Below are 68893 nucleotides of genomic sequence, written 5' to 3' on the forward strand. Positions count from 1 at the left end.
CTCAAGTGACAGTTTCCCTTGCCAGGTATAGGGCATTCTGGCAAGCGCTCCCAGTTATCAAGTCCAGGCCAGCCCTCTTCTTCGAGGAGACTCTGGGTCCTGTTTCTTCCTAGGCAGTGTGCAGGGAGGAAGGAGGCTATAAAGGACTCTCTGGCAAAGAAGAGAGAAGTAAAAGAGATGTCAGTGCCAGAATGGAGTTCCTCTTCCAACGCATAAGACTGAATACATTTGCTGCGTTGCAGAACAAGGAAATGTCACCTTCAGAGGTGATCTGACAATCACAAAAATAAATTACATAGAGGAGAGAAAAAAAAAAAAAGCCACAACAAGATGAGCATTTGTGAATATTCATGAGCAAGTCAAAAACCCCCAAATTAACAAGGAAATTAATTTCCAAACTGATTAGGCTGCCAACTCCTTTTATTTAAATAAATCAACAATTGCCTTCATGTGACTCCTGCTGAAGAACGCAGAGCTAATCCTGACTCCTCACAGGAGGAAGTTTTGTGCCGCCTGGGATGACCAATACCCCAGCACGTTCCGGGGACAGGCAGGCGCTGTGGCAGGAGCCGCCTGCCTCTCAGCCACGGGGAGATTTCCCTCTGCCCACTGCTCCGGATGCTGCGGTTTCACGATCGCCCGAGCCAATCTAACCGCTGGCTGCCGTACTTGTGCTCTCCCTGGTCCCACCCTCTTACTCATGCTGGCTCTGAAAAGCTGTTGCAGCATGCCAAGCTGGCAGAAAACTCATGCAACAATTAAAAAAAGAGATTTCTTTCAAGTCAGAGCACTGAAACAGCTCAGCCAAACGCCCAGTGAGCAATACCACAGGTGAGGAAGGTAACCTAACCTGACCTGGGAAGTGGGCCCAGCGCCAAGTTAACTCTGCTGCGAGTAGCGGGATGAAGTGCACCTTATCCTAAAATCCCTTCCGCCTGAAGTGTCTAAGACAGAGCATGGCAGCAAGAGCCAGCGTGCCTTGGTGATTCTGTGGGGTGTCCGGTGTGGTGTGGGGGTGACCAGGCAGCCCGGCTCAGCGACCCTTTGGAGCAGCCCGCTGCCTTCTCCCGCGCCGTGCCCGAGGCTGAGGGACTGCCTGCCTGCCGCCTCTCCCGCTGCACGGCAACGCGCACGGCAGTGCCAGCGCACGGCAGGCAGCGGGAAACCGCCAGGCAAAACTTAGGTGGGCTGAATCTGTGAAACTGAATTCTCAATGACTGAGAGCGAGGGTGAGTTGCAGCCCCCTCTGGGGTCAAGTTGTGAACGGTTACAAACACGAAGATGAGTATTCAGTGAGGTTACACGGAGCCTGTGGCTGCGGACGGCGGGAAGAAGGTGACCCTGTTTCCCTCCCCGCCTGGCCCTGCCCGCCTGTGCCCGACATGGAACGAGACGGGGCGGTTTGCCCCTCTGGCAGCAAACCAGCCTGCGGGGAGTGCTTTCTGTCGGGTTAGCAGGACAAGCATGTTTCACAGAGCGCCACGACACGCTGCTGCCAGGCTGGGACATCCCGGGCGCCGGCAGCCAAACTTTGGGACAACTCCTCCGGATCATGCCGGCGGGCCGGGACCGTCCCGGGCGCTGGCAGGCACAACGCGTGGGACAGCTCCGCTGGATCAGCGCTATCCGCGCGGACCCTGAGGCGGCGGCAGCGCAATTATTATTCCCGGTGGTTCATGAATATTCATGAGGGTGACCGCCTCGCCTCCCCCCCCCCCCGCTGCCGTCACGTGACGGCGCGAGGCCGGAAGCGGCCCTGCCGGCCGGGCTCGGGGACGCCGCGCGCCCGCCCGCCCCCCGCGCGCCGCAGCCACTTCCGCCCTTCCGCCAGCCCGGGCTTCCCCGCGCGCCGGCGCCCTCCGCGCTTCCGGTAAGCGCGAGCGCGCGCGCCCGACCCCGGCCCCGACCTCCGGCCGCGGCGACCTCGCCGGTGCTCCCGCCCAGGGGAGCCCGCCCGGGGCCGCCGCCGCCGCTCCGCCGCCCCGATTGCGAGCGAGCGAAACCGCCGATGACGCCGTTCCGCTCCTGTCGGCGACCCGGAAGCGCCGAGGCGCGCCCCGCCCCCTGACCCGGAAGCGCCTCGCCGCCGTCTTTCCGGTGAGGAGGCCGCCGCCGCCGCCGCCGGAGCCGGGCCGGGGCCGCCGCTGGGGGGGAGCCCGGTAATGTGCGGGGCGGCGGGGCCGCGGGTGGGGGGCCGGGCGGCGGGACTTCCGGGGCCGGGGCGATCCGGAAGCGGAAATGGAGGAGGGCGGGCTGTCCGTCCGTCCGCCCGTCTGTCCCGGTGTCGGGGGCTCTGCCACGGGGGAGCCGCGCTCCGGGCCGGCCCCGCCCTCGGCCGCCGCGGGGGGAGGTGGGTCCGGGCCCCGCGGGGAGCGCCCGCCCCGCACATGGCCGGGGCTGCCCCGGCCCGCGGGCTCCGCCGAGCGCCGCTCGCTGCCATGCGGGGCCCCGGGCGCCCCGGTAACCGAGGCGGTTTGTTTGCAGAGCCGGCCCTGGAAGGAGGAGAAATGCAAGAGGAGGGAGAGTGAGAGGGGTAAGGAGCTGCCGGAGGTGTGTGAGTGACCCCCGGCCCTGCCCGGGGGCTGCCGCGGGCCGGGCGGAGATGGGGCGGGCCGCGGGTCCGGAGCTGGGCGCTGCAAGGCACCGGAGCTCCGGGGTGCGGGAGAAGGGACTGACCGCCTGCAGGGAGCTGAGGCGCAGGGACTGCCCTCTGCCAGGCACCTGTTCCCACACGGGCTCGCCCGCTCGGGGTGGAGGCTACACAAGTGTCGGATTTGGGATTCAGGACTTCGGCCGGCACATTCGGGGTGTTCCTGACGTGTTCAAATGCGCTTGTTGTAAAGATGTAGCAGCGTTTGAACTTTTTGGTTCGTGAGTTCTGTGAAGGCATTTTTGCTTTTGATCTAACAGCCTGCGTGGCTTTCAGCATCCTTAGTATTTTGCAGCAATTAAGTCTAAAAGCTCCTTGTCACTGAACAAAGATCTTGGGCAGACATAAAACAACAGTGCAAATTGTACCCGAGTATTGCACTCAGGGCTTTTTGTTGACTGAAAACTCTGTGCCACATAGGAAATAAAAGCCAGGCATCTGGAGAATAAAGAAAACTGTGTTAGAAGTCAACCTCGGAATAAATACCTGTATATCCAACCTTGATTGTGCCTTCCAGAAACACAGCCTCTACCTCACCGTACACTTGCATGTGCTTTTATCTGTCTGTTTATGATTTAAGTGATGACCTGCCAAGAAGTATAAATCCAGCACGTTAAGTATGTGACTCTGTGAGATCTAAACTCCAGATCCCTTGTCCCTTGTGAGTTCTCTGGTTCACTCGGTTGTTTATTTGGTGTATGTACGTTTGTGGTCTGTACATAGAAAGTGTTTTTGGTTTACATCAGGAGGGTACGTTGGCATCTGTCTGATACTAGACTGGTGAATAGGAAGAAGGTCCCATCTCTGGCGTGTTTGTGGAAGCTGGGATGATGAAGGCACTGCAGTGGGAACGTGCTGTGGTACAGGGTTGAAGCTCCAGCCCATGTCTGGTAGTTATAGAGCAATTGGAAGGGTTACGTGCAGAGTTCTGGTAAAGTAAGTGTGAGCAGCGTCTAAGGGGGCTGCCAATAGGGGTGCATGTTTTCAAAATACCCTTTAGCCTAAAAATGGGGTAGGGGAGGGACAGCTGTGGGTAATAGGACAGTAGGTTGGTGGAGGAATCTTACCTTTGTTTTCTGCCTTTGGAAGACTGGCTTGCTAGTGAAATTGCATGAAAGCTTCAACTTTTACATCATTTCTCCTTTTCCTCCACATTCTTATAACTCCAGCACACTTCAGCCTTTCAAGCCAAAAGTTTTGAGGCCTGATAATCTGCTCAAGCATGGAGATTTTTGGGTGGGGAGGTGGATTCTAAGGGAGTTTAATGAAATCAGAGTTGATTGAAGAATCCTTTGAAGAATCAATAAGAGCCGTATTTTGACTTGCACTCTTTGTAAACTGAGCAAACAAAAGTTAGATTCTCTGTGAAGTTCTGGTAGAAGGCTGGATGGAGACAGGCAGCCACTGAGTGCCCTGGCCTCTGCTAGTCTGGATTTTGGAATCTGGACTTGCCTTTTATTACTTGTTCTCTTTAAATAAGAAAGCTGTTGTGAGATTTTTGCTTAAATTGGCATCTTTCTGTTTAACTCCTGAAGCTTGCAGTTGCATCCAAGGCAGTCTTGGACAGCTACAAAGCTTCTTTGGAAGGTGCATCTGATCATTATAGGACACTTTATGTTTCTGGAGAGTCAGGTTCACTTTGGTGTTTTTGATGTGGAAGCTAAGCAAATATGTACTTATTTATTTAAAAAACAAAAACAAAACCAAGCAAAGAACCCCAAACTTGGAAGTTCCAAACAAAATACCCTTCTTCATTCAGGTGGTGCTCAATTGCCAAGGAGGTGTTCTCTCTTCATGTGTGCCCATCCTGTGGAAGAAAAAGTCATGTAATTAGGCATTACATGCATAGGGCCTTGCTGTGGGCAGCGTACTTAATAATTAATTTGGCTCAGAAAAGAAAGCAGAGGAAGGAAGGTAAGAGTCTTGCCCCATCAGGCTCTGATTGAATCACAGCAGTGTAAATCCAGAGTAATTCAGTCAGGCAGTGAGCAGTCTGACTGCATGCCACCAACGTAAGGTAAATAATTTATCCTTAAGTGTGTTTATTGGTTGATTTGCAGTGAGTGAGTGAGGCAGGAATACTTGGCCTTGCTGTTGCATGAGCAATTCATAAAAACAAAATTATCGGGTAATTTGGTTCATTTAAATACTGCTTCTCTACATAGAGGAAAATTACCTTTGCATTTGGCTCATACGCAGCAATTCCACATGTATTTATTCTGTCCTGATATAGCTCTGTAATGTAAGTGCTTCATGCTGCTGGGGGCATGCCTCTGAGCTCCCCTGATGATTGAGATAGGCCCTTCAGAAACAGTATTGGTTCATCAATTAGACTGCTGACAGACCCTGACAGAAATAGGAGTGGGACAGTTTGCAGGGAGCTGAATGAGAAACCTACAGCAGTTGCACTCTCTGCCAGATGTATTCTGAGCATAGTTTTTACCTACCACTTTTGCTGTATTTGTTCAGGAATAGGTACATCTTCTGCTTGAGAAAATATTATTTTGTTAATTTCTTTAGGTTTTGAACAGTGTTTTCACAAATGTAACAAACTTTGTCCACTAATGCTATTACACAGAGGACTGTAAGGGTTAGAAAGGAAAGTGCTTCTTCAGTCAGGTGTTCCTAAAGAGATTACACCTCTGTGTTCAGGAGACTCTTTTGGTGTCTGACTGGTCCTCTGAATGCATGGAGAGTTGAGGTGGAGCAGTGGGCACTTGGCTGGGGACAAAGTCCTACAGAATCTTGTCCCAAAGATGGGAAGGAAATGGGCAGTAGAGAGCTGTGCCATGATCTCACTTGGAAGTAGAGTATCTCAGGAGCATGGGAATCAGGGTATTTTCCAACTGCCTAGTCTCACTGGACGAGAGCAGGAATATTGAGTGATATTTCTGTGTTTGTCCGAAGAGTGGGGCTAGGGTGGGCAGCAGGAAGTTAGGAGCCCTAAGTTTGACTTCTTGGTCTGCTGTGGCTGTCTGTTATCTTGGGCAAGTCTGTTTCCCTCTCTCTGCCTGTCTTTCTTCCTGTGTAACATAATGCTAATGTCCCTTTGCTGCATCTGGGTCCTTAGTGTTGAGCTGGGGTGGAGGGACAGGCACGGTCCAAAATTTTCACTGCCTGTGGGGTCAGACCGTGATGGTGAAAAACTGTTTTCATCTGTACTTGCCTGATGCAGATGCACAGACTTCATTTATGCCATCTACTTGGGTGGATAACGATTGGGAAAATTTGGAGGTGTTCTGGGTTTCTAGTCGGTCCTGTTTTTTGCATGGAGGACTACTGGGCAAGGGGCATTTCAGATGGACCCAAGCCCATGGGAATAGCAGACACCTTTTTCCCCTGAAAATAATTTTTTTATTTGGGCACTTAGCTCAAGTGGGGGGATAAGTTGCTCAAGAAATACAGGGGAGATAAAGGAACTGTCACAGCATTAGACTGAGTCAGTTCCATGTTGGGGTCTCTTTGGGTTTAATGGTTTTTTTCTTTGTGTGTGTGTGTGTCTGTCTCCCTTATCCTCCATTCCTCTTCCCTTCCCCCTTCCTCCTGCCCCCTGTGCCCAGCTAGGATGGAAGAATCTCATTTCAACTCCTCCCCGTACTTTTGGCCAGCAGTGCCCACCGTCTCGGGACAGGTAGGATTTTCCAACCTGTTGTGTTGGTCTTGCTTCCTGTTAGAAGTCTATGCATGATGAGTGTTTCTGTTGCATTTCTTGCTCAGCCAAATGCTGGGCAAAGCTGTGCTGGGTATCCTAAAACCTGTCTTTCTCCCTGTTTAGATTGAGAACACCATGTTTATTAACAAGATGAAGGAGCAGCTATTGCCCACAGAGAAGGGCTGCAGCCTGGCTCCCCCCCACTACCCTGCCTTGCTGACAGTCCCCACCTCTGTGGCCCTGCCCACTGGTATCTCCATGGACTCGGACACCAAGCCAGAGCAGCTGACACCACACAGCCAAGCCCCTGTGACTCAGAACATCACCGTGGTACCAGTGCAGTCTGCTGGGCTCATGACAGCAGGTAGGGCACTCCAAAGGCTTTGGCAACATACAAAAGAGACTCTGGGATGGGGAAACAGAAGTCCTGGAGAACCCTTATTGGGCTGTAGATTGTTCCTAGCCTTACTGATGGTGTGGACTGCTTGGCATGGTTTCACTGTGAATCTCTAGGCATTCCATACATCCACCTTCTTTTGGCTTCCAGAAGTGGAGACTGGGAATGCCTTGGGAGGGGAAGCTACCCTTCTGTTTGTGTTATAGTCAAAAGTAGGTGTTTCTGTGGGATAAGGAGGTTGGGCATAATTGGAGATGTAATAACTGACTTCCTCCATCTTCCTTTGTTTGCAGGTCCTGGTCTGGTGATAACTTCCCCGTCAGGTTCTCTGGTGACCACAGCCGCCTCTGCCCAAACCTTTCCCATCTCAGCTCCCATGATTGTCTCTGCGTTACCCCCTGGCTCCCAGGCAGCCCTGCAGGTGGTTCCAGACCTGTCCAAGAAAGGGACAACCACCCTCACTGAAGGTGGTGGGGCTGGGGGAGTTGCCCCAAAACCACCCCGGGGCCGGAAGAAGAAACGATTGCAGGAGTCGGGGCTGCCAGAGATGAGTGACCCCTTTGTGCTGACAAATGAGGATGATGAGGACCAGCACAAGGATGGCAAGACATACAGGTGGGGAGTGGGCTTAAACCTTGACTCTAATACTGCATGGGGAAGGGGGTGTATTTAACCCTTCAAAGGGTTGCATGGGGAAGAAGAGATCTCTGCCTTGTTCCTAGAGAGTCCCTGAGTAGAGAATCTTTAAGCTGCAGATAGAGTTGAGTTTTTCTTCTGGTCAGGAATACTTACAAGCCGATGGGTTGACCCAAAACTAAGGATTTCCTTTTCGTGGATGGCCTTGATTTCCTGAATATATAGTCGTTTATGTCACTCGGTTAGTTAACAGCCAGGATGTTATGGAGGCTAAACTGTATCCTTGATGGCACAGCCAGTATGGCTGGTGTACTGCAGAGTGCAGTGCTGTCTGGTGCAGCTGGAGCACTATTGGTGTCCCTGGGTTCTCCTCAATAAGGACTCCAGTCTGTCCAGTGTAAAGACTACAGACTGGAGACACAGAGCAGGAACCAAACTGTGCTGATAGTGTCTGCTCCTGTGTGTATTGCCCCATGTGATCTCCTCCTATTTCAGCATTCCAAACAAAACAGGGGAAGAAAAAGTGTATTTCTGAATTAAATATAAGGGTATTTCTGAATCTTAAATGTGTTGAGTAAGAGGGAGGAGAGTTCTGAGCCCTGAGGTTGAGTTTCTGAGCTTGGAGGGATGTGGCTTGAGTTTACGAGTGGTGGGGAAGGGAGAGATAAGCTAGGAAGGAATACTTGAACCACAGGATAAGGAGTGTGGGTGTTTTAAAAAAGGTGGGAATCAGACAGCAGAAAGTGGTAGGGAGTAATTGTGATGGTCTGTCTTAGGGGGGAATCAGGAGTGCTTAAGGGAGATTCAGTGATAGGTGTTTCTGACGGATGATTAAGATAAGTAAGAGATGAAGTAGTACCCAAATTGAAACAGAATTAGAAGATGGTCCCTAGGTCTTCTCACTTTCCTGCAATGTGCCCAGGATCCCATCTCAAACAGTGCTCCTTTCACCATCCTACATGCTCTTTGTTTTGGTACAGTTATCTTTCTGGAATTAAGCCCTAGGAATATGAAGGCATCAACACAGAATCTTGCATCCACCTCAGGCAATTTTTCACTTCTAACTATAGCATTTTTTAAATGTTTACATTTTTTAATCAACACAGTTAAATGGGTACAAAACTAAAGCTTGGATCAGCCTTTTTTTCTTAGCCAACGTCCCAGTTCTTCCACTTTGAAAATATAATCAGCGTATGGTGAAGAAGGGTGGGAGTGTTAGGTAGCTTGCTATTTGTAATACCACCATTTATTTTGGTCTGTAGCCACAGTGCCACACTACTCAAGCTGCTTACAGTCTGGGTTGCTAATTAGGTTGTTAAATATGTATTTACAGGGGATACAATTGGCAGCGAACACTAGAATTAAAGCTGAACCAGGGCTTTAATTATAGCTCCTTGTTTACTTGTAAGTTTGGAAAAAAAATGCCCAAGACCAGGTGGAGTGACTCAGCAGAAAGTTTATGAACACGCATAGTCTGTGTAAGAGCTCATGAAAAAGGCTTTGCAGGGAAGAAACAGTTGAGTATGTATCTGGGAGCACGTCATTTCTTTACGTTTGAGATTACTTTATGTTTAGTCCTAGTGTGGTACCTCTTCCTCTGGCCCCCATCCCAAGCAGGCCTTCCCCTGAGCAGTACTAAGGTGTTAAAAAGCTAAATTGAGATTTACTGAAGACCATCAAGGAGTAAATCTGCCCTCCTTGAGATCTGCTCTTTGGATGATGCATACCATGTGCAAGTTTGGAACTAAAAATGATTGTTGGAAAAATAAAGGAAAGCGCTATCTTCTCTTGGAGCTGTGGGAGAGAAACCCTTTGTGGAAGATAGTAAAATCATTTCTTTGTAATATGCATATGAATAGACTCTCAAGTTAAAACTTTGAGGAATACTGAGATCCTTCTGTATTCTAGAGGATGATTTCAATAGTTCCCGTCACTACAGTATGCAGACATATGCTAGCTAATTTAAGACTGTGGGTGAGGTTCATCTACTCCTGCTTCTTTCTGAGGCTGGAGGAGGAGTTGGTTGTGGCATTCATATGACTACGTTTGTATGATTTCACTGATTCCCATGATGAGACACTGAGAATAGTCTACTCAAATTCCTGGAAGGAGTTGTACTATATTGATCAATGTGACTTTTTTTTTTTAAATACCCAATTCCTACAGCCTGGGATTATTTTGTCAAATCTAATTATTTTTTTAAGTGTTCTTTTTGAGCTCTGTGAGTTCTCTTGTCTTGAGTGTCTGGGCAGATGGCTAATATTTGTAATTCCCTAGAGTGGTGATAAAGTGTAAGACCTTGAATGAGCAGCACAGCTAGGCAGATGTGGAAGGTATTGGTGCACAAACCTTGATATATATATATTGCAGCTCATCCCCTTCTCTCCTGAATGTAGAGATTCCTTCTCCAGCAAATGGCAGCCATCATCTCTAGAAATTATTTAGTAGGCTGCTGTGAAAGTGGTGCAAGAATCTGTATAACTAGATTCTTCTTTGTAAGAAAAGGTGTGAGGCTTTGCTAATGATGGCAATACTTGCAGATCTTCAATCTCTATCCTTGGGATTAGTCTGTCAGAGACCTTGATGCTTTGTGTTGTGCTAGTGGAAGAATGCTTGCACCTTCAGGGGACAGCATCTAACCCAGTCCTGTGAAGCGTTTTCCTTCATGAGTAATGTCACTTCAGCCTTGTCTGAATTCATTGTCAGCTCTTGGTTAATCTTCCCTGACATCTTTTTAGAATTTGCTTTTTCTTTGGAAAATGAGATCAGCATCAGGAGTCTTTCTAGAAAGATGCTGGCATTGTGAAGCACATGGCTTCTTCCCAGTGCTTTAAAAGGTGCTGAGGAAAAGTTAGCAAACAATACAGCAGGATTGTTTTTTAGTCCAGGTGAGGTGCCTGTACCTGTGCACTTTTAGAAGTCTTTGATGTGATCAGTGGACAAGACTGATGAAGTGGTACAGCTGCTCTGGGTCAGATCATCAATTCATTCTCTTGATAGTTCTCTAAATAGTTTCTTTGTAAGAGGAAGAGAGCTCTCTATAAGCATTGCTAGGTTCTGATATTAAATAAAATCTAAGATGAATACCAGTTTATAGTCTGGAATGGTTTTGCAAGCTGTGCTCTGGAGCCTTGGATACCAACAGAAAGGTTGTAGGCTGCAGAAGGGCCTCGCTGTCATAGTGTAATCAACAAGCTCTCTCTTCTCCACTTCTGGTTTTGAGTTCTCCTTATTTTCAGTTGGGAACATCAGGGAGGTTGGGAGACAATAAGCTGAGGGACGTAGATTTCTGAGATGAGTCCAAGGTGCAAAAGTGTACAGGAGCCTTAGTAAGTTGAGCTGTAGGAGGTGAGAAAGCTGGATGGAGGCTCTCATTAGGGAGAAAATTATATACACAAGGGGAACCAGTGGTTCAAATACAGCAGGTGGGCATCTTCTCAGATGTGTCTTGTCTCAAGCGTGGTTTTTCTGCCCTGTATTGGATTTAGCATTTGTGTATGGTGAACTTCTCATAGTTTTGAATAGATTTGAAATGTGGTGGCTATAGCTTTTGTAAGCCACATATGTCTGTGACAATATTGTTAAATTTGGCAGTAGTAAGCTTGGAAAATAATCTATTAAGCATGCTCTGAGATGATTTATAGTTTGGTGGTTGAAATATGTGAAGGCTATATTCTCTTTGCTGTTTCTTGAGACTTGCATGACTCCAGGCACTGAACAGACTGTCCATCCCCACTGAGAAGACAAATACAGCCTAACTGCTCTGTTTCTGTGTGAGGCTGGACTACATATGTACTCTCTTTGCAGCTCTAAGCATCTTCTGGAGTTGCATTGAAGGGCCAAGCATGCTTTTCCTTCAGGCACAGCTGCCCCTCCTTCTGCTTTGGAGGGCAGTCTTTGTTTAGTGCCCAGTGTGGACAGTAACCTTCCCCTCTGATGGGCACAAAGGCAAGGTGTGAGAAGACATTCCTTGGTACAGATATAGGAGTGAGCATGAGTTATGTTGAGGGACTGGAGCTGCTTGTACTGAGGAAATCTGGTAGAGATGGGAACCAGAAAGGAGGAGAGAGAAAAGACAACAGTCTACAAATGAGGGAATGCAGCAGAGGATGTGATGGGAAGCCTCTTTGCAAAGGAGAGAGAGGAGAGCTAGCACAGGGATAAGCTACAAATGAGATACCTAGAACTGGCAGAACAGGGAGGGACAAGAGTATGGGATGTGGACAGACAAATAAAAGCATGGATGAGAGGAGACAGGTGTTAGGTAACTGAGGGAATGAAATAGGGAAGAGCCCCTGCAATAGAGGATCAAGAAGCAGGGGCATGTGGGTAAAGAGCTTGGGACTGGGGCTTGGTGCCAGAGAGGGGATTGCTATGAGCTAGAAGGCTAAGGGCAAAGGGGGAATTAATTTTGAAATGTCAGGCAGAAGGTTTGACCACATTCCCTCCAAAGCCTAGAAATATTAAACTCAGTGTTTCTAAATTTTGCCATGTCTTTGATGTCAGCACAAGAATGTGACCTCCTCTGGCAAAGAACCTCATTTCCCTCTTAGGCTAGAAAAAGGTGACAAAGTATTGTTGCTGTCATTTATCATCCAAACTGCAGTGGCAGAGGTCTGTGCAATGGATCTTAAGATTGCTGATGACCAACGTGGGTGTCAGTATGATGCCACATGTTGGAATTTCTGTTTGCTTTTTTTAACAAGTAGTTCCGTGAGCAGCGGAACTAATGAAGCCTGGTTTCCAGCGGCTCTCTCCTGTGTGGATTCTCTGATGTCTAATCAAGGGTGAGCTTATTAGCCTTTCCCTCAGCAGAGGACTCCAAGAGAGTCTCTCTTCTTTCCTCAGCTTCATATTTTTGAAAATTGTATTGACTTTTAAGATCCTTACCCCTTTTTTAGATTGGTTGAAGTTGGCTTATGATCTCAGAACTCAAAGGAAGACAGTTGCACATGCACATTTACATATACACGTGCTGTTTGTACACATGATCCTTGCTTTGTATATAAATGCAGTGCTTGGAGGTTAGAAAAATGACAGACTGGCCACATGCCTCAGGGTATAATAAGGTAAAAACTTGCCTTATGGCAAGTTCTCTCCCTTCTGCTGAGATACTGTAACTGTACTGTGCATGGATGTGCTTTCCCTTGGCAGTTCCTCATAGTGCCAAACAGAAGGAATTGGCAGGAAAAGTTCTGCAGTCACAAATTCTAATTTTGGCATGTTGCTTGTCAATGGAATGAGTGTGTGCAAGAGAGTAAGGGGGACAGTTACAGTTTCAGCTGGGGAGAGAGAGAACTTCAAAACTTTTCTTGTGCCTCTTATCTGATCACACCTTAATTTGGCCCTATTGAGTCAAAGCACTTTAATACCATCCTTGATTAGTTATTGGTACATGATAGGCTGTCAGAATCCTGCATGTTCGCTCAGCCTGAAAGGAATGTTCTGTTAAAAGAAATTAAAATGTATTGACATGGAATTGTGGAATTGAGGACGATAGTTTGGGGAAGGCATTTGCTAGTATGAAGAAATGTCAATTACACTTGCCTCTGCCACATTGCAGTGGTATCCTACAGCCCTACAGATTATCTTGCCATGAAGTGTGTGCAAGTATGAGTTAGGTTGAATCGTCAGTGGGTTTGCATTTGTCTAAGGCTACAAATGACCACAGTGAGTTATTCTGAAATAAATAACATTTGGAGTTCCCAAAACCACAATCTCAAGTATCATTGAATAGTCCTCTGTTACAGGTCAGACCCTCTTGGTTTGCAGAAGTGCTGCATCTCATAGCAGTAGCATAGAAATCTACAGTAGTAGTGATATGAATGTATATAATGGGAATTTTCCTTTAAAGGAAACAAAGGGGTCACAAATACCAGTTTGGCTACTTGGAATTAGTGGGTATGTCTCTCTTACTATGTTTCACTCTGTCTTTTGTGATTCCCTTCCCTTACAAAAATAAAGCAGGGACATTGCAGGGACAGATGAGTGCCTATGGAGCACTGATACTTCTGTGGTGGGTACAAGAGATGAGTGATTCTGCTTCACGAGGTTGGAATTGCATGTGGTCGACAAGGCTTAAGGCTGCACAGAGTGGTGATATAAAAAACGGAATGCTTGCTTGTTAAGTATCTGTCTGTGCAACATAATAAGAGTGCAATTTTGTGGAAACAGTCAATAGGGCTGTGTCAGAACGCACCTACCTGCATTGCGGAGCCAAATTATGGTGACATGGATGACCTTAATCCTGGCATTTCGAAATTTCCTAGTGCTTTCTAATGGGCCTTTTGTATTCTTTTAATTTGAGTTCTTGCATGTTATTACTATACTAGGAAACACCTTATTGTGTTTTATTGTTTTGTTGGTCTTTTATGCTAATGCTGACTGATTTAAAAAATTGGTAGACATTGTCTTAGGCCTGATGTTCAATGATTTGGAGGTCAGCAGAAAGTCATGGCTGATAACTTAAAAGCAGTGCCGGTGGATAGCTGTAAAAAAAGGGATCCTTATATGGTTGTTAAACTAGAACTGTTCAGACAAAATACATTTCAATGTAGTCCTGTGGAATACTTAGCCTTTTGGGACAGTGTGATTTCTCCAGCAGCCAGGGATTGAGGTCCAGATGTTTGGACACAATGGAAAACATTATCAGACAGAAGTGTCATGTTGGGCTAATGAATATCTCTGATCTAAAGATAAGGAATATGGAGGAACAGTATCCTGGAAAGCAATGACTGTGAAAAAGACTTCTAAGAATTAAGTGACATCATGAAAGCTCCCAGTGCGAGACTGTAATAGAAAAGGTTAAGGTGCAACTGTTGAAAGCATAAATGATAGAGTCATTAAAAGAAAACAGGCAACTTACAAAGTGTGCTGAAATACCACAAAATTCTGGGTCAGGTATTTTTAAGGTCATTTGGAAAAATGGGCAAAATGCAGGAATGCCCTCAAACCTGAGAACTGGGAAAGTGCCATATGATGAGAGCATTTAAAACCCCTCACCGCCTTGCCAGGAGAGTATGCTTTTCTACAGCCTTATCGAGCCAGTAGGTGACTGAAGGACAGTGGAAATAAGTTGACCCACGATCTCTGAGCACAGTTGATGGATTTGTTACACACACCAGTAGTGTACATTTTTCAGTGGAAGCACAGAGTTGACTTTTGAATAGAAACTGAGGCTGGGTGTACCAGCGCATGAACAGGAGGTACAATTCCTGTGCCTTCATTTAACATCTTCATACCCACTGGCTTGATTTAGGTGTTATCCAGGTTTTGTACCTGTGTATCTTGGATGTTAGTTTTGTCTCCTTTCCCCGTCTCTTAAAAAATATTAACAAGAAAGTGTTTAACTTCAGCTTAAAAAAATCAGGGGAATGTGACGGTCAAGTTTGCATTTATCATGAACTGTGCATCCATTATTATGCTATGCTTGCATTAGTTACTTCATTAACTCTGCATTGCAAAGGCAGGACATTTCCTTCCTTGCTAAATGAACTGCTGACTCTGACAGCTTAAACTTACTCCTATCATTCTAGTCTAACTACAGACCTTCCTGTTTCGATTTTTATTTTACTCATGGTCCAACTTGCATTTGTAGCCTAAGAGAAGGACGAAATTAACTTGTAAGACTAAACTCAGTAGATACTAGGAATTTGAATACTCAAATCCCTGTAGAAGCTTACATAGTTTTCACAACTGTGATACTGATTAATTAAGCACTTGATTGAAAAAGGCTGTTAATCCATGTTAGGCAAATTTTACTATGAGCTGGTATTTCAGATGGTATTTTATCTCCTAACAGCATCTGATGAATGAGGCGGAACATTCCATGAAAAGTGGAAAAAAATACAGCACTGTGTGCCACAGAGTTGTAGTCTAGTTCCTATAAGCATCATTTTGTTTATGACTCATTGTGATGACTTTCATATGGGAGAAGAATTAGAATTGTACATCCACCTTTTACTGGCATTTCATGATTTTTGAGGGTGTCTCTGTCTAACATGAACATTTTCTGAATGTCTTACCTTATTTCCCTGAAGATTTCCTATAAAGCGAAAGCATTGTAAACATTGGAAGGGGTTACTTTTGGTCCTGGCATACAGCTGAGTGCTAATTTAACTGTTCATATGAACCTCTGTGTTATTAAGGATATTTTCTCCAAGGCTGTCTGAATTTGCAGAGCCATAACAAGCAGCTGCAGGGATGTTGTGTCACACTGTCAATGGGAATGCTGCAGTCATTTCTGTTACTTGCTGTCAGAAAGAATACAGCCAAAGGAGGGGTAGTTTAGAAGCACAGTGGGGAGACTATTAAAAATGGATATTAAACAGAGGGGGGGTGGAAATCAATTATTTCATATAGTGTTTCATTCATGCTTAGCATGGAGCAATCCCTACTTTTTTTCTCCCCAGCCTGAATTTCACTGGGTAGAAGGGAAATAGAATACTGCTAGTATCAAATGGGATGTTCTCATTATCCATATAGATTTAACATTTTTTTGAATCCATATTTGCCCACTAGAGGGCTGATTGCATCTTCCCTTTTAATATTTGATGATGTCTGAGGCAGAATTGCGAAGCCCTTAATTAAATGGATCATTTGTTCCCTTGAAAAAGCCTGATACCACACAATATAAAATTCTGAAATGCAGCTTTCTGTTATATTCCAGGGCTTTTTTTAACTCATAAGGCTCATGAATTTGTTAATGCTGCGTAACAGTCTTGCTCTCTCAGGGCTGATGCTAATTAGATGATTAGAAAATGAGTCCTTGCAAGACTTTCATTCTAAATGTTGTTTGAAAAACAGTATCAGAATGTCTATAGCTGCTAAATTCAGACAATAGGGGTTGGTTGGTTGGTTGGTTGGTTTGGGGCTTTTGTTTTGATTTTGAGGGGTTTTTGGGGGTTTTTGTTATTGTTGTTGAGCCCTGGTTTTGCTAGCAGTCAGGTTTATCACTGTTACATGAGTGCCAGTGAGGTTTTGAAACAATTTCTTTATAATTTTATTTTGAAAATGGAAAAGGGCATGCAGTCTGTTTCTCTTCATTAATGTTTATTTTAGAGAATTTCTGACCTGAAGGCAGTTACCTGGCAAAGCAAGTAAGTAAAGGAAAGGGTGCACAGAAGTTACGGAAGATAAAGTAGATGGCTTTATGGCACTATAGATTTAATGCATGGGACTACTTAGACTTGATGGCATGGTAAAGTTCATTAATTTTTCAGAACAGAGTGGACTATTTAAAATATAGAGTCCTGTGTACAGCACAGAAGAGATTAGTGCCCAGCATTTTCTTGAAACTAGAGCAAAACCCTTAGAAGGGTATTTCTCTCAGAAAGGTAGCTGGATTCTCAGAATATTGACTGTAGGGGCCAAGTGACTGAGACCATGCTGTAGCCTCTGAGCGCTGTTCCAAAGATACATTATTCTCATGGTTGGAAAAGGCCTGTTTCCTCTTGGATTTTTTTAACTCCTGGTGTCAGTTGTTGTTTCTCATTATAACTTTCTTTGCTCATAAAATAAGCCCCTAGTAATTGATACTTTTCTCCCTATGTAGATTTATTGAGGTATTGGCCAAGTTATCTTTTAAGCTTTGCTCCAAACCTAGATCGACTGCAGTCAGTGAATCTTTCCTGCAAAGCCAATTTTCCACATGCCATCACTCTTTAAGTTTGCTGAGCCTGTGTGAGTTTTTCAACAATTGTTGACAACAAGGACTTTGGAATTAGACATGCTGTTGGCAAGAACAGTTGCTCCACTCCCGTTTACTAAAATTATACCTGCTATTCCCCTTTGTTTTGGTGAACCATATTAGCACAGTGTTGCACTGGGAGCTTGTTTTCAATTGAAAGGTTCCTTATCAGAGGGCTGATGTTGTGGAACGGGGCTCAATTGAGAGTAATGGAAGTCAGCATCTGCTGAGAAGGAGCTCGCTAAAAGTCAAGCATGGGATTATGCTGTAATTGCTTGCATTAGCAGGGAACTGGACTTGGTAGCTCAAAGGTATTTTTCAGTTCAGTATTCACCTCAAAGTTATTTTTAACGTTGGTGCTTTCAAGGATACACAGTCCTCAATCCTGTAAGTATGACTTGATTGCTGCCAAATACATATGCTGTATTCAAGTCTAGCGTTTCAGGAAGCCGGGAACAAACTGTGCAAGTTGAGATAGTTTGGTTTACAAACCAAGAGCTACTTTATTTTAAAGATGGTTCTGATGTTCCTTTCTAATCATTATGTCTTTAATAGGCATAGGGATAAACAGCCAAATTGCTTCTGTTTGTTGGTTGCAGAAGGGATTGGTGTGTGTGTGTGTGAGGAGGGATTTATATGAGGATGTATTTCGTTTGCATGTTCTGTTAGGGCTTGCAATTAAAATGGATTAAGAGAAAGATGAAGGTAGGACACGTGGGAGCAACTCTGAGACGATAATGAATGTAAAAGAGCAAAGGTGGAGAGGAGGGAAATGTTATGACAGGTGTGTGTTCAAATGCTTGCTAGGGAGGCATGGCTTCCAGCTAAATGGCTTGGAATCAAGCTGTGGCTTGGAAGGGCCTGTGGAAGTTAAGGTAGGTGCTGGATAAATACTGCTTACATGACATACGCTAATCAGACTGCACACGTCATAAAGCTTCTGCTTCCAACAGAGTCACAACTAGATGTAATCAAGTATCCTCCAGAGAGGAGATGGATATGGGGAACAGCAGGATTAGCTCTCTGTGGCTGGTATTACCTGCAGAGACTTCTGTTGATGAGGAGTTTTGTAAACACAATAAAACTCAAGGAAATTCCCAGAGAAAACCACTGTGAAAGTTGAATTCATGTTAACCAGACTTCCTCTGGATGGCATTTCTTCTCTCTAATGTGACCCTGGAAGTTACATGTGCAGGTTCAATTTTGTCTTTAATGCAAATGAAAAACCTAAATTCAGATAAACCTTAACTCTGCCCCTTGGCTGACATACATTTGCGGGGGAGGGGGAAATAAGTTCAGTAACTTGGATGCAGCTTCTCTCTCTGTCAAATTATCAACCACAAAAGCTTTTACCATCTTGAATTGTAAAACAGTAAGAGCTTCTCTTAACAGCCTGGTGTCGTGGTGGAGGAACAGTTTTTAACAGCAGCATCCTTAGCAGAGCAATGCCAACTGCTTCTTCTTGTTCAAAGAGTCTGTGTGTTAACAAATACATTTCTGATCATTATGGGAACAGATGGATCCAAACGCCCAGACAAAACATTTTGCATCACATCAGTAAGACTGAAATGATAAAAACCCACTAGACCAATAAAATACCACATTTGATATCCACAGTATCTTTGTGAGACCCAATAGGAAAGCAGCACTGCTGTTATTTTCAGCATTTTGTATCCTAAATATTTGAGTGTCTTCTATGAAAATGGGAGCAGCGTTAAGTGGATTTGGCCATAACTGCTCTCACAAGTGTTGCAATACATGGAATTAACTTCTAATATGAACTATAACCTGCGATTTCCAGGTTTTCCAAGGATTTTTTTACCTAAATAAATTATAGATTAATGAAGTGGGGGTTTTGTCTGGGAATTATTCCTGTCCCCTTAGGATTGCTGTTGGAAAATTTCTGAAGTGCTGCCCTGTCTCTCTTGCAAGCCAATTGGTTTCTTCCGAGATCTTTGCTTGTCTGGCTGTGAGGTATTGTTTGGTCTGTTACGCCAGTTCCCACTTTAAATTTGTCCCCCTGGGACTGGAGCATTCGCAGCCAAGCAGTATCCCAGGTGAAGCAGTATCCCCAGTACCACATAGTGGGAACTTGCCCCTTCTTCAGTCAGTGTGGAAGATCCCATCCAACTAGAGTTGATCCATATTGGGGCTTACCCCCGTGTGACACTCTCTCTTCCCCTCACCCCGGTCCCAGGTGCCGGATGTGTTCGCTGACCTTCTACTCCAAGTCGGAGATGCAGATCCACTCCAAGTCCCATACGGAGACAAAGCCACACAAGTGTCCTCACTGCTCCAAGAGCTTCGCCAACAGCTCCTACCTGGCCCAGCACATTCGCATCCACTCGGGGGCCAAGCCCTACACGTGCAGCTACTGCCAGAAGGCCTTCCGCCAGCTCTCCCACCTGCAGCAGCACACACGGTAAGGGCCAGAGGAGGCTGGGGGCCCTCTGCACTGCATGTTGCCGTCATCCCAGCATGCTGTGAGCACCCTCAGTGGGCAACTGCCTGAGGAGACCTGGCTGGTTTTCACAGGCTGGTCAGGTCTTGTGCACGTCAGACCGGCAGTAGCCGTATCCAACATGTGAGACTTGTCCCTGGCTGTGAGGGGCTGGGTGTGCTCAGGTTAGCGCTGTTCAGCCGCAGAGGCGTCAGCAATGGAGTGACGCTTTCTGACAGGAGGTAGGGCTGGTTACGTCAGTGTGAGAGTAGAGTGGGCATAGGAGCACTGTTCCCTGTCACCTCAGTGTAGTTCAGCCAAACATCTCAAGTCCAGGCTTGCAGCCCCCCTGCTATTTCAGCCGTAGGCTTCCCACACACAGCTCTGCCAATGCCCCTCAGTCCAAGCTCTATAGTTCCTCTCTCTGGATCTTCCCCCGGTGCGGACAGACCATGGTCTCTTGAATCCAAGGGGAGCACAGTTTGAGACCAAGAGAGCTCATGCTGTGTTCGGAGTTCCTTCACGTAGCAGATAGCGTGGTGCTGTCCCACCCCCTTTGTGCCCTCATTCCATCAGCACTAGCCAGATGGCGGTCATGTCCAACTGCTGCTGCTCCTCCTCCTCTTCGGCAGGATCCACTCCAAGCTCCACACGGCGATTGTCAAGCCGCACAAGTGTCCTCACTGCTCCAAGAGCTTCGCCAACACATCCTACCTGGCCCAGCACCTCCGCATCCACTCGGGGGCCAAGCCCTACACCTGCCGCTACTGCCAGAAGGCCTTCCGCCAGCTCTCCCACCTGCAGCAGCACACACGGTAAGGGCCAGAGGAGGCTGGGGGCCTGGCCCTGGTCCCCCCGCGCTGCCGGCATGCACCTCTGGAGCACGCGCGCCAAGCATGCGGGGGGCGGGCGGGGAATGCGGCCGGCTGCACCCCCAGAAGGAGGTGACCCACCAGAGTGGACGGAGTGGAGGCTGCGCAGGAGACACTGACCACGGCAGGGCTGAGGTGGGCACGTGCTGTCCCTGGGGATCCTTGGTCTTGCACCGCGGGCGGCACAGAGAGAGAGAGCGATAGAGACAGAGGCATTGGCTGTAGGGGATCCCACCCTGGCACTACGGGGGTTGGACTGAGTGTGTGGAAGCTGCTCCTGGCATTGCAGGGGGACAGGGACAGATTAACACTGTAGGCGAACTCAGCCTGTTACTTAAAAGTGTTGGGAGTGCCTATCCTGAGAAGGAACAGAGCTGCTTTCTTGGTAGTGTGGAAGCAAGAGAACAGACTCCTCTTGGTCATTTGGGACTCCTGAGTTTGGAGCAGGGAGCCTGGACCTCCAGACCCCTTCCCAATACATTTTTAGGTAGCTCACATACTGAACTGTCTAGGCATTCATAAGCTCTTGCTCCTTGGTCCTAGTCACTCTCTGAAATCTGCTTGATTGCTTGTCTTCTCCAACTTCTAACTGGACACGGGAGCTGGGCAGAGCTCTCTTTGTCCAGCTAGAACAGCATCTGGAGGCAACATCATCCTCTTCACAGCAGCAGGCCCTGGCAGTCTGCCCTGTCTGCCTGCTCACTGCCTCCCATTTGTGCTCTTCCTCCTCAACAGTATCCACACCGGGGACCGACCCTACAAATGTGCTCACCCTGGGTGTGAAAAGGCTTTCACCCAGCTTTCCAACTTGCAGGTAAGGAGCTGGGTGTGTCCTGCTCACCAGCAGGGGTGTCAAGGGTGCCTGTGGTAGAGGAGATGGAAGAATTTGGGCAGCCAGGAGGAGAGTAAAAGAATACAGAAAGCTATTGAAGCCCTGGGCAGGGAAGAGATTCCTGACCTCTGTGGCATTAGCGTCCCAAAGAAGTCACATAAATAATTGCAACTTGTAAAATTGTGAACTTGACTTGAAAGCAGTGAGACCAGAGTAAAGTTCCTCCCATCTGTTTCACAGTTTTCTAACTTAGCTGGGGAAAAACTTCTGCAAAATGTTACACCAAATAAAGTCTGGGTATCTGGGTGGGTTTTTTGTTTGTTTTACAATGAAATGGAAAGGATACGGGTAGGGATGTAGGGGAGCAGATGTGGTGTGTCCTGTTGCAGTACCCTGGAGGAGGGGGACTGTAGAGTGTGCCAAATAGCAAAGAGCTGCAAACACCTGCAAGCAGTTAAAGCAAATCCTGCCCTGAAGATATTAAATGCAGTGAGCAGATGTGATGGGGGGCAGAAAAAGAGAGACCAGGAAAAGACTCATGGAAACTGAGAAGATGGGGGGTGTGGAGCATTAGAAGTCTCTGCTCTTCAAACTCCTAGTATGCCTGAGAAGAAAGAGCACGTGTGGGGAAGGTGTGGTGGGCTGGAGGGAGAAGTTCTGTCCACTGTGCTAGGAGCCAGGTGTACCTTCCTCAGCAGCCAGGAGCCTGGGAAGCTTGGGGCCTGGCTGGAAGGGGGTGTCTGAGGTAAAGCTGTCTCCAGTACTAATATTCCCTTCCTTCCTCACACTTGCTTTCTCTTTCCTCCCCGCTGCTGCCCCCCAGTCCCACAGACGGCAGCACAACAAAGACAAACCTTTCAAGTGCCACAACTGCCACCGTGCGTACACGGATGCTGCCTCGTTGGAGGTACACCTGGCCACGCACACGGTGAAACACGCCAAGGTCTACTCCTGCTCCATCTGCAGCCGGGCCTACACCTCGGTGAGTGTTTGCTGGCCCTGGGGGATAGCAGAAGTGGACAGACTTCCCAGGGAGCAGCTCCTCTAGATCCAATGGGAGGAGTCCCCAGAGCTGCCGTGTCCCTCCCTGTTGGCTTTGGCTTTTGCGAGCTCATCCCCTCCTCTCACGCGGTTCTTCCCCTTGCAGGAGACGTACCTGATGAAGCACATGCGGAAACACAACATCCCTGACCCACAGCAGCAGGTGGTTCAGGCACAAGCCCAGGCCTCGCAGCAGCAGCAGCAGCACTTCCAGCCGCAGGGCGGGGGGGCAGCAGGGGGCCCTTCTGGAGACACTAACCAACCCAACCCTCCCCCCCAGTGCTCCTTTGACCTGACTCCTTACAAGACTTCAGAGCATCACAAGGACATCTGCCTCACTGTCAGCACCAGCGCCATCCAAGTGGAGCACCTCTCGAGCTCCTAGAGACCTCAACCCAGGGAGCAGAACGCCTCTTGTGCATAGCCTGTGCCAGGGGCACCGCTTGTGCAGCGGCCCTCCTCGTGCAACAGTTTCTGGCCTCTCCTCCTGCAACAGCCTCTTCTGGCCGTGTAACCTTGTTCATGGCAGCCCCTTGAACAACAGCCTGTCTCAAGGGGGTGCTCCTTCTGTGCAACAGCCTGCCTGGTAGGAGGATGCTTCCTTGTGCAAGAGCCCCTTTCCTGTGCTGGGATCACTTCCTCATGCAAGAGCCCCTCCTTTGAAACCCAAAGAAAGGCCCCTGTTTTGCCTTCTCTCTCACTGTAGGATGCGTACGAAGCAGGGTTGCGTGCTGAGACACACATGGTGGATGGGATGGAGAGATGGCCCTTGTATGTACAGGGGCTTGGACACGTTTTTAGCAGGCCACAGAATAATGTGGCAGGGTTCACAGCTGGATGGGGTTCTTTGAGGATTGCCTTGAGTGTCTAAGAGAGAAATATCCATTCCTGTCCCTCCTGCTTGTGAAAGGGAGGAGGGGTTGCTTGTCCTGCCCCAAGGACTAGATGGGAGAAACCTTCTCCCCAGTGGAAGGTGAGACCAGTGGAGGGGGGGAGAGGTGAGGCATGTTCTGTGGGATGGACAGGTGCCTACACTGCCCAAGGGCTGTGGAGTATTGCATTCTTTCTCCTCCCCTGGTGGGGAGCAATAGAGAGGAGTCTGTCTGAACTGGCTGCTGCCTCTCTCTCCCAGCTGTTTGAGCAGCACGATGGCCCCGTAGGAATGTGGGTTCCTGCTCATTGCTCTTCCTGCCTGTTGTGGATGATATCCTAGCAGCTTGTACTCCTCCTCCTCTCCCTCCTGCTTTTTCCCCCACCTCCTCAGAAAAGCCTGCAGGCATCAACAACAAACCAAAAAGCAACTGGAGGGAGGGTAAGAGACTGCCAAAATAATCATCACCCTTCTCTCTACTCCCTTTCCTGAAAGGCGGAATGACAGCAGTTCTGACACTCACATACCTGTCCTGCCCCCAGTTTCCCAAAGGGAAAGAGGAGGAGGAGGAGGAGGAGAAGGAATAGACCAGTCTTTTCAAGGAGCTGACAGGAGGCAGGGAAAGGCTAGCTTCTCCTGCTCATCTCCTGCCAGAGTGCTCTCCCAGGCTCCCTCTTGCCAAGACGGGCTGGACTCACATGGCAGTGGTGGCCTCTTCTGGACCCTGGTCATGGGAGAGAATCCCCAAAAGGTGGACAGTGGAGAGAAGGGGATGAAGATCCCCACAGAGAGACCAATCTAATGAGAAGGGGGAGCCAACAAGAATAAACTGAAGGCCCCTTGAATTTATATATATATATATATATAAATATCTATTCCCCACCCCTGGCCCGCTCTGTCCTTGCTGTAACTGTTTCTATCTCTGTGTTTATAAAACGCATTATCCTGGCGAATTTTTATTTTCAATCTTCGTTTGTTTTTCCCTTTCTCTTCGTCTTCAATTCTTCTTCCTCTTTTTTTTTTTTTTAATTGGTCCACATGACTGCTAGTCTTGTGTGTTACTTGTTAGTTTCTTTGGATCATGGAGGCTGACTTGGAAGAGAATGAGAAGGCAAGGGAAAAAGCATGTGTTGTTGGGTTTTAAAATCAGTCACCCACCCAAAGCCTATAGAATCCCAGACTTCTGTATGAACAACCAATAGGGGCTTTTTTTTTTTTTTAACCACCCTGTATAGAAATAAATTGGTGTAAAAGGCTCCTTGAAGGTGCTGCTGCAAGCAGCCTGCCCCTGTGACGTGTGTTCCTTCCCCCTGCACCCGAGCCCTGCAGGAGCCCCTGGCTGCCGTGAGTCCCGAGGGGCTGTGCGGGGCGGGGCGGGCGCGAGGGTGGCACATCCCTGCCTTTGGCACTTTGCGGTTTGCACAAGGAAAGCGAGGAGCTCTGCACCTGGGGAGCCTGTGCCAGAAACCTTCTTCTCTGCGTTAGTCACCAGGGTTGGCTGCAAACGGGTGGAGTGTTTGGTAGGTGCATAGGTTAGGCTAGAAGGAGTTGTATGGTTTGCCTCCTGCATTTCACAGGTGACATTTCAATCCATTTTGACTGTGTTGAGCCCCAAGAACTAATGTGTATTTGAACTGTGTTGACAGAATGCATTGGCTTGATATTGAGGCACTGGGACTCAAAATCCATTGGCAGCCTGCTGCAAGGGCTTCCTGTTCTTACTGTTGAAATATTTAAGCGAGATTTCTCCTTGCTTTGGCTTGTGGTTACTAGTTCTGGAAACATCCATCCCACTGATTTAGAGAGCCTGAATGGGACTTTTTCCCCCAGACTTGTATTTAAACACTCTAATGTCCCTTCTCAATCCACTTTTTGACAAGGTAAACAGATAGAATTCCGTAAATCTTCCACTCTAAGGGATTTCCTCCAGCCCATGAATTATTCTTGTCTTTCCTTTCTACATCTTGTCAAATTTTTCAGTATGTTATAAAAATGGTCCTTTTCGAATTGAGTATTGAAGCCCCAGTGCCATGGATGAGGTTCCTCCTGGCCCTTTGCCTTAAGTTTGCAGAGAATTGTGTTTTCCCTCTTCTCACAGCATTATACAGGAGCTCACAGTGGCTGCTTGTGTGGTCAAGTCTGATCACCCAAAGTCTTGGCTTTCCATGATAGTGTTTTCCCTTCTCTACAGGTCTGGGTTCTTATTTCCTGGATGTTTCACGTGAGGCTGTGTCCAAGTCCAATCTGTGTGAATGAACCTGGCTGACTGATGGACCAGGTTACTCACAGCTTTCCCAGTTCTGTCACCCACAAACTGTATCAGTTGTTATTTTTACTTTCAGATCCAGGTTGAAATGCAATATTGCATCTGACCTATGCTAACTTGAAAAGCATCATTGAGTGCAACTTTTCATTAGCTTCTTTTTGAGACATGCAGGCTGGGCATTTCTTAATCCTTTTAGTATGTGATTATGTACAGTAAATATTTCTGACTTATGGTGCTAGGTCAATGCCTTATAAAACTTGTAAGTATGTTGCACCTATGCAGTCCCCTTTGTTAAACCAAATGTATAATGATGTCATCTAAGAATGAAATTAAGGTTTGGGTTTCTTTTTTTTAACTGCAAAATCCGTATTTCATAAAACCTTTGTGTTACAGGTTTTTTTTTTTCATTCACCAATTCTTCATCTCTACAGTTTTTCCATAATTTTGTCATCAAGTCGTTTCATTTGCCTTTTGGGAGTACTGTCACGAGTGTCTTAAGGTGTTTCTCTAATATCCCAAGTTTAATTAAGATCAGAATCACTGGGCTAGAGAGCTTGTTGGTGAACTCTTTCAGAACTCCTGTTTCTTTGCTGATTTCAAAATACACATCCTTAGTAGGTGTTGTCTCATCTCCTGTTTTGATACTAAGGTACTAGATAGAAGTTGCTATTTTCATGACTGCTAAATTCTGTTCCTTTCTCTAAATGGAATTGGCAGTATTTGTTGACTGGTTGCTCCTGTTCTGTGTCACTAGTATTTTCACCATTTTTATCTAGCATGGATCAGTGCTATTAGTAATGTTCCTTTGTTTATTTTGTGATTGAAAGGAATGAATGAGCAAAATATTCCTTTCCTTTTACCGTTAGTTTTGCTAGTCACAGAGTTTTTCTTAACAGTTTTCTCTGTTTTTATAGTGTCTAATTTATGTTGATTGCTGTCTGGCCTTCACCTTTTCCATCTGTTATGTTTCTCCTTACAGGAGAGTTTAATTCATATTCCTGTGCCTCCTCTCTTTTTTTCTCATGGACAACTCAGTTTATAGTTTTGCTCACCTTGGAAGTTATGAGACTGCACAGGTTTATTACTGCCATATTCCACATGAACAGGACAAAACTGCCAGCTTCACTCAAGTTCTCTCATCTTGAATGCATCATCTTTAAGTCTGAAAAATGACTTGGTTTGGGTGCAGTGTCTTGAATTAAGCTGGGCAGGCTTTTAAAGTCAGAATAATACTTTGCTGACTGGTTGAATTCCCTGGGGAATGGCTAACAAGTTAAAATTCTTTGCAATGATTTTTCATTTTATATGTTCAAATGCCTTTTCTGGTCCCTGGTTTGATGTGTTGTTTTCTAATGTCTGTCATCCTTTCTCTTCTTGGAATCTGCTACCTAGCATGGGCATCCATACATATTTAAGGCTGTACAATTCCTGTGTTACCAGTCATTTCAAAGGTGTTACTGTTTGTGTTTGTGCAGTTTGCTGCTGAGCCTATAGCTTTGACTGTTTCCCAAGAAGAAACTATTTCTTACTAAGGGACTTTCCCACTGAGTTTCAGAAATGCCCCTTTGTTCTAGGCCTCTTTTTTTTCTTATCAATGAGAATTTCTCTGTTATTCAGTCCTGTTGCTGATGTGGGAATAATTGAAGATACCTTACCCTTGTTATCTTTGTCACTTATTAGAGTTTGGATTAAGTCTTCCTCTTTGAAATCCCAAGGTTGTTTAACATATTCAGAGTGCTCTGGGTGGTTTAAAAAGTACAGTTGCTTCCTGCAAGACACAAAATGTAACAACTTGTACAAAATTCTTCGCTCTTTAGATGAAGCCTGAGGTTCTGCAGACTGCAGCTTTTCTGCTTTGTATACTCAAGCCAACAACGGTTCAATTATTTACCTCCCACTCACAAGAATGGAATATTCTCTTAACAAGATCCCATGGTCCTTCTTCTTCAGTTCTATGAATTCTTTGACCCTGCATTTTCATTGTGATGCCAATCCATTTGTTTCTATATGTCTGTACCCAAGAAGACTTGACAATGACTCTGGGGTTCTGTATGAGGTTGCATCTTGTATCTTTGCTGACAGGCAATAGCACTTATTCTTCTTGTCCTTTTCCAAGCTGATTTTCTGTTCTTAGCTGGATTTTAGAAATTATTGCTTTAAAAGGAAACATCATGTAGGCTGGAAATAATTTAGAAAAGTCACCCACAAACAGTAACTGAATCTCAGCCGTGACTAATGATAGTATTGCTGGTCTACAATTCAGTTAAATCTTCAAGAAACATTTAAGACTTTTATAATTTAAAGCCTTATGGTTAATCAACCATGTCCCTTATTACAGTTTTTTTGTTGGTTATCTCTGCCATTGAAACTGCCATTCTATATTACTACTTTTTTTATTTTAATCCATAGGGCCTTGTTATGCCTTTGTTGAGTACATTAAAGTCTTCTGCTATAAGAAGTCTTTCTTCCTGTGTAATGAATTACAGACCATGATCAAGTCACTGTTTTCATCTTTCCAAACAGCTAAATTGAATTGAGCTGGTTTAGGTGTCTCACAATAAGGCTTGGCTCCATCATGTAGCTCTTATCTGTTGCCTTTCTTTTCACTTTCAGTGACCAGACTGTGTAGTGTTCAGTTCAAGTCTTGCTACATTAGGCCTAGATGGCTGTCTTGAGCCACCAAACTTCTATTGTCATACAAGGACATCTAGTTATTTTAGAGAGGTCTTTTTCTTTAAATTAAAACAAATAGCATTATGTTTCTTTTCTTAGCTGAGTGCAACCCCTGTCAGTGACACTGTGATTTTGCCACATCAGTGTTAGGTTAACTGCCTTACAGCAAACCTGGATGAGCACACTTTGCAAATACTTTTTAAGTAGAAGTATTTGCTGGTCTTCTGGAACACATTCAGAACTTCAAAGTTGTTTGGAAAAGAAAGCCCATTGCTTCCATCTGCTTGCCAGATAATTCTTTTCAAATTACTGATTGTCAGTTTCTAGCTATGCAACTTCTAGGATGTTTTATTTAATGGGTAGAACTAAGCATCTTCCTAAATCTCATTGGCAATAGGCAATATTTCATTACCTCACAGACGTGTCGACATCATCCAACTTTCTTCCTAATATAGAATATAATTATGAGATTCTGTCTGTCTTCTATATTTTTATTGATTATTTTATCATCTTTATATCAACTAAAGGATATATATCATGTTTAGGATTTTCTTCTAATATTTTGCAGGTAATGTACCTGAAAGCTGCCCAAGTTTACTAGTGCAGTTTCAGAACACGGAATGAAATTGCTCTGTACACTTCCTTAACTACAAGATAGGTACCTGTTCAATCGTCCTTTCAGGTACAACAGATTAAATTTGTGTGCATGGTTTCTTGTTTCTGTATAGTAGAACACCAAAGTACTAGAGAGATGTAGTAACTTGGTCCAACAAACATTTCGATTTCATGTAGTGTCTGTGTAATGAATGGAAAAAAAACTGCAAGAAAAGAAATCGTGACACCAAAGAACTAGAGTCTATGCCTAGTTTTGCTGCTGAAGTAGGAAATGTTTTTGAAACATGGACACAGCTCTAATCTGTGGCCTTTGGCATCCTCTTTCATCCGTAAAGCTAATTAATCCCCTTGGTGCCAAGTGCTACAGATCAATCATTTCCTGTTTGTGAGAATGAAGTGTGGGTACCTCTCATGTTTCCTGAAGACTGGAAATGCAAAGTTCAGGGAACTCTGAACTGAGAATGCTAAAGAGTGAGAAGAGCTGAACCTCGACAGCAAAAAGGTAACTGAACAAGAGTCTGAAGTTACAGGTCTCCTGCTGGGTTATGCATGAGGACCCTTCTCAAGCACTGGCCTTCACCTCACAGTCCTTGGACAACAATTTAGAATTCTGTAAGGTAACTGAAAGTTGGAGGCTTGAATTTGGTATGCAGGTGTTTGCATTTCCAAGGGAAAACACACAGGCATCTGTAGATCAATAAAGGTTGAGCACCACTCCTGCAGACTGCTTCCCTGTGGGAGGTCCATAGGCCTTCTGGGAAGCACCACTCATCCTGCAGGTCCTCTGCCAAACCAGGAGCTACCTACAGCATGAACTACAGGATGTAGCTGTAGTAGCAAACTGGGGTGAGGGGGAGGAGTGTGATAACCACTGGGGTTAGCTTGTGTGGCTTTGTTACTAGAGCACTTGCCAAAGGATCAGTGTGTGAGGCTGGGTGAGGGTTAGACATAAATGATCATGGGCCTCGAGCTTATTTCAGCTGGGAAAGCAGCTTCCTGCAAAACATCTGTGCCCAGGCCCACACTTCAGCTTGCAGAAGTGTTAACTCTAAAAAATACTGCACCTCAACAAGTTACTACTGTGGTGACACTTCCTCTGTGGGTGAGGATGCTTGTGGAGCCCTGAGCAATGCAAACCTTTGCTTTGACTTTCTAAAGACAGCAAAAAGAGCAAGCTTTCCTGGACTCACTCAGAGCCCAAGAACTAGTTTTTGCTGGAATGGTAGTTTCCACTGCTGTGAGACCACACAGGCACACAAAACTGCCTCTCCCCTTTATTTTGCAACTTCACAGCGGCAGTTCATGCAGTTAAAGACACATTTGTACACTTCACTGAGATTTGCCCATTTAGATTTTAGGCAAGTGTCTCTTTGCCCTATGGTTTGTACCTGCAGTGGTAAGAAGTCCAGAGGGAGTTTGTCTCCCCATTTCAGTGGTCTATAATTCTGACATCTTCCTAGCCTTGGCTTGGAGGGTAAGATGGGATTCCCAGGTGGTCTCTTAACCAAATTAGTGATGTCTGAGAATGTCTGCTTCTTAACATCAGCTCCATTCAGCCTCATAGCCCCAAGCAGAATGTGTTTGGGGGATTCTGGTTTAGGACTGTGACATGGTATGGGGAGCAGATTTTTTTTTAATGTAACAGCCACATCCTTCCCCTTAATTAAGAGTGTAAGGCCATTTATACAAGAATTTTCAAGTACTTTAAAGTGAGGCGTAACAATAATGTTCAGCTAACTGAAGCCAGCTGCTCCACATGGGAACTGAAAAGACCAAGAAATGTGTTTTGAATAATTAAAAATATGTCATAAATAACTTAAATGACTGTAGGAGGAGGAATGGAAAACTCCATCTTCAGAACACAGAGGATCTCTGAATTAACCAAATAGTTTAACAGCAAGATGGTTGATAGTTCAAACAGCTGCAGTTCCTTTATATAACAGCTCCTCAGTCTTGCAGTGCAGGCTGATGAAAAACTTAATCCCAGTATATTCATATAAATAAAGGCATGGTGTCTTGGAATATCTTTGAGAGGAAAGAGGGCAAAAGAAATCTAGTCACTTCTTGTAGCCAGAATCTGGGAGCACTCAGTCCTTGCTCAGGACTGTCATTATACAAAATGTCAGCAAAACCCAGAATGGTGTAGGTGAGTAGGCAGGAGAAAGGTGGGTGAAATGTAATATTTACCAAACAAATGCTGACGTCTTGAAAAAGCAATCCTAGAACCTAAGGATCAAAAGAAGAAAGATAGTTTAATCTGAGTTTCCCCATATTCATGTGACATCACAGCACAACACCGTGCATGTAGTACCAAGTGACTGGGGAAGAGCTCTAACCTTCAAGTGACTTACAGTGTATGGCCACAAAAGTGGGTCTGGCGTCGTGAACAAAACGAGAGCAAGGTCACATGTACAACTTAATTCCCTTGCTCTGTCACTCTGTTAGATGTGTTATGTTGTGCCAGTCCTTTGCAGCAGAGACCATCCGTCTCCTTTTATGACACAGCAGCAGCTGCTCGTCACTGGTGGGTTACAAGGAGAATGGAAACCCACAGGAACAAGTGGACAGCACCTCCTCAGCAGGATCACAGAATGGGTACGGCTGGAAGGGAGCACAGTAGGTCACTGCTCCAGCCTCCCGGCTCCAGCAGGGCCAGCCCAGAGCACATGGCACAGGATTGCCCCCAGATGATTCTGGAGAATCTCCAGTGAGGGACACTCCACAGCCGCTCTGGGCAATCTGTCCCAGTGCTCAGTCACCCGCACAGCAAAGTTCTTCCTCATGCTCAGGTGGAACTCCCTGTGCCTCAGTTTCTGTCATTGCCTCTCGTCCTAGCGGCTGGCACGACCGAGAACAGTCTGACACTCTCCCTTCAGATCCTTATAGCCATGGATGAGGTCTCCCTCACTGGTGTGAGCCGCCCAGGCTGAACAGGCGCGGCTTGCTCAGCCTTTCCCCGCGGGAGCGATGCCCCGGCGCCCGGCTCGCTGCCCTCGGCGCCGCACTGCCCGAAATGGCGGCGGCAGCGGGGCGGAAGTGCTCGGGCAGCCGGGCGGAAGCGGCTTCGCGGCCGGGCAGGGCCGCTTCCGGGGGGCGCGCGCGTCCGGTTCCCGCCGGAAGCGCGGCGGAGCGGGGCCAAGATGGCGGCGGGGATGTACCTGGAGCACTACCTGGACAGTAAGAGCCGCCGGGGCGGGGCGGGGCCGCGCCGGAGCCGGCCCGGGGGGCACGGACGGGCCGAGGGGCGGGGCGCTGCGGGGCCGAGCGCTGCCCGGCGCGCCCGCGGGCTCTCCCTGCCCTCCGGCGCAGCCCGGCCCGGCTGTGGGGCGCCCGCTCCCCGGGCCGTGCCGAGAGGCCCGTCCGTGGGGCTGGGCTCGGCTGCGGCTCCTGCGGGAGCCCTGACACCGCGGCCCCGCGTCTGCTTTGTTCCCGGGGAAACGAGCCCAGGCTGCTGCAGCCGCCTCGGGAGCTTGGCTGGCAGTCGCTTCCCGGGATGAACATCGAGCCAGGGATAACTTTTGGGTCTGCGGGGCGGTGGTTATGGTAGCTTCCTACGCTGTCAATTTACAAATGCAGCCCTGTTTTTGTGGCCGAAGAGGGGCACATGTAAATGTTAATGAAGCTGGTAACGCTATCGGAGCCCTCCTATGGTTCCTCCTATTTTACCATCCTGCCTTCATGTGCTTATAACTTTGTCAAACAGCCCCTTGGGGATGAGACTTTCCCTGCATGTTTTATCCACGTGTCCTTAAAATAGCCTAGCAGATCCATCAGAGGAGTTGTTTCTCAGTGAATGGGCTAATGAGTTAAGATTCAATAACTTGTTCTTTGAGAAATGCTGTTCTCGGGTTTTCCTGCTGCTCTGGTGTTGACACTGGAGACGGGAGGATGTTCATGAGATGGTGTGTTTAAAGCGTGGTAGTTCTGGTAATGTGTCTTTCACTTCACTGCACCTGGCCAGTTAAATCTCTCCCTTTCTGTTTGCATATGCATGGAAAAACTGGAGCTTGGCTCTTCAGAAATTTTGCTACACCGGGTTTCTTCCAGCACAGAAGTGATAAGGTGTTGACACAGAGACAGAGGGTCTCATTCCTTGTAGCTTCAGTGCTCCTTTTTGTCATTAGGAAAGGAAATCTCTGTAAGAATGTTCAAAAAATATAACAAATTTCAGTGAAAGCTGAAAAGAAGCTGCCATTGAAGAGGCAAGAATCTAGGACCTGGAAGGAAGGAGGATGCAAAAGCCAGGAAGCAGAGCTGGATGAGGAGGCAGGTTGTTAGAGAGGAGCAAAGATTTATGTTCTTGTGCAGTTCTCACTCCATTGTATAGAAGGCTGCAGCTGACTGAGGCTCCCCAGTTGTGAGGACAAGGACTAGGAAAGAGGAGAAGGAAGAAATGGACAAGGAGTAAGTGCAGAGGGAAGGTTGCAGGGTTTTCCTACTGGGAGGGCAGGGATGTATTTTGGGTAAGAGCTGCAGTGCAGAGATAAAGGAGCAAAAGGCTGAGATTTTTAGTTGGTAGGCAGAGATGAGCAGGATGCAGCACTGAGTGTGAGAGGTATGGTAGGTACCCAGCTGGAGAGAAAGGAAGGTTGGTGGGTGGAAAATGCTCCCACCAAAGTCAAACACTTCTGGATCATGTCACTGTCCATTAAAATCAGCCAACCCCCTGGGAACTCCTCTTCCTCTCTAGCACAGGCATGTAGAGGAAATTATAAACTGTTTTCTTTCACAGCTGAGATTTGTGGTCCTGCAATTGAATTAGAGATTCTCATCGTGGTGAAGGTGGACATTAATATGGTGGTGTCAGTGTTATGTTGAGGTATCTTGCTTTTAAAAAAATAAAAGTGATGTGCACTATCTAAAAGTCCTTAAAAGTATCTGGTTACAAAGGTTTTAGGAAGAACAAAACACTTTTCACTGTGATGGTTTAGCCTTTTTTGCTTACTCTTAGAGCTCTTAAGGCCTTTTCCAGTTTTGCCTGGTGCAGATTGTTTCCTGTTATTAGCTAATCATAGCTGTGCTTATTCTAGATTTCTTTCAGAAAAACATATATGAATTGTAATACAGTCAAAGAGCACCCACTGCAGTCTTCAGTAAGGTAGGCTGCTGATAGGTAATAGCATATATTTCTAATTACCCATGTTGTTCTTCTCTAAGCCTGCTCTCATCTTCTGGCTTTCTGCCTGAACATCTGACTCTGTGAAAATGCATACATTTTCATTTTAGTGTTTTAGACACAAGACTTCTTCTTGACGCTAACTTATTGGCAGCATCCAGTTTCCTACTTGCTACATCCCTTTTTTTCCCCCACATTATTTCAGTGTTTATAAAACATTCCATTCAGTTTTGAAGTAGTTCACTAATGTCTCAAAACTTCCTGAAATTTTATAGAAAGAAATTGTCCAGAGCCTTACATCATCTCTTACAAAAAATGTCTAATTCTTAATTTACATCTGTGTCTTGGAATAGAATTCTTTTAGTATTATAGTGCTGTTGCAGACAGTTTTCAATTGAATTTCTTTTTTCCTCCCACAGAGATTCTCTTTCATATGGTTTTCTGTCTGGATCTGCTCAGGGAATGAATGAGGAGAGTGTGATGAAAGAGGGCAGTTATTTGTAGGACCTCTTCATATCTTTGAATAAAGGAAGGTGTATAAGAAATAAAGTGAAGATTGTAGGAAGAAAAAAGGTGGCCTCCTGTTTGAAGCTATTGCATACCACTCTGACAAAGTGAGTTTGATGTTTTTATTTATGTTGTGAGTCCCACTTTTTACAGGTTTTCCTTGCTTGGATTGTGCTTCCATCAGATTATGAGTGGAGATTTTTAGTCAGAGGAGCAGATGTGCAGAATGCTCATAGCTGCAGCTGAAGTCTGCCTTGAATTGATAATTCTGCAAAGTCAGGCTCTATAGCATTTTTACACATTCCAAGAGGAGAGTTTGTAATTAGCTGGCCTTCTTGGCTTTAGTCCCTTGGCCTCAGAAAATCTCTTGCCCTTCATTCTGTTGGTATGAGAATTGGCCATTCCACTGCAGCTTTGTGAAAACATTTTAGTGTCACAATAGTGAACACCTTGAAAGGCTGATTACAAAGTCAGTTTTCAGATTGGGTTCTGGATCTGAGTGTGACTCTGCATTGAGCAAAGAAAATAGAACTTTGAATCAGTGCTCAGTATCGAGAAAAGAAAATAAAACTTTGAATCAGGGCTCAGTCACTGGGAATGAGAAATGCCTTGTATGAAACCTCATGTGATTAGGTAATTAAAAACTGTATATTAAAATGCATGAGCAGTATGACAAAGCTAGTCATACGGCCCCAGTTGCTTCAGTTCACATAATTTGAGCCCTTTACTTTAGACATCTGAAGTTATTTCTATTATTTTTTCATGGAATAAACAAGTTAAGAACAGTTATCTTAGTAAAAAGTTTCTGTCAGCTTCTTGGGTCAGGTATTTCAGTAGCTTTCAAGTCCTTGCTGTAATGGGAAACTGGGTTTAGACCTAGGATTAGGCATGCCTTTGCTTTTGCTCTAAGCTGTTAATTACAAAGCAGATCTGTCTGAAATGCGTTATGCTCATGGCAGATGTTTTTGCAGTAGAAAAATGTGCACATTCCATGTGTGCTGAACATCTTGACAGAGGAACTCCATATCTTGTCTGCTCTGATCACCTTCATTCCTTCATCCTACTTACTGAAGCTCTCCCTTCAGTGACTATTCTGAGCCAAAGGATTCAGGGAAGGGGACAAGAGGAATGTGTCTTGTTCCAGTTCTCTTCTTCCTGAGGTTTTTCTCCAGTGACTGAATTGAAGCATAAAAAGATTTCCATCTCTTCAAATATTGTCCTCTTCGTGATTTCTAAACCATTTTATTCCTGGTTTTGAGGGGAGAAAGCAAGATAAGTAAGTGCCTTCCCTCAAGCAGTAAAGCAGTGCAGCTTTAGGAAGGGAAAACCTACAGGTTCAAAGGAGTTAAGAGATGTAGAAAGGAATGGAGGAAGAAGAAGAGGGAAGAAAACTGGTTTGTGATTAAAAGATGGAATGTGCATAAAGAATCATGAGAAGAGTTTGCGCTTGCTCGAACTTGAGTTACTGTGCTTGGCTCAGTGTTGGCCTCATGTGGGGTTACAAGTACTGTTGTGGAGGCTTTGAGATGGAGGAAGGGATAATGTGATGGTTTTCCAGAAGGGGAGATGCAAACCCTGAGTTTTTTTCTTGTTTGGAAGTTTCCAGTGGCTTGTAGAGCTCCTTTGTGAAAGGCATTGTTGAAGCACACATACTCAGAAAACAGTCCCAAATAGTTTTTACAAGTCTCTGTTTACATATGAATGTGCCATGAGTGTAGGGATTGTCTATAGTAGAGGGAACTGCTGTGCAACCACTTGTGTTTTCTACCATCAGTGCTTCCCTGTTTAGGGTGCCAGAATAAAGGAAGTGTACCTAGTGACAACACGTGAATGATCTTTTATGGCAACTTACCAAGGCACGTACCTCTGCTCAACAACAAAAATTGTTTCCATCTTCCCTCACCTCAAATCCCTGAGGAACTAAAGCCAGTATTTGATCTAAATTAGGCCTAAATGCTTGGGAGAGTCATGAGCAGCAGGAGTAGCAGCTAACCTTGGTGAGTTTGAGAGGCAGAAGGATGTCACAGGCCTGGCTGCTCAGATGGCTGCATTATGTTCTGTTGCCTTGAAGGCCTCCAGTCAGGACCTGTTCCAGGAGCAGGCATTAGGACATCCCTGCCTCAGTGCAGAGGGTGATGGAGACAGCAGGCTTAGATGAGGAGGTCTCAGCTGGTAAGTTAACGTGGTACTATGTAGTCAGTTTACCTTGGGTTTTTCCCCTTTTTTACACTGGTTAGGGAGGCATCAAGTGTCCTTTGCTCCTTCTGTTTGCATATGTCAGTAGGCACATAGAGATGCACCAGTTCAGAGCTTGTGAGTGCTAGAAAACTTAAGCACAGAGCAACAGAAGCAGCACATGCCCTCATGGAAGTCATCTTCTTTCTCCTACAATCAGCATGGGAATGTCCTTTCATTCCTTGATAACATTAGTTAACCCAGTAAAACAGGATTATCCTATATAGCTCCACCTGTCAGCGTTTTCCTCTGTGCGGCTTCATCAAATGAGGGTGTGATGGGTATTGTCATCTTAATGCTCCTAGAGAACATGGGCATGATGTTGGAAATTGCTGTAGGCGAGCCTTGATGCCTTCCCAGACCTGGCTGTGTTCCAAATTCCCCAGCAGTTCTTTTATCTCTTGCTTTCCCTACCTTCATTACTGTTATCCCCTCCCCAGTGTAGCAGGCAGCCATAGCCCCTGTCCCTGCCTCTGCTGTTCATGTCGTACTTCAGAATTGCAAGTCTCTTAATAACTCGTTTCTGTACTTGACACTGTTCTAGTGTAGTGAAAGATGCCTTTCACCTTATTGAGACTTTGGAATAGTTACACCTGTGATGCATCACATATGATCTATGGAAAATTACAGAAGATTTTGTGCAGGGGAGAAAATTTGGTGATTCATAGACATCATTTGTTTTTGTGTGAAAGCTACTGGCACAGCCCACACTGAGCTGATACATTTAATGACCAATTCATTTAGAATTGATTTTCTTGTTGGCTGATATTTTTATTGGAGCTGGTGCAAGATGGCTTTACATGGCAAAGCATGCTGTGTTTTCTCTGTATTTCTTTACTTACCCAACTGCAAATCTGATGTCATTGTTTTGGCAAACAGCCCTGTGATCTCTTTGGTAGTTGTCCCTGCCTTTGGAGGTCTGTGGCAGGCAGGCTGGAAATGCCAGGAGTATTGTGAGTCTCATTTGTTGTGTCAGTCCTCCAAGTCCTCCAAGCCCTCCAAGCTTCTGAAATCAAGGTTGATCTTTAACAATAAAGATCCCTTTTCTGAGATTTAACAACATTGCCTGCTGTCTTGGCTGTGGATGTCATAGCACTGAGCTACTGTAATAAGAAGATGACAAAAAGAGCCCTGAGAAAAGGGTCCAAACTTTGGGGAAGTATTGGGTTTCCATAGCTGACTGTCATTGACATTGACTGTCACTGCTGACTGATACCCACTTGTTTGGACAGTGCTTGAACTAGATGTGCTTGGGTGGACTGGTGTGCAGTGCCCTGGCCCAGAGCTTGGGGTATGTGATGTGGCCACAGAATTCCTGGGTGGCTGTGGCTGAATGAGTCTACCATGCACTTGAGCACCCTCTTTGTGAAACTGCAGGTAGTATTGTCCCTTTCCAGGGTGTTGTGAGGATAATGGTACAGGTTGGGATTTTTTATTGCAGCAGGGCTGAGCCATCTCTGAATAGAGGGAAAGGGATATATTGTGCTCAAGCACCAATTTCAGTAAACTGCGTAGGAAGGTGATTGATTACTTAAGAACGCAGAACAGGGTAGAAGCAGTCATTTAAAAGGGTTATACACTCTGAAAGAAGGGATTTAAAGGACATCCTGCCCCCTAATGAGGGAGCAAGGAAGCTCCTGAAGATTGCTGCAAGCCAGTTGTCCTGCAGTGTACTTCAAGTGCTACAAAAGTATGAGAATCACAGAGTACTGAAAAGTCCGATGTGCTTCCCCATCAAGACCCCTGCCAGTTTCCTGTCTTGGGGGGGGCAAAGGATTTACCCTTCCATTGTAGCACAAGCAGGAATGTTTTAATTGCCTTCATCAGTGTGGTGTCTAAAGTGTTTGCTGAAATCTATACTGTTCAATAAAGCAACCGTGGTCATGTTTCAAAATGTATTTTCCCATTTTTTAATAAAATTTAAACATGCGTCTAAATGTGGTGGGTGAACAGATGTCTCGGGTAAAGCACTGTGTGTTTATATGGTCCTTGGTACTATTGATCTGTTTTTAGGGCTTTGGACTGAACAAATCCATTGTTTGGCACAGTACAGACGTGCTGCAGAGGATTGAAGCATAATTGAAGTTATGAGGCTGTGTAGGCTTGCTCTCTGCATTTGTATGTCACAGTTAACATCTGAGTTAAGTAGCTGAAGTTTAAATATCAGTTGCCTGCACCTGACATCCCACGTGTGTTTCTAAAAAGAAGTAAATAAAATAATAATTGTTGGAGAGGAAAGAAGTGGTGTTGGATTCTGACTTTTGGAGAGAGAGTGTGTGGTTCTTAAGAGAGAAGACAGCATGGTTATGGATGCCTGTGGAAGAATGAATGGGGGAAGGAATGACAAGGGCAGAGGAGAATAAAAGAGATGAAAGCAGAATGGGGGTAGTAGAGGGATAACACTCCCTCCACTACCCCCACTAGGTAGAGAGACTTTAGCCTGTGATCAGAAATGAAAACAAGCTAAGAAAAGGAAGAGGTGAGAAAAACTCACTGAGAGATCTGCACCAGTGATTTTCAGGGTGATCGTACCGTAAGAGGAATCAGTAGGGCTGCACAAGACTTCTGTGTGGATCTGTGCAATGGCTCCGTTAGGAAAAGCATTCCCAGCAGGTCAAGGGAGGGATCCTGCCCATCTACTCAGCCCTGGTGAGGTGTGTCTGGGGTGCTGTGTCCAGTTCTGGGCTCCTCAGTAAAGAGAGACATGGAGCTCCTGGAGCAGGTGCAGCAGAGGGCTACAAGGATGATTGGGGGGACTGGAGCATCTCTCTTATGAGGGAAGGTGAGGGAGCTGGGCCTGTTCAGCCTTCCGAAGAGATGACTGAGTGGGCATCTCACCAGGGTCTGTCAGTGTCTGCAGGGAGGGTCTTGAGGATAGAGACAGACTCTTCTCAGTGCCAAGCACTAGGACATGAGGCACTGGGCAGAAACTGATGCTCAGGGAGTTCCACCTGAACATGAGGGAGAATTTTGTTGCTGTGCAGGTGACCGAGCACTAGAAGAGATTCCCCACAGAGGTTATGGAGTCTCCCTCTCCAGACACATTCCAGAACTATCTGGAGGCAATCCTGTGCCATGTGCTCTGGGATGACCCTGCTTGAGCAGGGAGGTTGGACCAGATGATCCACTCTGGTCCCTTCCAGCCTTACCCATTCTGGATTCTGTGACACAGTTGCATTAAAGCCAGCCCATGCTTTGGACCAAGCTGTTGGCCTTGCTAGCACTTCCTTCCCTGTACTTTTTCACCATCCTCCTCTTCCACTCTTGCTACTGTGCCATTTGTGTGGAAAGAGGCCCTTGCTTTTCCTTATTTTTTTGTCCATTGTTGCGCATCATCACTCTTCTCTAGTGATCAAGGATGCCTCTACAGTGTTTTTTCTTCATAATTATCAGTTCCATAATCTGAGAATTAGATGGGTATTTTATGATAGATAGCATTTAGTCATGATAATTTTAGGTGAATCTTATTAAGATGAAAGGAAAATTAATTGCAGAGAAAAAAAGAGAAAGGAGGAAATTAAGTTACATAAATAACATGAATGTTTTTAGAAATAGGAAAAGTGTGGTGGTAGAAATGAGGAAAGGAAGACTCAAATCTAGATTTTATTTTTTAATGGGACTTAGAGGGTGGTGATGTCTGATAGCCAGCACAGCACAGTCCAAGCAATTTCAGCAAGTGTTCTGGCCCCTGTGATAAATTCTGTGATGCAGAGAATCATTCTGTTTAAGGCTATGCAAGAGCTTTGGAGTTAAGCTGTAGATAGTAGAAAACATCCCCATAGCTAGATTAAGTTATGTACCATACAAATAGTTTGTTGCTCAGTTATAACTTGCTTAGCTGCAGCTTTATCTTGTTATGCTTTTTGTTATTGCCAGACTCTCTCTGGATCATAATTTGTAATGGTGTGCTCAGCTTCCTTCTATTTCCAATGGAACAGATAAAGTATCTTTGTAGCAGTTCTGATTATAAAGTCACTGTACTGTCACTTGTTTCATTTTTTCCCAGTTTATTGACGAGGCAGTAGCAGAACATTTGTCCAATAATAGATTCGCAGAGTGAAATATTTTGCTGTGGTTTTAGGAAATCATTTTGCTGGTTTTAGAAGGGAAGGAATTCAACTGACAGGGTTTGTCTCATCAGCCCCAGTGAAGCCTGCCCAGCTAACGAGCCTCTGGAAGATCATGGCTGGGAAGTGCTTAGCTGGTAAATGAGCATTTGCTCAGCAGAGCCAGAGCCAGAGCCAGGTGACAGCTCTCCCCACACTGCGGGAGCCGCCGGGAGCAGAGGGCTCTGAGCACCTGGAGGCAGGAAAGAGGCAGGGGAGCCACTGGCCGGCCGAGGGGCTGGCACTGAGGGGAGCAGGTGCTGGGAGAGAGAGGCTCTCAAGGGTAGGGGGCACAGGCTGGGCAGACAAGGCCAGGCACATAGAGGCAAAAGAAGGACAGATGCTGTCCAAACGAGGGTGTGTGCTGATGTTAGTGGTGGTGGCAGATTTTTACAGTGACAGCTGTAAAAACTAGAGCACAGTTCCTTTCACGTTCTGTAGCAGAAACAAACTCCTGTTTGAGTTTCTCCTGGTGTGAGAACGTCGCTGTGAAACGTGACTGTAACCTCGTGTGGGGCTGTTCTGCCCACAGAGTAATATCCTACTGGGTTTTGTGCTGGCTCAGGTGCTTGCTCTATTGAACGGTTTCTAGCCCTGCTGAGGGAAAACTGACAGTACCTGGTAGAATTAGTGCTTTTACCATCTGTCCTTTTCAGAAGAGAAACAGAAATTACATTAATCTTTCCTAAAAACCACAAAGTCCAGAATTTAGAAGCTATGATCTTCCAGGATTAATACACTCAATATAAATTTGACATATTGTGTGCAGTGCAGGAACAGATACTGTTTTCCTCTAGAGGATACCTGTCTTGTCTTCTGCAGCAGATGCTTTGGAGAGGAATGAAAAGCAGCGTGCTGCAATATGACCCATGTTTCATTTGCTATATAAATTGAAAGGTTTAGAGTTGATGAGGCTGGGGATTTGAGGAAGGAAAAAGGTATGGTCTTGAGATTCCCAAGCTGGATTTCATCCCTGCCATAAGCTCTCTCTATAAGCAATAATAATTTCCAGCATTGTGTCCCCGTCGTGTTCTGAGATGCTTTTTCGAGCCGTAGGGATGTAATCTGGTAGTCAGCTGCTTAAACCTTGTGTGAAGTCTGTCATGCTGAACAAACATGGAAGTATCAAATTCAGGATGTGCCAACAGACTTCATTTTGCCGCTCAGTGATTTTTCAAAATTTGAATTTGCACTGTTAACTGTCCTTGAATGCAGAGGGGTGATGTGTATGTGCCGTGGATTATGTATCAGGGTACTGCTTAAGGACACCTACTATCTAAGCATTTCTCAGGTAACTAAATCAGAAATGGCAACAGAAATCTGTTGAAGCAGCATCTTGATTGCTCCTAAGGATTCTGTATGTAACTTATTATTATGCTGTTTGGGCAAAAAAGTAAGTTAAAGGAACAACTTCTGTGCTCAGCAAGGCCCACAATTGGTTTTACCTCTTACAGGAATTAATTTCACGTCCTGTTCTGTAGTACTTGTTAAATCTTGTTAAAACCTTCCTCTTGCGTACAGAACCTTCCCTGTCAACTGGTTGCTCTTCAGGGAAGTGGAAAAGCATTCATTGCTGTAGAAATGCTTGCAGTGAAATAGAGAATGCTGCCAGGACTGATATGTTGGACAGCTTTGGTGATGGCCAGACACACCTTCAGCTGCACTCCCTGTGAGTTGGAAAGCGAGTTCAGGAAGCTCAGACGTGCTTGTGTTGTGTTTGTGAAGAGCTTTTCCCACCACCTTTTTTTTTTTTAACCCACAAGAGATTTTTTTTTTTTTTTTTTAAGGTTTAAAGGTGACAGTAATCAAGCTTAGACTTCAGGTTAATGCAGTGACCCTAGATCTCATTTTGATTAGACAGCCATGGAAAAATGAGAATTGTTTTTATCAGCTTTGCCAGTTGAGCATCTGGTGATGCCTAGGGGGGGAGTAGCATAGTGCATTGAAAATTAATTGACTATCAACTTCACATTGCTCATTCAGAGCCCTACAAATGTTTATTATTCACGATGTGTGGCATCCTTCCAGGTGTTGGACAGGCCACACTGAGATGACAGTGCAGAAGGCACAAGAAGTCACAAGTCTCAGGGGGTTAAGACTGCTCTCTGCTCCACATCCCATCTCAGACTTGATCTTTGCTCTTTCCAAAATGTCTACTGTCCCCTATGTTAAATGGATGCATTAAGCAGACTCACTTTTCAGTGAATTAGCATTTGATCAACTTTAATTTTTACATCCTTGTGTAGAAATAACTAAATGGCTTTATTTACCAGCTGTTGTGCTGTTTTTTCATTACTGAGTGGAGTTTTTGGATGGAGACGTATTATAATGACTGACACTCATTACAGATTTTGGGTTTCTGCTTTCTTAGTGTGGACCTTTCTGCATGGCAGCAGTTTTCTGCTAATTAATATATATTCTGGAAGTACGCTTCTGAATAAAATAAATCACATTTTTATAGTCTGTGTCTTCTGGAGCCGACTACAAATGGAATGTGCTGATGTGCACTGGGGTGGGTGGGGTGCTGTTGGTTAGCTTTGCTCCTGCCTTGGCATCATGGACAAGAACCTGATTTCTCCATGTATTCTCCTTTCTCTGCAGGTATTGAGAACCTCCCATTTGAATTACAGAGAAACTTCCAGCTCATGCGAGACCTGGATCAGAGGACAGAAGGTGAGGATTAGAGATGGTTTTGTTGCGAAGACAAGTGTGTAGCTTGATCAGCTTTGCTTTGCTTTGCTTTGCTTTGCTTTGCCTGTATCATGGGGATCTCCAGGCAGGGAAGGAGGCCTGGAGCTGCTCCAGTCATTCAGTCTCTCCTCATGGAGGGCTCTGCAGTGTGTGTGGTATTTGTGTATTTAATGGTGCAACTTGTTTCAGACCTCAAGTCAGAGATCGATAAGTTGGCCACGGAGTATATCAGCAATGCCAGGACTTTGTCTTCAGAGGAAAAACTGGGGCTTCTCAAGCAAATCCAGGAGGCCTATGGAAAGTGCAAGGAATTTGGGGACGACAAGGTTCAGCTGGCTATGCAGACCTATGAGATGGTATGAAGGGAAGTGTCTCATGCTTGTCATGTGAAAGTCTGAACTAAAGCCACCCATTTCGGAAGGCCCCGATCTCTCATCTTTAGGCTGTGCCCACTCTTGCTTGTCAGCTCTTTAGTGCAAGCCCCCTGCCTCTTTGACCACTCTTTGTCCCCTCTTTGCCCTCCTGGGCTCTGTCCTGTGGTAACTCGTGGTCACTGCTGTCTTTGCAGGTCGATAAGCACATCCGGCGGCTGGACACAGACCTCGCTCGCTTCGAAGCAGACCTGAAGGAGAAGCAGATAGAGTCGAGTGACTATGACAGTTCTTCCAGCAAGGGCAAGAAGAGTGAGTACCACCACTGGGCTGCAGATTGATTCAGGAGGCAGCCAAGTGACTGTGGAAGTGGTGGGGATGAAGGCAGGCACTGGAGTGGTGCAGATCAAAGACTGTTGCGCTGGAATCTGAAGGACAGGTAAACAGATGGTGACCTGGGCTCTTCTTGTGTGAGCATATTCACGGCCGCTAGATAAATTAGGATGGGATGCATGGCCCAAAGCCAATATACATTCCAAAGAAGGAGTGTATTTTAGTGCTGGAGAGGTTGTCACTGTCAGGTGTCTGTTTTGCTGGGGTGACAGATGCAACACCTTTTTCTCTTCTTACCAGAGGGCCGAGCCCAGAAAGAGAAAAAGGCTGCCCGTGCTCGCTCTAAAGGGAAGAACTCTGATGAGGAAGCACCAAAAACTGCCCAAAAGAAATTGAAGCTCGTCCGCACGTAAGTGTTTAGGAGACTTGAGGGAATGAGAGGCAGCACTAGAAATCAGACCAAGGCAGGCATAGCCAGGCTGATCCCCACCCACCCTGGAATGGTGTGTCCTCTGTCCCTTCTTGGGAAGCAAGAGGACTGACACTTTTTTTATTCTTTCAGGGGAGTGTGGGTTGAAGGGGAAAGCAGGTCACTCCATTGGAGTTGATTGTATTTAAATAAGAGAAGTATCTGTCTCTGGCAAGCAAGGGCATTGTATTTGGATGCTTGAAGGTGCTCAAAGCCAGTTACTTTCTGACTGACTTTATTCCTGTCCTGCAGTAGCACAGAGTATGGGATGCCTTCAGTCACCTTTGGGAATGTGCACCCTTCAGATGTACTGGATATGCCTGTGGACCCCAATGAGCCCACTTACTGCCTGTGCCACCAGGTCTCCTATGGGGAGATGATTGGCTGTGACAACCCAGATGTAAGAGCCTGCACGAGATGGAAATGGGGGGAACGGAGTGGAGATGAGTCGTGCCTGGAAAGTCTTGTCCTGCTTGGGTGGGGCCTGGTACAGCAAGCAGTGACAAAGGGGAGGGCTTACCTCAGGGAGTTGGGAAGGGCAGAGGTGTGGCTGGCCATGACCTCTGAAGTGCCTCTTTCTTCAGGGTTTTCTTTAAAATGTTTTCTTGCCCCTAAACTTAGCAAGGGAGAAGGGGAGTTCTCCTTGCTAACAGTGTGTAGATTGGGTGTGAGTATTCAATCCTTGATCACTCTTGGGGGTTTAGGAGTTTGGGAAACTCTGGTAGTCCAAAAGCAACAGTTTCAAAAGAAAACTGCTCTTTAACTGGCTGCTCTTCATCCCAACAGTGTTCCATTGAATGGTTTCATTTTGCCTGTGTGGGTCTGACAACAAAACCAAGAGGAAAATGGTGAGTGAAGCAACCTGGGGGCTCCATTGGCCTTTGGAAAGGGAAGGTCCTAGGTGGCAGGAGGGAAAGTACTGTATATACACACTTAGAAGATACCATTAAAAGGAAGTTTGAATTAAGGCTTTGTCAGGGACCTTGGAAAAGGTCTTTTGGGACCATGTACTTCAGGCTCAAGTCATGCCCTAAATGTTGGCTTTGTACTTCCCTTTCTAACAGGTTCTGCCCTCGCTGTTCCCAGGAGAGGAAGAAGAAGTAAATTCAGATGAGACCTCAGTACTGCTGCAGGAGCTCTCTTCCCCCTGCCAGGGCCTCGTCCCAGTTCCCCCAGCCCTTGGGGCCTTGGCTGAGGGGAAGTCTTGCCCTGTTTGTGGTTTGGGCCATCCCTGGAATGGTGTGTACCCTCACGGTGGTTCCCGTGTGTTCTGTATCCCTGGTTCCTTCTGAGTCCTTAAGGGAGGCCCTCTCTGTGTACTATTCCAAACAGGTCTCTGAACCTCAAAGGGAATGAATGAGGGCACCAGGGTAGCCACCAGATTCCCAGGGATTCAGGTAGCCCCTGATTTTCCTTGGCTTTCCTTCAGCCTCCTCAGAGTTCATTGCCTACTCTCTGCTTAGAGAGCAAGGCTATGGGATGGGGGAAGGAAAGGAGGTAAGTCTTCAGCATTTTAGGTCATTCATTTTCCTGGATCTTTTTCAGGAGAGAGGGAGTAACCAGGTTACTTCTTAATCTAGTGGGCTGGTTGAGAGACTGAAAACCTGATGTGCTCCCTGTATTTAACCATTCCACTGCTGGCATTGAGCAGCCTCTTTTGTTGGGGAGAGGAGGAGGCAGAGGGAATGTTTAGAGCTAGCTTTGTCTCTCTTATTCCTGGGGTAAACCTGCTGGTCTGGGAAGCACATTGTGTGAAGGAGGAAGAATTTCTGACCACGTGGGAAGAAACGGCTTGGTCCAGTCTGTCTTCCAGCTTCAAAATTCTGCCTTCCTCTTGTGTAGTGGTGCTTCTCCATTATGTTGATGGTGGGAAGTTTGGGGATTCAGATCCCACTTGTATAATACAGAACGAAATAAAATTCATTGAAACAAATACGCTGTTTGCCTCGATGTCACCTCCAAAATAAACTGCGGCAATTGGTCTCTAGTTTTTCTTTCTCTCTTAGCTCTGCTTTTATTGTAAATGGTGAATGTGGTACAGATTTTTCATGTAGCAATCCTGACCAGCACTAATAAGTGACGTTCTGCAAAAGTCAGGGTTGAAAATGTACCTAATGTACTTGAAAAAAGCTACTGAGCTTTCTGGTGGCTGTGAAAAATACCTGTGCCCTCAGTTGTGCCCTCACGAGAACGTGAACATTAATTCGTGGTATTTTTTCATCGTTTACTTCATCAGTTGCCTTCTCTTAAATGAGGAAGGGTGGAGGTTGCAAAGGCCAACCCTCACTGTCTGTTGGGCAGCACAGCTGGGAAAGTAAGCCATCAGGACAAATCATGTCTCCAAGAAGGCGGATAGGTTTTCCTGACACGACTTGCTTTCGAGCAGGTCACAATCACCTTGGTGCCAGAAACTCTGGCTGCTGTTACTAACATAGCATTAGGCTCCAAAACAATTCCTGAAGAGCTGCAGTCTGAAGGTCTGTAGAGTCTGCAGGTAACTGAGGAGATGAGGAGATGAACACTGAACCTCTTCTTTATCAATTCCATTGGCACTACCTGGAGACTGACAAACCAAGTCTTCTTGCTGTTGGTGGTGTGCTCATCAGTAAGGTTTAAGCCTTTCACCTGAAACATGGAACATTTTCCTCTCACAGATAACGTGCACGGACCCATGGAGGATTTTGCTCTTGTAGTCATGAAGCCAAAGCTCTGATCAGTGCTACTCCCACCTTGGCATTGCACAGGGACCCTGTCAGCCAGCAGCTCAGAAACTGGAGTCATTTCTGTTGAGTGAGTGAGCACTGAGTCAGTCTTTGCTTTTGCCTTGAGAAGGGGTGTTCATTCTGTTCTCTTCATATTACATAGAAAAAAGGATGAGTTCTTACCTAGGCTGTGGCTCATGATTTGTGGTATCCCTGCCACAGTCGGATCTCAATCCCCAGATTGTATTAGGCCACTTCCTGGAGCTTCCCTTCTTAAACAAAGGTGAAGTAAATTCTGGAAGACGCTGACTCTGTGTCTGGTATGGTTTCAATAAGAGGGAGACACTGCCATGACTCAGAGGGTGAGGCTGTGGCAGGAGAACTGATCTCTTCAGCTGGGGTTAACTCAGACATCAACTGGTGCTCAACTGACACAAGAAATGGGGGATGTGGCCTGAACTTGAAAATGGGCTTTGGGCAGAGTGCAAGGGTGAGGAAGGATACAAACACTCCTCCAAGTGGTTTGGTTTCATGGGATAGGACACGGGATTGCCGTGGCCAGCATTAGCAGCAAGCTCAGTAGGAACTGTGGGCTAGAGAGATGTTTGAAGCACTAGCCAGCAGCAAGGAGCATCCAGGGGACTTCTGCTGCCACTGAGGGAATGCTCTGACTTAGAGAAAGAGATGAGTTAGACCAAAATTTGGATAAAACCTGGGCATTCTTAGATGGCTTGCACATATAAATGCAAATGAAAGCACATGAAAAGCTAACCTTGGAAGAGAGGGAATAAGGGCAATAGCTGTGCAGTATTTAATCACCAGAGGAAGAGATTCAGTAGAAGCTAGAAATTACAAAGTACAAAAATGAAGCCAGTGGGAACAAAGCCTGCAAGTGACAAGGCTGGAAACATGAGCAGCTTTTTTTAGAATGCCTTTTGTTTTTGATGTAATTGAACATGGCACTTGTCCATTACTGACTGCAGATAGCAGAATTGTTTGTAATGAGAGGAGGGGAAGTGTTCTGTAAATATTTATTCTGTGTTGGTGCTGGTGTCGTATGGGGATGGTGTACTTCCTAGGCAAACAGTAAAGAAGGGTTTTAAATGGCACCTCTTGGGGCAAAGACTTTTTTGATCATCAGTCCTCAATAAATGGTGTTTGTCATTGTGTGAAAGCTACCCAGAGGCATCTGTGGGCTGATCTCTGTCAGACTCTGGACTGCTTAGGAGAACCTACAAGGCTGGAAAAGAGCCAGCTCTGTTCTGGTCCTTAATGATGTCAAGAAGGCTGCCACAACAGTCCAGATGTGAAATACTGGAACAGCAGGGAAGTAAATTGCTTCTCTCTAAAACAAGCAAGAAATCCAGGTCAACAAAATAAAATCAGTTTGATGGGAAGTAGCAAAAAAAAGTTCAGTCAAAAATTACTTGAATTTGGGGGGTTTTTTTAAGGTCTTTGTTAATTGTTACCTGGATCACTAGTGGTAATGAGATCTGAGAAGTTTACTTCTCCTAGAATTGAAGTGCTTAAAGCAGGGATGTACTCAGTTAAAGTAATCATGAACTCCTTTACAGAACTGGCTAGCTTGCAGATTTCCTGGAACAGCTGTCAGTGCAACATAAACACTTTCTAAAATGGTGCTGGAGAAATTGCCCTTTTAGAGTGATTGGAAATATCCTAGTTGATGAGTGAAGTCAAGTCTGAGTTTCAGGAGGCTGGAGCCATACAGCGTGACAAGAGGCAAGAATTTTCCAGCCTTGTTAAGCCCATTTATTAATAATAATTGGTCATGCACTCAAACGACCAGTTTATCTTGCCCAGTTTGATTGCCCCTTCTGCAGGCATCATTCCTAGGCAGCTGGACAGATGTGCTGAGGAGGATGTTCAGCAAAGTATTCCTCTTTTCAGTGAGCAGATGTGCTCACCAGGCTCCCATCCCTCAGGCTCTGCCACCACCATATCCATTGCATGATGTGCATGGAAACCATCCCAGCCATGACTGTCACCTTCCTCCAGTGGAACCATCTTCCTCTCCTGCTTTTGAATAAACTCACCTTACAGCTCAGCAACACCCAGCCTTTCTTGAGCCCTTCCCAAGGTGTTACTTACCTAACCATGCACTCAGAGCCTGTGGTGGACACTGTCTCACCATCATGTTTATTCCATTTAAATGTTGGCCAAATCAGTCCAGAGGTCTCAGGCTGGCAGTGGAAGACATTCCCAAGGGATAACTTGCTCCAACTGGCTGAAAATAAGCCCTTCTCCTCCCAGACCTGGCTGGTTTGACAGTTTTGGAGCTGTTCTGCTGTTTATAATCAACCACAGCTCTACTTTCTCCCTGCCACATGAACCAGGAGGACAAACTGTGAGGACACTGACAGCCTGAGTGGCAACATCTGCTCTAAAGATCTGGCAGTAGGCAAGGGAGGCTGCAGCACTGAAAGAGTTAAAGACTAACAGAAGGAAAGAAAATGCTACCTTTCTTTCCAAAGACAACTGAAGGAAGTTTCTCCAACTCTGTTTCCTGGTAGTTACAGTATCAGAAGAAACATAGCTGGTTTTATCCAATAAAATGAATTTCATTTATAAAAATAGTCAAACATCTTGATTAATTTATGCTAATTTATGTTTATTTTTCTGAATACATAAAAGAAAATAAGAGTGCTAGTTTAAAAAAGAAAAAAACCAACACATTTCTGCCCAAGGCTTAAGGACAGGCAAAGCTGTGACAAATACTAAGCTGCTACATCTTGGTGTGAAAGAAATGTTCAGCAAGGTGCCCACTCTGGTCTGCTCTTGCAGGTGTACAGTTTAATTTCAGTGGGCAGGGTTGCTGCCATAGAAAGAAACAACTCATTCAAAGCTGAAAACCCATCTGGGAGTAGGAAAGGAATTATTTTTTTTACACACTGACAAGAAGCAAGAAAAAAAGTGGGAGACCTTGAGATTTTCTCATTCCGAAAGCCTGAATGATGCAGTCATTGAAAGAAACCTTTTACTCACCACAGAAAGACTGAGGCAGGAAGAAGCCTCTCTTGAGCTTTGTAGTCCAAGCCCCTGCTCACAGCAGGCATAAAATTGTGGTTGGATCAGGTTGTTCTTGCATGAAACAAACCTGCCTAAAAAGACTAGGGCAGTTTGCTCAAGCATGCTTTTATGTATCCACTCCATTTTAGGTTGTATTAATAATTCAAGAAATCATTTTTAAATGCTGTTTTTGCAATCAATTAAATATTCCATTTTCTAAATGTCAAGTAAAAAATGCTTCATTCACTATTTCCTAACAAAATAAAATGTAAATTGAGTATTTGAATTAATGCACGTTATAACTGTGCGGTGCTTGTACAAATGTGAATAGATTAACATATCTACCAAGTTAACAAGAGTGCCAATTTTAATGTAAAGTCTATATTTATCAGCATATTCGCATAGCTCTCAGCCAATGACAGTAAACCTACTGAAATACAGTATAAACACAGAATGAAGACAATTTAACCTGTGAATAAAATCAGCAATTCAGAGAATGTTGGTTTGAATCAGAATTCTGGTGCTTTTGTCTGCAGGGATGGACATCTCTGCATGGTCTGATACCCACAGGGTGGAGGTGTCCAGAACTGGGGTTTTGGAGCAGTGCTTGGAAGAGTTAGTGCTGAGCTGGTCTTTGCTTGTCTGCTGTGTGCTGGCTCTGATGGCTTCTCAGCAGGGCTGTCCCCTCTGCTGGGAGGCTCCTCTGGACTGTCCCACTCCTTGTGTGAACCTGAGCAAGTGCCCCCCTTCTCCATCTCTTCCTTTAGCTGTATGTTTTAAGACATGAAAATAAATCAATAGATAAATCACATTTTAAATATTTAAAATAAATAAATTACACTTCTCCTTTGGTGCTCTGTAGGGAATGCATAACCTGCCATGTCTCAGGGGCTTTGCTGGCCCCTTCCTTAGTCTACCCTAACTTCTACACAAGCAGAACTGCTCATGGCCTCCTCCCTATAGCCTGGTGTTTATTTTCCAGCAACATACATACAGGTGATCTTGGAAGCATTTTTCTATCATCTCTGCTCACATTCCAAATTATTTAAGACACATGTGTGCTGGAGATGCTGCTTGACAAGGCACTGAGTCTGGAATTCACACCTAATCTTTGTGGCGTTCATCTTTATGGGGTTTTGAGCTGCCCAGATATCCTCTCTGTGCCCCAAACCCCTGAGGGTTTAGCTCACTGGGCTGACACAGGGTCTGTGAGCCATGGTCCTGGAGTTTTTAAGAGTTTTTCAGACATTGCTCCTGCTGGTGATGTTTGTGGTGGAGCATGCAGCACAGAAAATGCTGAGAAGTAGCCAAAGTATTTTAGACAAGAGCAAGAGGAGCTCATTTGCTGAAGGGTGGTCCCTCACAAAGCAGACAGGCTCTTAAAATGCTCAGGGTTGGCATGCAATCGGATAGGGACATGGAAAACACCACTCCAGCGAGTTCTTATCCTGCTGTTACACCTCCCTGCTGCTGGCTCAGGCACTCTGTAGGCCTGGAGGTCACAGCTGTGTCCCTCAGCCCGCCAAGTCCCAGCTGGCACAGCAACACTGGCTGCAGGACACTGCTGTGTGGTGGCCCTGAAAACAAGGGTGCAAATCTGCTTCACTGCAAAAATCACACAGCTTGTAATGAGTCAGCAGGGCTGCAGCCTTCAAGGTGCCAAGTGAACCCTCAGAAATCAGAAAGTACAGGAATTAACATCACCCCCGTGCTCTGCATTGCTGACAACTAGAATTGCTCGATGCAGCAGTAGGGAGTAGACTTCCCCAGCCTGCAGCATTGATGCATCGTGTAAAGTTACTGTTCCTCCCATCCTCATCCCTCCCCCAAAGAGAATTTCTGTTTTGCAGAGACTTGAAATGCAGGTGCCCCACAGCCAGCTGGCACACACCTCATCAAACACCACAGCAGTGCCTGCAGCACTCGCAGCCTCCCAACCCTGCTGGATGCATGCCAGAGACTAGCTGGCTTCTATATAGTCCACTTGTGGACTATGAGTTTCCTGAAGGATTCTGACAATCTGAACCAAGTCCAGGGCATGCCACAGTGCATGAGAAGTGCTGAGTAACCAACCTGTCCTCACATCAGTAACCACCTTTCCAAATATACAGGAGCTCCCCACGGGCATTGCTACCAGAGCACCAGCCAAGGGGGACTTCTTTGACAGGTCCCCTGTCTTTTGCCTTGAGTATGAGCTCTCAGTGTATATCCAGGGATTCTGGTCCATTCATTCTTGTTTCCTGTTTTCGTTTGCCATAAATCTCTTGCTGGGACATGTAGACACAGGCAGTGTAACCAGCACCTGCCAGACATTGGTAACACTGAGTGGCATTGCCCAAAGAAGTTGTGGATGTCCCATCCCTGGAAGTGTTCAAGGCCAGGTTGCATGGGGTCCTGAGCAACCTAGTCTGGTGGGAGGTGTCCCTGACCATGACAGGAGGGTTGGATGTGGATGATCTTTAAGCCCCTTCCAACCCAAACATTCTCTGATTCTATGATTCTGTGACATGCCACATCAGTGTGCTTTCCTTAGTGCCACATTTCCATCAGCCAGTGAGGTCAGCACTGAACTTCTCTGGGAAGCTGCTCAGTCAGGGTGACAGAGCTCAGCCTTGGCTCTGCTGCTGCAGAGGAGTGGAGGTGATTAACAGAGTTGGGTAGCTGAAGGCCCTGGAGTTGTCTAAAATCAGCAAATAAGCAAAATATCTCAAGCTAAGTAATGGAAGACCAGGAACTGCCAAAAATTTGCAAGCCCCAGTGGTGTTGCCTGTTTTAATACCAGTAGCAAGGGCTAGCTGGGAAAACTCTCCTGATCTCTGTCTTTCTAAAGAGCTGCAAAACCACACAAAATTCAGTGCTGTTGCTAAATGGTCAGGCTTCAAGCTTCTCAGAAACACTACTTTCCAACAAGACATCTCAGAGCAAACCACAGCCCGCCTCCTGCCAGGCCCCGCAGAGCTACGTGCTGCTGCCAAACACCTTTTCCACAGCCTGCCTGGCTGGAGCCATGTGAGCTTTCACCTTGATAGCCTGGATGGCCACGGGGCACTGGCAGGCGATGTGTCAGCCTTGCAGCCGCAGCCGGCGCATCCGCAGCTCGCTCTGCAGCTGTTCCCTACAGGAGAGCCACTGGAATCTCCCAGGATTTGCGACAGAAGCGGCTCCTGCAGCAGAATCCTGCTGCGCGCTTGGAAACTTTGCCCGCTTTGCCCGCAGCTCCTCCTTGGCTCGGCCGCTCCTCAGAGCCCAGGGGTGACAGGCGGCGGCTGCTGTGCCAGCCTGACTTCTGCTGACGCCTGCACTTCCCGGAGCTGCTGTGCCAAGCGTTTTCCTTCCACCCCGACAGCTGCTCACCCGCGGTGGCTGCGCTCGTGTCTTTCCCATCAGAAGGTGCCCAGCTGCGGGAGCACCGCGCTGGCTGCGCTCAGCCTGGCTGTGTCCCTGCCTGGCTGTGTCCCTGCCTGGCTGTGTCCCTGCCCGGCTGTGTCCCTGTCCGGCTGTGTCCTGCCTGGCTGTGTCCTGCCTGGCTGTGTCCCTGCCCGGCTGTGTCCCTGCCCGGCTGTGTCCCTGCCTGGCTGTGTCCCTGCCTGGCTGTGTCCCTGCCTGGCTGTGTCCTGCCTGGCTGTGTCCCTGCCTGGCTGTGTCCTGCCTGGCTGTGTCCCTGCCTGGCTGTGTCCCTGCCCGGCTGTGTCCCTGCCCGGCTGTGTCCCTGCCCGGCACTCCGGCTGTCCCGGCGTTCAGAACCGGCCGTGGGTGTGGGTCACCCTCCAAGTCAGTCCTTAGGGCTCTAGGCACTTCTGCACTGGTGGTCCCCAAACCCTTTTTGCCGGCAGCAGCCTTCCTGTTTTCTTCCTGGGAAGGCTTTTCTGTGCAGAGAGAGGTGCTCAGGGCACCTGTGGCAGAAGCAGAGGAAGAACAGCTGGTGCTCCCTTGATTCCCTGGGAGCTCAGGAAGTTGTGTGTCTGCCCGGGAGAGATCGAGCCAGCTTCCCACCACATCCAGAAGCAAGCTGATGCTGGGACACTCCTGGGAAGACATGGAGTGCTTCCCAAACCCCTGCAGATGGAACAGATGTTGCCTCCTTTCGCCTGCAGAAGAGCATAAAACACTTTGGGGTTTAAGGTACCGCAGAGGTACCGCTTTTGGGACGGTCTCAAATGCTGTTGTGGGTTGTTGCCAGCCGCCACCATGTCCCCAGGCGGGGGGGAAGATCCTAGTTTGGCTCCTGCTCTTCCTTGTCCCCATGAACCTGCCGTCTGCCCTCCCTGTGAGCGCCCATGTCCCCTGAGCCCCGCACGGGGGTGAGCCTGTGCTCCTGCTGCCCTCCCCCTGCCCCTCCCCAGCCCCATGGTGACACCACACTCCCTCCCCAGCCCCATGGTGACACCACAGCCCCTCCCCAGCCCCACCGTGACACCACTGTCGGTTCTCATCGCGGTGCCATGGCCAGGGATGGTTCCACCGTTGCCAAGGGCAGAACCCGAGTGCTCAGACTGCCTGCACCTGCTCTGCTGGGTGGGTGAGTGACTCCCACCCGGCCACCAAGCAGCTCCATGACGATGAAGCCTGTGGCAGACACGTCGCGGCTCCTCTGGCTGCTGAGTAAGTGTCCATCCTGGCGGGGCCACCTCAGCGCCCGGGGCTGGAGCTCCTGTTCTGCTGCTGCCACTCCCCCATCTCTCACAAAGCCACCCCGCTTGGCCCACAGGCCATGCCAGCTCTCAGCTCTGCTCATCCCTGCGGCAGCTGGAGGCTCTTGGAGGGGATGTAAGTGGGGGACAGAGGAGGGTGCAGAGGCAGCAGGAGAGGGGGCCCAGCCCAGGGCAAAGAGGGGAGGGAGGAGATGGAGGGATGTCCCCGTGGACAGGAATGTGCCCATAGCACAGTGCAGGGGGCAGGGGAGCCACCCCCATTGTGGGTACCTCTGGAGGCTGGGGCTTCTGAGGGGGAAAATGAAAAGACACACATATGTCCTCTCCCACCAAAAACCTCAAACACAAAAAATAAAACCCGCAAAAAAACCCAACGTCCCCCACACACACACGAAGAAACAACAAAACCAAAAATCAAAACCCTTCCCCGCAATCCAAAGCAATAGAACACAAAAGTCACAATAAAATCTGACTTTTAAAGTTTTTTTTTGCTTTTTCCTTCCTGTTTGTTCTTCTTCCCCTCTTTTCCCTGGGGCTCCTGGCTGCCCTGCAGGCAGGGGTGATGGAGGGAGACTCCAGGGCAGCATCTGAAGTATTTGTCCCAGCACCCTGCTCTGCACCAGCACACAGGAGCAGGCCAGCCTGCCAGCCGCTCCTGTTTCCCCCCTCCTGCCCCCGGGGAGGACAGCCCGGAGCATCCCCCGTGTGTCTCCCGCAGGTGTGCTGACCTTGCCGACGGCCGCCGTCGCTCCCCCGGTGCCCCCCGTGCCGGGCAGCCCGCTGTCAGACGGGGAGTACCAGCAGTTCTTCTCCCGGCTGCACCCTCCCTGGCAGGCCAACATGTTCTGCCTGCTGCGCCAGGCGTACGGCTGCCTCAGCCCCACCATCCTGCACCTGGACCAGGAGGAGAACCACGGCGAAGTCCCCGAAGGTAAGGGCATCACCCACCCGCCCAGCTGGGCTGTTTCCCTGCCCCAAAACGCCACGAGATTGTGGGAATGGGATGGGTGGGAATGGGATGGGTTCTTTTGGGCTCTATAGCCCAAAGAGCAGTTTGGAGCAGACACTCCCAAACTAGAGCACACCAGCTTTTGTGGCCTCTCTGGGCATCCCTTCCAGTGCTGCACCACTTTTCTGGAGAAAAAAAAAATACTTCTCCCAATGGCCAGCCCTAACCTCCCACGCAGGAATTTGCATGGCTTTTTCCCCCCGTGTGTTGTCTGGCACCACCAAGAAGAGTTTGTCCTCTTGTAGCTTTCCTTCAAGCCCCTGTGGGCTGCTGTAACTTGTCCTCTGCAGCCAGCTGACAGAGCTCAGCTGTGCCAGCCTCTCTCCACAGGTCATGGGGCTCAAAGCCACTTCCATGGCCCTTCCTTTCTCCACATCTCCGCTGGTGAGGTGGCAGGAGGAAAAACTGGTCACAGTGTTCTGAAGCTCATTGCAGCTCCTCATCTCTTCCCAGCTCCTTCCAGCTTCATCTGAGGGTTAATGCAGAATCTTGGCTCACGGGCTCTTGTAGGTCTTTAAGAAAACTTGAGATGATAAGCTGCCTTTTTAAGTGTTTAACATTTCAGGAGCCAAGAAACATCCCAGTTCAGAAAGCACCATAGCAACAGCACCCTTCAAATCTCTGCAGTCATATTTTCCCTGCACCCCTGCATCAGAGAATTTAAGTGGTATAATTATATCTGTGCAGCTGAAAAACTTGGGACTACTTCTGTTGTATTTTTCTTCAGAGGAAAAAAAATAGGAGCAATTTTCTCATAAAAAAATATGTCTTTATATTTAGATATGAACGTCAATGAGCTGAATGATCAGCCAACTGTGCTTATTTGGACTGCAGCTTGAGGGCAACTATTTCTTGCTGGTTTCTGCAGCTGTGTTGGGGGAATGAGTTCCACCCCACATCACCAGACCATGGGATGGGTTCTGTGCTACTCACTCACTTTTGGGCACCTGCAATCCACAATGCCACAGTGCTTTGTGCACCCAGGGTCTGTTCCTGGTTCTTCTCCTGGGGGTGCCCAGTTCCCTGGCACTGCTCTTTGTCATGTCCAGCCACAGTCCCACTGCTGCTGCCTTCAGAGACTCAGTTATATGGTGCAGAAGCATCTGGAATTGCCAGGAGATTGAACAATTTTGCAGATTGCCCTCTTTATCTGCTTTCCCCCCATCCCTCAGTCTAACACACCCATCTGGCAGAATTTATTCCCCTTCACGTTACCTTTTTTCAGTTTTGGGGCTATTTTGGCACATTTCAGCCAGGCTGAGAGGTGGAAAAGATGCAGCAGAGCATGTGCCTCTCATGTTTAGCCTCTGCTGCCCTCACAGAGCTGTGGCAGTGCTGCCTACATCCAGATATCCATGAGCATTAGTTGTGCCCATTCAGGTGTGGTGCTGATGAAGGCAGTCACCTTGTGCTTTAAGCAAAGGACAGTGTGGGGACCTGGAGTGTTCCCTTCAATACCTTGTGCTTTAAACAAGGGGCAGGGTGGGGGTCTGGAGCATTCCCTACAAGTTGGGCGTTTTTCTGGGCTGGAATCCTGGCGTATATCTGAAATTCTACTTTTGATGGTGCAGCTGTTTGCTCAGCACAAGAAGTGAGTGCAGGGTAAAGGATGGTGCACGAGCAATAACAGGAGAGCAGTGCAATTTCCCTGCTAATACAAATAATGCTGTCAGCCAGCACTTCCCCTGTTCCCACAGGGCTGGCTGTGCCAGCCAGGCCATGCACTCCTAGAGCAGAGGGAGCACAAGATCACCCAATTCTCCAGGAGTTTCTGCTCTCCTGCAAGTCTTTGGCTTTCTTGCAACTGCTGCAGGAAGAGCTGCAGCTCTGGAGTCAGTGTGTCAGCAGTGCTGGTCAAGACTGCAGTGTGTGTGTACAGGTACAGGCTTTGCCAGCACCATCCTGGCCCTATGGATCCTCCTCCATCCCCTGCAAGGCTGGAATCAATGTCAAATTATTTTGCCCTGAAGAATTTGTCTCCTCTGGAGCCAGCTGTCTGGAGAAGCTGTGGCTGCCCCATCCCTGACCCATGAGGACCAGGCTGGATGGGTCTTTGGACGACCTGGTCCAGTAGAGGGAGTCTCTGCCCATGGCAGGGGACTTGGAACTTGATGATCTCTAAGGACCTTCCAAGCTAAACCATTCTCTGATTCTCTGGTTCTCCCAGGCCAGCTCTAGTCATCTTTTGAACTTACATCACTACTTGCTTTTTTTCCTCTTTTTTAAACCCAACAAGGACTAATAACAGAAGCATCAGATCCTGGAAACAGGAAGTTTGTGTCTCTGTCATAGGGAAGATAACTGCTTGAAAAAGGGCAGAAGGACAGAGTGAAATCCTCAGGGGGTTGGAGGGAAAAGGCATGTGGTGCCTGCAATGGGAAGCTGTAGCAGCCCAAAGCCATGATTTCCACCTGGGGGCAAAAGCTTGGACTTTCCCTGCACCCACGAGCTGCCACCCAAGAGATGCCCAACTCTTGGTGCACCCAGACCTGCCTCCATCCCACATCTCCGTCTCCAGGGCCAGTCTGCACTGAATTTCCAGAGCTGGTGCAGTTCCAGACCTTCTGCCAGTTCGCCCAGTATCGCTGCCTCAGACAGAAGTTCTACGTCAAGGTGAGGAGTGGGATGTGGGATGGGTGGGGGGAGTATCTCTTGGGAAATGGAAGGGTGAAGATCCATCTCTTGGGAAATGGAAGGGTGAGGAGAGAGGGAAAATAATGCAGTGAGATTCATGTTTCTCCCTCTCTCCTCCACGCAGCGAGTCCCATGTTTGAGTTGGTCTCTAACAAGCCCTTTCCCGACGGAGCAATCCAGCACTGTGAGCTCCTCAGCAGCAGGCAGTGACTTTCCTGCCACAGAAGGTAAGGCTGCACTGAGCTGTGCTGGGCACCCCTGCTCATCCTCTGCTCTCCTGTAGCTGCTCCTCTAGCCCTGCAGCTTTCTGTCTGGCCTCCAAAAGGCACCCTCAGCCACTCCATCCCTCTGCCTCGCCAGCTTGGCTGGAGGCTTCTCTCTCACCTGCTGATGCCTGCTCAGGGCAATGTGGAAGACCTTCTGAAGTTCTCTCGTGCACTGTTAGGTGAGAAACCACAGCCAACGAAGCCCCCCACAGCCATGCCAAATGCCTCCACACCCTTACAGAAGAGCAGGAAGACTCTGCGCCCAACAAGTGTCTGGGCTACCACCTCAGCTCCCAGCGTGGAATCCCCTGATGACCAAAGCCTGAGGAAAAGCATCTGGCAGCTGATCCAGTCGGCCCTCTCCTTGGATGCAACCTTGAACGCCAAAGGCTCTTCTTGGAACTTCACCAAGGTGGGCCCAGGACGGACACCACAGCCAGAAATGCACCCCCGAGGCAGGTGAGGGCAAGTCTGCTCATTCTGGGTCCCACATGCCATCCATGCAGGGCTGTCTTTGTGCACACTGGACAGCAGCCCCACGGCATCCATGTCCCTGCTTGGAGCACATGGTGAGCGTGGACAAGTGTTCTGGAGCAAGCTGTCCCATCCAGAGTGGGAATGTACCTGGGGAGCCCCCAGGCATCCCTCACTTCAGCACAGAGTAAGCAGGGAGAGGGTGATCCAGCACTGTTAGTGCCTGAAAATGGCACTGTCCTTGAATCCTGAGCAAAGTGAGCTTAGGCTGGGCCTGAGCTGCAGGCAGGGCTTTGTCCCATGCCTGTGCTTCCCCACACTGTGGCCATCTGCACTATGCAATCACCTCTGCACTCAGCCTCCTCCCAGCATGTCTCCCAGGAGTCTGGGTGATGTGCAGAAATAATGTCCTTGCAAACACAGGTCCTTGGGATGTGTCTTGCTGTGCTCCTTGCCTCTCTGTGTGCAATGCAAAGCAGATGTTTCTTGAAACAGTCTGACCTGAGGAACACTCAGTGCTCTGTCCTCTCCCAAGGGGAGTAAAAGCAGCCCTGGGCTAGGAAGGAGCTGGGAGCATGAAGCCTTGCTCCTGGCTGTGCAGGGCCACTGCTTCTCCTTGAGCACATGCACCTCTCTGCACTCTGGATCTGAGCACAGCTCTTCCTAGGGGGGTTCTGGTTCCCCACTCTGGTTTTGGAGACAGCTACATGGCAGTTCAGCACAAGGCTCTGCACCAGTCCAGCTTGCTGCAATCCTTTCACATGCCCTTCTGAGTTCCTCTGGCCTACAGATGCGTTAGGAGCTTGTGGAGCACTTTGAGCTCTTCTCAGCTGGTCTGCCAGGAACTGTTTGTCTCTGTCCTCAGGTAGCTGGGCCTGGTGACCCCACACAGAAAAAAACTGAAAAAGGATATTATGCTTTCACTCAAATTTACTTTTTGATCCTTTACTACCTTGTGGCTGAAGACCACTTGCTTTGACTGAGATGCAAATATTATTTTGCTTACCAAGAGCAAAAAAAAACCAGTTGGTGTCTAGATGTGGTTTTCATGGAGAAGTCATTTTGGTTTCACTCTCTTGCTGGCTAGCGATGTTCCTGTAAGCACGCAGATTTTGTGCCTGATTGCACATCTGTGGTTTCTCCTGAACACACTGCACACCACTGCTACAGTTCAGCCAGAGATTCCACTTCTGCATGTAAAGATGAATTGTATCATGTTGTTAAAGCCGTAACTGTTCTCTTGCAAGGCTTTAACATATGTCATCCTCCTTCCTAATAATGTAGGAGGCTTTTACTGCCTGGCAAAAGTTTTCCTGGTGTATGTGCTCTCAGGCAAAATCGTGTTTCATTGAGGATTTTGTTCTCCCTGCCTCTGAAACTGAGCCTTGCTCTGATTGAGTTCTGTTGGGATTACTGGGGGACTGCTGTGATTGCAGATGGCACTCGCTGTTCTGCTGCAGAGTTTCTCAAAGACACTGATGCTGGCTGTGTGTCTGTAACTGGCAGCCGAGCCCCATCAATCATGCTAAGCAAAGCTTAAACCCCACGGAGGATAAAGAGGCGAGATAGACCGCGCCTGTCGGCTTTGCAGCTCGCCTCCTCTCAGAGGGACATCAAAGCATGACCTAAAAAAGGGGCAAAATGCCTGGAGGCATTTCCATTCCAGCAAGAGGAGCAGTGCTGGGTGGGTCTGGTCGCTGTGCACAGGTGCCATTCAGCATCTGCTTTAACACAAGGTGGGCAGGGCTGTGATGGGCACAGATCCTGGAGATGTGTGTCTTCCCTAGGGTCTCATGTCCAGCAGGACTTCCATCCTTCTTGTTCTTGTGGCTTGTGGCAGCTGCTCTGGTAGCTATTCCAGCTTTCATAGTGCCTGATGAGGCCAACTATGATCTTTAGAGAGAGACAGGGCGAGGGTAGTAATACAAGAAGGATCTGCAGCACTATTCTGTGGTCTTTCTGGTAGCAGTGAATCATTGGGCAGGAGGGGGAAACGACAATTAGTGCACTGATTCTCTATTTTTAGTCCTTTTTGTGCTTTCCGCCTTATTTCCCAGTATTTTCCCTACTCAGAATTACCTCCACACCATGAGTCAGTGTTGCAATAAGCTAAAGAGAGGTCTGTAGCTCTTACATTATAAAGGCCATGCAACTCTCATTTTCTGCACTGATTTTCAGTGTCCCTTTAAAATATCCCCATGCTCTGTGTGATGGGGTCCAGCAGCTGGGTATATGGAAGGACATCAACCTCCCTTCCCTGCTTTTCTGTTTGCACAAACAATTGCATTTGCCCTTTTTCCCAGGGCTCCCACTGTTGTGTAGTTTGTCAGCTACAACCCCTACACCCCTTTCAGCACCACGGCTGTCCCGGATCCAGATCTTACTCTGTTGGAACTCACTCATGGGTGCTCACTTGTGGGTCATGTGAGCCCAGCTTCCCCAGCAAGGCTGCTCCCAGCCCTCTCAGAGTCACAGACTTGCTAGGGTTGGAGGGACACATGGAGATCATCCAGTCCACGCCCCTGCCAAGGCAGGGTCACCTGGAGCAGGTGACACAGGAACATGTCCAGGTGGGTTTTGAATGTGTCCAGAGGGGGAGACACCACAACCTGCCTGGGCAGCCTGTTCCAGTGCTCTGCCACCCTCCACATAAAGAATTTCTTCCTCCTGTTGAGGTGGAACTCCTGTGCTTTAGTTTTTGGCCACTGCTCCTCATCCTGTGGCCAGGCACCACTGAAAAGAGTCTGGCACCATCCTCTTGGCACCTGCCCTTGAGATACTGTGTGCAGTGAGAGGTACATACACTCCTGGTGACTCACCCTCCTCTTCCTCCTGCTTTACCCCTCCAAACAGTCCTTGTGGTGCTTATCTACTTCAACCCCAGAGGCTTTAATTCTAAGGCTAGACCCTTCATTAAAAATACCATCCCCAGAAAAAACACTCTTTTTGAATTATCATCACTCATAACCAGCCCTGGCATGCAGTCAAAGATCTTTTTTTCTCTTTCTGAAGCTGTTTAGAGTGGCTTTTTCATAACTGGTTTTAGTTTCCTGCAGCAACCCCCCTAAATCAGAAGTTACCAAGTGCTGGAAAGCTGCTGTTTGCTTCTTATCTTCCTTTCTGCTCGCCTCAGGTGCTCCCTGCTCCTCAGCCAGCCAATATCAGGAAGGTTCAGCAGCTGAAAGCTAATGGCTCAAATCCTTGTCATTACATGGAGGGAGAGGTGGATGCTGTTCACCAGCACTCTTCAGAGATAGTGCTGAAGCAGGCTCTGTGTGTCCTTCCCCATCCTGAGATGCTGAAGTGTGATAAGCTGTTACCTGAAGTTTTCTCTTTTTCCCTTGGATTGATTACTGATCTTGGCCCACAGATTATTCTTCATACTGGGGTTTTTTTTTTCATATTTCCTTTGAGTCCTTGCCTCACAGTACCTGTTAGGCTTTTTCCAGGGCAGTGGTTAGGACAATAACATGCAGAGGTACTCAGCTGGGGAGGGATTTGCATTAGGAAATCGCTTTAGACAGACCCATCCCCTTCCCTGAAGCTTGGTGAAACCTCTGTGCATCCACAAACAGCTCAGCAGTGTGTCAACAAGCAGAAGGGACCAGCAGCAGTGCTGTTATATTCACCCAGAGGTGGTAAAGCAGCTCATAAATTTGCAACTGTGAGGCCAGAAAACCTCACAGCAGAGATGGAGAGCAGAGATAGAGGAGGAAAAGGATGTGATAGAGAACGCAGCAGAATTTCTCGGTAACCTCAGGCGGGTGGCACAGTTTGGTTTTCTGGGAGGCTCATCTCCTTTAACATTTAGGTCTAGGAATTGCTGTGATCATGCATCCTGACCTTCCTGCTCAGCACAGAACATGAAGTAGTGTCTGGTGAGCCCCAAAGGAAAACACAGTGCTATGTGGTTGAGCCACAGACTCCTCTCCTAACAGAAATTTGGGATACCTTTTTGAAGTCCCCGAACCATGGAGGAAGCACCCCATCAGCTGTTCCCATGCTGGACACTCTTGGTATCAGGAACATGCAGTTTGCTTCTGGTTTGAATGGGTCTCACCCCAAATTCCAGTCACCTAAAGTCATTACTCCTCCATCTGCTGACAAGGACAGCTTCCCAGCTGAAGCCCTCCAGCTGACAGAGTGGGCACCCACTAGTGTCTTTGCTCAGCTGAGTGATGCTTTTGTAGCTTCTGCCTCTAGGGGAAAGTTTTCCAGGCCTTGTGAAATCTCATCTTCATGAGCTTCCCTCAGGTTCTCCACTTCTTTTTTTTTTTTTTTTAATGCCAATCTGAAGGTCTCCAAGAAGTTTCAGGTATTCTCAGGAAAACTTGTCCACACATGTTAGCCCATGCATGGATTTTAAGAGCGTTTTAACATAAGCTGTTGCTGCTTCTCTTACCCTCTGTCAGATCAAAGTTTGTTTATTTATCACTGGTTTTGTTTCCAGACACAAGAGGCAAATATCTGATGAGCATGTTTACCTCTTCTGCATCATTGATGATGATTGAAACCAACCATCCCTGTCTGCTAACAGTTCTGTACCATGTTTACAAATTCCATTGTTCCTAAGAGATGCCAAATATTCTCATTGTTCAGATCCCATTGTCCATAAATTTTCTACTTTTAGCTACCCATGTCAGTTTGGATGAACAGTTAATTCACGGTTAACAAGTTTTTCCCCCTTTCTGTCAAATACTTGGGAGGGAGGCTTAATAAGTAACATCCTCCAGACCCAAATGGGGCTGCCCCATGTCCAACACTCAGCAGACATCTAACAAACCTCTCCTCACTGTGCATTCAAATGGATGAAATTAGGCAGCAGCTGCTGCAGGGGCCCTGGGAAAGCTCTTCAAGCTGTGGTCCTTGTCCAGACAATCTCACATGCCCTCAAATGCACACCAATCCCCCCAAAACCTCTGTTACATGGGCATGTACAGACCCTGCAGAGAGCCCCATTCCTCTGTGCAGCTTAGCCAAGAGTCCAGGGTTTCTTTGGGAAGGGTTTTTTTGGCTATGCTTTGGGGTTGGTTTCAATTTCCAACTAAAGATGCATCTTTTCAGCTTGTGGCAAGGAATGAGATGACTCTCTCCTTCCCTTTCTCTGTCAGCCTTTTAGCCCTGCAGAACGACGAGGCAGTGCTGGTCCTGTGCTATGCAGTGCTGGAGGGAAATTGTCTCTCATCGATGGTTGCCATGGCTTGGAAGGAGATGGAAAAAAGAGTCTTTGGGTTTGGAGACTCGGTAAATACACCAATGCCCACCTTTGGCCCCCACTGTGTGCAGGCCACCTCCTGGGAGAAGCTGACCTGGGTGACCAGGGAGGCAAGCTCCAAGCCAGGAATTCTGGAGCTCCTCAGCCTCCTTCTGGGAGGTTCTTGGTCTCCTTTTCCCCCCTGACTCCCCGCTGGATCCACCCCAGGTGTGTGACAACCTTGGGCGGCACCACAAGGACCTGTGCCCCGACTGTGCTTTCTGCTCGCTGAAGAGGGAGCAGTGCCAGAACATCGAGACCCTGAACCGCGTTCGCTGCGACTCAGGCCACTTCTCCACCTACATCAACCCTCAGATCTCAGCCCAGAACGGGGACGCAGAGGACAAGGTACCCAGGGAGCTGCTGGTCCTGCTGCTCTCTGAGGAGGAGCCTGGACTGGGAGCTGGGGAAGGGGAGGAAGAAGCATGGCTCACTTTATCCCACTCCTTTACAGTCCAGGTTCTCAGAGATCCCGGAGGACTACAATGCAGACTTTTTGAAAGGGATGCAGTTGGAGTACTGGTGCAGCCAGATGGCCATCCATGGCTGTAAGGACCCTGCTGTGACCCTCTGGCTGAAGACAGAGTATGATGCCTTCCATGGAGGGGATGGTACAAAGAAGGTGTGTGACCATCAGTGGTTGTTCCCATCCCTCCTTCTCCTCTCCTTTCTCTGACCTTCATTCCCATGTCACCAGATCTGTGACTCGAGCGGAGTTCAGCATCCCAACTACTGCATGTTCAAGAGCTACCAGTGCCTCATGAAGAGTATCTACAACCAGAGGGTGAGAAGCAGCCACGCTGCCTTTTGCACAGCCTGCTCTTCCATGGCTGGTCCCTCCACAGCCAGCCCTGAGTCCCTGTTCAACTCACTGCCTCACTGCTTTTCCTTCTAGGAGGACAGAATTGGGTGTTTGGGGGGCTGTGACAAATAGTGACCCCAGCACAAATGAGTGTCATTGGTGGGTGGGATTTGCACTAGATGCTGTGAGGGATGATGTCACTGTATATCCCTGCAGGGCAGGATCTCCCCCATCTACTGGGTGCTTCCTAGGCAGTAACAAAACCCAAAATCACCACAGCAGGACAGAGGACAGGCCTGTGTCTTAGCAAACTCACAGTTCAGCTATCAGCTGAACCACTTCCCAGCTGGTTCTTTCCTCTTCCTCCTGAAGCCCCTATCACCCCAGCCTCCAGATGCCATCTACCATGGAGGTCTCTTTCCTTGGGGAAGGATGGGCAGTCGGACCATTCCCATGAACTCAGGCTCTCCTTGCAGGTGACCCGTGTGGAATGCCAGCGTAAAAAGCACTACCGGGTGCTGAGTGACAAGGAGGGACACAAGGAGGTGCAGCTGTGGCACGAGAGGTTCCTCGACCTCACCAAGCAGCAATCAAAAAATGATTAAAGTTTGTAAAAACCTTCAAGATAGTCAAGGTCAGCCCTTGACCAAATACCACCATGCGCACCAAACCATATCACCAAGTGCCCTGTTTACTCGTTTTTTGAACACTTCCAGAGGTGGTGATTCCACCACTTCCCTGGGTAGCCTTTTCCCAATGCTTGACCACCCTTTCAGTGAAGAAATTTTTTCTTATATCCAGCCTGAACTTCCCCTGGCACAGCTCGGAGCCATTTTCTCTTGTCCTGTCACTGGTTGCCTGGGAGAAGAGACCAACCCCCAGCTGGCTACACCCTCCTTTCAGGGAGCTGTACAGGGTGATCAGGGCTCCCCTGAGCCTCCTTTTCTCCAGGCTTCAACAACCCCAGCTCCTTTTGCCACTCAAGACCCTTCACAGGCTTTGTTGCCCTTCTCAGGACTCACTCCAGCCCCTCAGTGTCTTTCCTGCAGTGAAGGGCACAGAACTGGACACAGTATTTGAGGTATGGCCTCACCAGTGCCCAGTACAGGGGGACAACCCCTGCCCTGGTCCTGCTGGCCACACTGTTGCTGACACAGGCCAGGATGCCATTGGCCTTCTTGGCCACTGGGCACACACACTGCCTGGTGTTCAGCTGCTGTCACCAGCACCCCCAAGGCCTTTTCCTCTGGGCAGCTTTCCAGCCACTCTTCCCCCAGCCTGTGGGGCTGCCTGGGGTTGTTGTGGCTCAAGAGCAGGACTTGGCACTTGGCCTTAGTGAACCTCATGCAACTGGCCTTGGCCCATCGATCCAGCCTGCCCAGATCCCTCTGCAGAGCCTTCCTGCCCTCCAGCAGATCAACACTCCCACCCAGCTTGGTGTCTCCTGCAAACTGACTAGGGGTGCCCTTGATCCCCCTGTCCAGATCACTGATAAAGATATGAAACAGGACTGGCCCCAACACTGAGCCGTGGGGAGCCCCACTGGTGACCAGCTGGATGGAACTCCATCCACCACCACTCCCTGGGCCTGGCTATCCAGCCAGTTTTTAAGCCAGCAAAGAATGCACATGTTCAGGCCACAAGCAGCCAGTTTCTCCAGGAGAACACTGTGGGAAACAATATCAAATACTTTACTGAAATCCCGGTAGAAGATAACATGTACAGCCTTTCCCTCATCCCTAGGCAGGTCACCTGGTGATAAAAGGAGATCAGGTTGGTCAGGCAGGACCTGCCTTTTATGAATTCATCCTGGCTGGGGTCGATTCCCAGATTGTGCTGTGTTACGGCACTTAGGATAATTTGTTCCATAACCTTCCCTGGCACTGAGGTCAGACTGAATGAGGAGAGCCTCACTGTGGCAGCTGCTGGAACTCCTCCTGGAAACATTTCTCCAGACAAAGGAACAGCTGAGCACTGGAGAAGGCGTTTCTTGCATGTCCAGAGATAGGGGAGGAACCAGGGACAGGGACTCTCCAGGTCCCAAATGCAGCATGCGAGCAGGAAGCTTTTGAGTGCACTTTCCTTTCCACTGCAGCTGGGTTTTTTCCTAAAGCCTAGCGGTTTGTTTGGCCTGTCTCCTCCAACCCTCCATCTGGAAAAATAATTCAAACCACAAAAACCCACCGTGGCTGGCGGGAGGGTGCTATGTGGGGAGCACACAGGAGCCGATGTCACCTCCCTGTGGCAGTCCCCGGGCAGCCTCCCCTCAGTGGCACCTGTGCATCTCCACGAGGTGCTGGCACTGCTGGCACTTGATAGAGCAGCACCAGTGGAACCGGGAAGGGAAGGGAAGGGAAGGGAAGGGAAGGGAAGGGAAGGGAAGGGACAAAAGTATCTTTTAAAGCCATGCCAACATGAACAGAAGGAGATCCACTCTGTGGGAAACAAGATGGTTTGGGTCTGTAATTAAATCCCTGAGGCAAAGGGAGGGATGGGATGGGGACCTGTTCTGATCTGCAGGGCTGTGGAGAGGAGAACAGATCTGCCCAGAAGCAGAGGATGTTCAAGGGACCAGATCTGACTGCAGCCCCTGTAGATGTCTTTCTTTGTTGAAGAGGGTCTGGAGGGTCAGGGAAGCCCTTCAGAGCAGAACACAGTAAATTATTTCCTAAATCATAGCTAGGGTCTGTGAGGAAAAGGAGACTGCACAGAAGTGGGTAGGGGAGGCTTGGACCCCCTTCCACATGGGCAGAGCCAGCTCAGGGTAAGCAGTGCAGTGCTGGGCTAGGAAAGACAGCAGGATGCAGACCCCTGTGGGACATGGCTGCCCTGGAGTGCTTGTTGGGATATGAGGGCTGGACTGAGCTCTGCCTAGCCAGGGAGAAGCCCCTGCAGCCAGGCTTGCTCCCAGCCCTTGTTCCTGCCCTTGCCTTCCTCCCAGCTTCACTGTTGTGCAGGTTCATGAGCGCTCGGCTGGAGAAGACATTCTGGCTCCTCTCATGTCTGTCCACGAATGCCTGGGAGAAGGCAATCCCATAAAACAGGTTATCAGAGCAGCCTGACCACTGGAAACCTGCAGAGGGAAAGCGGCCTTGAGACAAGGAAAGAGACGCCCTGGGGATCTCCCAAAGAGCTATGGAGAACGGAGGTGTCTCCTACCCTGGTCCATCTCCCTCATGGACCTCCCCCTCTGCCACCTGCTCCCTGCCACCAGCCTCCTCCCTCACCTTCAGGGGTGACTCTTCGGATGTTGTGGTCACAGCCACACTTGTGCAGCTTGTGGGGCAGGGTGAAGGTTCAGCTGTAGATGGGCTGGAGCCAGGGCCTTATCTCTGCAGGATGAATCCTCTCTAGCCATATCTTAGAGCAGAAATGGGGAAGGGAAGGGGATGTGACCATGTTGTCTGTGAATTGGACATTCCTGCTCCCTGTTCTGGTTTGCACCTCTTCAATCTTACCATCCCTTTCCCTCCATACTCCCAGAGATGCCCCTTCTGCCTTTTGGTTGCCCAGATTCCTTCTTCCACCCTGTTCTCACCCTATTTTCTTTGGACACAGCACCTCCCTAGGTGCCTTTCCAACCCAGGCAGAAAAAGCACAAAGCATACTTAC

At 47.6% G+C, this 68893-nt stretch overlaps 3 protein-coding genes across 18 annotated transcripts; all 3 read left to right on the top strand.

Annotated features, from left to right (window-relative positions):
- The first annotated feature begins 1883 nt into the window (after positions 1 to 1883).
- ZNF384 (zinc finger protein 384) lies at positions 1884 to 24335 on the top strand. 15 transcript variants are annotated; one of them, XM_085068782.1, is made up of 11 exons: positions 1885 to 2159; positions 2485 to 2533; positions 3397 to 3586; positions 6215 to 6281; positions 6426 to 6666; positions 6993 to 7314; positions 19221 to 19445; positions 20096 to 20278; positions 21071 to 21149; positions 21991 to 22149; positions 22315 to 24335. In XM_085068782.1, the coding sequence occupies exons 3-11, from the start codon at positions 3534 to 3536 to the stop codon at positions 22591 to 22593; spliced, it is 1608 nt and encodes a 535-aa protein (XP_084924908.1). In that variant the 5' UTR covers positions 1885 to 2159; positions 2485 to 2533; positions 3397 to 3533; the 3' UTR covers positions 22594 to 24335. The 15 variants fall into 15 exon arrangements, with proteins under 15 accessions (XP_084925026.1, XP_084924908.1, XP_084924925.1 ...); XM_085068799.1 differs by having other exon boundaries at positions 1885 to 2097; XM_085068832.1 differs by having other exon boundaries at positions 1886 to 2159; positions 6211 to 6281.
- Positions 24336 to 31689: 7354 nt separating this feature from the next.
- Positions 31690 to 46394, top strand: ING4 (inhibitor of growth family member 4). 2 transcript variants are annotated; one of them, XM_085068921.1, is made up of 9 exons: positions 31774 to 31810; positions 34169 to 34363; positions 43199 to 43270; positions 43478 to 43644; positions 43857 to 43971; positions 44293 to 44401; positions 44714 to 44861; positions 45248 to 45309; positions 45526 to 46394. In XM_085068921.1, the coding sequence occupies exons 3-9, from the start codon at positions 43243 to 43245 to the stop codon at positions 45563 to 45565; spliced, it is 669 nt and encodes a 222-aa protein (XP_084925047.1). In that variant the 5' UTR covers positions 31774 to 31810; positions 34169 to 34363; positions 43199 to 43242; the 3' UTR covers positions 45566 to 46394. The 2 variants fall into 2 exon arrangements, with proteins under 2 accessions (XP_084925039.1, XP_084925047.1); XM_085068913.1 differs by lacking the exon at positions 34169 to 34363 and having other exon boundaries at positions 31690 to 31810.
- Positions 46395 to 54641: 8247 nt separating this feature from the next.
- On the top strand, positions 54642 to 65944 carry ACRBP (acrosin binding protein). Its single transcript, XM_085068935.1, has 10 exons — positions 54642 to 54792; positions 55561 to 55773; positions 58370 to 58464; positions 58610 to 58712; positions 58931 to 59210; positions 64337 to 64469; positions 64648 to 64827; positions 64934 to 65101; positions 65177 to 65263; positions 65758 to 65944. Exons 1-10 carry the CDS (start codon positions 54744 to 54746, stop codon positions 65884 to 65886), a joined length of 1437 nt encoding a protein of 478 aa, XP_084925061.1. The 5' UTR covers positions 54642 to 54743; the 3' UTR covers positions 65887 to 65944.
- The last annotated feature ends 2949 nt before the right edge of the window (positions 65945 to 68893 follow it).

This window comes from Lichenostomus cassidix, chromosome 1 (assembly GCF_008360975.1).
Source record: "Lichenostomus cassidix isolate B80296 chromosome 1, HeHo_3.0, whole genome shotgun sequence".
Lineage (NCBI taxonomy): Eukaryota > Metazoa > Chordata > Aves > Passeriformes > Meliphagidae > Lichenostomus > Lichenostomus cassidix.

What these genes read in the sequence shown, in the direction of transcription:
- ACRBP (XM_085068935.1), top strand. Translation starts at nt 54,744, where the DNA reads ATGACGATGAAGCCTGTGGCAGACACGTCGCGGCTCCTCTGGCTGCTG. An exon ending in GCGGCTCCTCTGGCTGCTGA is followed by an intron (nt 54,793 to 55,560) that starts GTAAGTGTCCAT and finishes TGTCTCCCGCAG; the next exon opens with GTGTGCTGACCTTGCCGACG. An exon ending in GACAGAAGTTCTACGTCAAG is followed by an intron (nt 58,465 to 58,609) that starts GTGAGGAGTGGG and finishes TCCTCCACGCAG; the next exon opens with CGAGTCCCATGTTTGAGTTG.
- ING4 (XM_085068913.1), top strand. Translation starts at nt 31,774, where the DNA reads ATGGCGGCGGGGATGTACCTGGAGCACTACCTGGACA. An exon ending in AAATTGAAGCTCGTCCGCAC is followed by an intron (nt 44,402 to 44,713) that starts GTAAGTGTTTAG and finishes CCTGTCCTGCAG; the next exon opens with TAGCACAGAGTATGGGATGC. An exon ending in ACAAAACCAAGAGGAAAATG is followed by an intron (nt 45,310 to 45,525) that starts GTGAGTGAAGCA and finishes CCTTTCTAACAG; the next exon opens with GTTCTGCCCTCGCTGTTCCC.
- ZNF384 (XM_085068782.1), top strand. Translation starts at nt 3,534, where the DNA reads ATGTCTGGTAGTTATAGAGCAATTGGAAGGGTTACGTGCAGAGTTCTG. An exon ending in AAGGATGGCAAGACATACAG is followed by an intron (nt 7,315 to 19,220) that starts GTGGGGAGTGGG and finishes CCCCGGTCCCAG; the next exon opens with GTGCCGGATGTGTTCGCTGA. An exon ending in GCAGCCGGGCCTACACCTCG is followed by an intron (nt 22,150 to 22,314) that starts GTGAGTGTTTGC and finishes TTCCCCTTGCAG; the next exon opens with GAGACGTACCTGATGAAGCA.